Source organism: Zootoca vivipara, chromosome W (genome assembly GCF_963506605.1).
Source record: "Zootoca vivipara chromosome W, rZooViv1.1, whole genome shotgun sequence".
Lineage (NCBI taxonomy): Eukaryota > Metazoa > Chordata > Lepidosauria > Squamata > Lacertidae > Zootoca > Zootoca vivipara.
In genome coordinates, this window is record NC_083293.1 from 1300832 (window position 1) to 1372920 (window position 72089).

General features: G+C 45.9%; 1 protein-coding gene across 1 annotated transcript; it reads left to right on the forward strand.

Annotated features, from left to right (window-relative positions):
* Positions 1–18329: 18329 nt before the first annotated feature.
* LOC118084334 (NF-kappa-B-repressing factor-like) lies at positions 18330–52622 on the forward strand. Its single transcript, XM_035113757.2, has 3 exons — positions 18330–18895; positions 41674–41813; positions 47519–52622. Exons 1-3 carry the CDS (start codon positions 18606–18608, stop codon positions 49489–49491), a joined length of 2403 nt encoding a protein of 800 aa, XP_034969648.1. The 5' UTR covers positions 18330–18605; the 3' UTR covers positions 49492–52622.
* Positions 52623–72089: the final 19467 nt, after the last annotated feature.

The following is a 72089-nucleotide window of genomic DNA, read 5'->3' on the forward strand; positions in this document are numbered from 1 at the left end:
GGTTTAAAGTCCTAACAGTCCAGAGGCGAGCAAGTCCGTTTCGCCTTCCTCTTGATTATCAGCCAATATTTAGTGTATGAATACATAGTGTATGAATGCCCATTTGGTGATATCCATGTGTAGAGTCGTCTCTTGTGTTGTTGGAAGAGAGTGTTTGTGATGACCAGCTTGTTCTCTTGACAGAACTCTATTAGCCTTTGCCCTGCTTCATTTTGAACTCCAAGGCCAAACTTGCCAGTTGTTCCTTTTATCTCTTGATTCCCTACTTTAGCATTCCAATCCCCTGTAATGAGAAGAACATCCTTCTTTGGTGTCATTTCTAGAAGGTGTTGTAAGTCTTCATAGAATTGGTTGATTTCACTTTCTTCAGCACCGGTAGTTGGTGCATAAACTTGGATTACTGTGATATTAAAAGGTCTGCCTTGGATTCGTATCGAGATCATTCTGTCATTTTTGAGATTGCATCCCATTACAGCTTTTGCCACTCTTTTGTTGACTATGAGGGCCACTCCATTTCTTCTACGGGATTCTTGCCCACAGTAGTAGATATGATAGTCATCCGAACTGAATTCGCCCATTCCCTTCCATTTTAGTTCACTGATGCCCAGGATGTCGATATTTATTCTTGTCATCTCATTTTTGACCACATCCAGCTTACCATTATCCATGGTTCTTACATTCCAGGTTCCTATGCAATATTTTTATTTACAGCATCAGACTTTCCTTTCACTTCCAGGCATATCCGCAACTGAGCGACCTTTCGGCTTTGGCCCAGCCGCTTCATCAGCTCTGAATCTACTTGTACTTGTCCTCCGCTCTTCCTCAGTAGCATGTTGGACGCCTTCCGACCTGAGGGGCTCATCTTCCAGTGTCATAACTTTTATATGCCTGTTGTCTTTGTCCATGGAGTTTCCTTGGCAGGGATACTGGAGTGGCTTGCCAGTTCCTTCTCCAGGTGGATCATGTTTAGTCAAAACTCTCCACTATGACCTGTCCATCTTGGGTGGCCCTGCATGGCATAGCTCATAGCTTCTCTGAGTTATTCAAGCCCCTTCGCCACGACAAGGCATTGATCCATGAAGGGACGACTCTACACATGGATATCACCAAATGGGCAGCATCGAAATCAGATTGATTATATTCTCTGCAGCCAAAGATGGAGAAGCTCTATACAGTCAGTGAAAACAAGACCTGGAGCTGACTGTAACTCAGATCATCAGCTTCTTATAGCAAAATTATAGCTTAAACTGAAGAAAGTAGGAAAAACCACTGGGTCAGTAAGATACAATCTAAATCAAATCCCTTATGAATACACAGTGGAAGTGAGGAACAGGTTTAAGGATTTAGATATGGTGGACAGAGTGCCTGAAGAACTATGGATGGAGGCTCGTAACATTATACAGGAGGCAGCAACGAAAACCATCCCAAGGAAAAGGAAATGCAAGAAAGCAAAATGGCTGTCCAACGAGGCCTTACAAATAGTGGAGGAGAGGAGGCAAGCAAAATGCAAGGGAGATAGGGAAAGATACAGGAAACTGAATGCAGATTTCCAAAAAAATAGCAAGGAGAGACAAGAGGGTCTTCTTAAACGAGCAATGCAAATAAATAGAGGGAAACAATAGAATGGGGAAACCCAGAGATCTGTTCAAGAAAATTGGAGATATGAAAGGAACATTTCGTACAAAGATTAGCATAATAAAGGACAAAAGTGGTAAGGACCTAACAGAAGCAGAAGACATCAAGAAGAGGTGGCAGGAATACACAGAGGAATTATACCAGAAGGATATGGAGGTCTCGTACACCCCAGGTAGTGTGGTTGCTGATATTGAGCCAGACATCTTCAGGGCCGGTGCTAGGGTTTTTTTGCGCCCTAGGCAAGATCACCTTCTGGCGCCCCCCCCCCCCAATTATTAATAAAAAATAAAATAAATAAAAATAAAAATAAAAATGGGCTGGGTTTCTTTTCCCTTATCTATAATCTGAAATTTGTTTGGCTTTCTGCTTTATTTGGTAACTGGTTTTTAACACGCCCAGAAGCAGTGCACACTCTGCCCATGCCCCGGGGCATCCTGCCCTGGGCATTGTAGCGCCTAAGTGGCGCCCGGGGAGGGCAAAGGTGCCTGGTCCCCGTGGGGTGCGCCTCTTCCTGGGCGCGCTTTGCGGAAAGGGATTCTGCCGCGTGCGGTGTTCTGACATCAGGAATCACAAGCAGAGAAACCAGTAGGAGAACACTTCAATCTCCCAGGACATTGTATACAAGATGTCAAAGTAGCAGTCTTATTACAAAAGTTCCTCTCAGTGTACCTTACCTTTCCCCCTTCCTTCATGACTCTTAATCCGACGGGAGCAACTCCTCTGGGTGCTCCAAACTCCAGGCAGGCCGGCAGGCCAGGCCGGCCAGGCCCAGGCAGGCAGCAGGCAGGCCAGGCGCAAGCAGGCAGGCAGGCATGCAGGCCAGGCCAGGCCAATCCAGGCCAGGCCAGGCTCAGGCCAGGCCCAGGCAGGCGGGCAGCAGGCAGGCAGGCACACCCTTTTTTATTTTTTCTCCTCCCGACGTTGCCGGGCGAGGGGCGGGCCAGCGAGGAGGGGCGTCACGCCAGTCAGTCGCTAGCGTGGTGCCTCGCTATCCCGCCCCTCGCCCAGCAACACCGGGAGGAGAAAAAATAAAAGAGGAAGCTGCAGACTCGCTCGGCAGGCAGCTTTGCGGAAAGGGATTCTGCCGCGTGCGGTGTTCTGACATCAGGAATCACAAGCAGAGAAACCAGTAGGAGAACACTTCAATCTCCCAGGACATTGTATACAAGATGTCAAAGTAGCAGTCTTATTACAAAAGTTCCTCTCAGTGTACCTTACCTTTCCCCCTTCCTTCATGACTCTTAATCCGACGGGAGCAACTCCTCTGGGTGCTCCAAACTCCAGGCAGGCCGGCAGGCCAGGCCGGCCAGGCCCAGGCAGGCAGCAGGCAGGCCAGGCGCAAGCAGGCAGGCAGGCATGCAGGCCAGGCCAGGCCAATCCAGGCCAGGCCAGGCTCAGGCCAGGCCCAGGCAGGCGGGCAGCAGGCAGGCAGGCACACCCTTTTTTATTTTTTCTCCTCCCGACGTTGCCGGGCGAGGGGCGGGCCAGCGAGGAGGGGCGTCACGCCAGTCAGTCGCTAGCGTGGTGCCTCGCTATCCCGCCCCTCGCCCAGCAACACCGGGAGGAGAAAAAATAAAAGAGGAAGCTGCAGACTCGCTCGGCAGGCAGCTTCCTTTTTTATTTTTTCTCCTCCCGACATTGCCGGGCGAGGGGCGGGCTAGCAAAGAGGGGTGTCACGCCAGTCAGCCACTAGCGTGGCGCCTTGCTAGCCCGCCCCTCGCCCGGCAACGTCGGGAGGAGAAAAAAATCAAAAGGAAGCCACAGCACACAGGCGTGCCGTGGGAGGGCGGCGGGCGGCGGCACAGGGGTTTTGGGGGGCAGGCTGGCAGCGCCCCCTCCATTTTGGCACCCTAGGCAATGGCCTAGTTCACCTAAATGGACGCTCCGGCCCTGGACATCTTGGAGAGTGAAGTCAAATGGGCCTTAGAAAGCACTGCTAACAACAAGGCCAGTGGAAGTGATGATATTCCAGCTGAACTATTTAAAATTTTAAAAGATGATGCTGTTAAGGTGCTACACCCAATATGCCAGCAAGTTTGGAAAACTCAGCAATGGCCAGAGGATTGGAGAAGATCAGTCTACACCCCAATTCCAAAGAAGGGCAGTGCTAAAGAATGCTCCAACTACCGCACAATTGCGCTCATTTCACACGCTAGCAAGGTTATGCTTAAAATTCTACAAGGCAGGCTTAGGCAGTATGTGGACCGAGAACTCCCAGAAGTGCAAGCTGGATTTCGAAGGGGCAGAGGAACCAGAGACCAAATAGCAAACATGCGCTGGATTATGGAGAAAGCTAGAGAGTTCCAGAAAAACGTCTACTTCTGCTTTATTGACTATGCAAAAGCCTTTGACTGTGTCGACCACAGCAAACTATGGCAAGTTCTTAAAGAAATGGGAGTGCCTGATCACCTCATCTGTCTCCTGAGAAATCTCTATGTGGGACAAGAAGCTACAGTTAGAACTGGATATGGAACAACTGATTGGTTCAAAATTGGGAAAGGAGTACGACAAGGTTGTATATTGTCTCCCTGCTTATTTAACTTATATGCAGAATTCATCATGCGAAAGGCTGGACTAGATGAATCCCAAGCCGGAATTAAGATTGCCGGAAGAAATATCAACAACCTTAGATATGCAGATGACACAACCTTGATGGCAGAAAGTGAGGAAGAATTAAAGAACCTTTTAATGAGGGTGAAAGAAGAGAGCGCAAAATATGGTCTGAAGCTCAACATCAAAAAAACCAAGATCATGGCCACTGGTCCCATCACCTCCTGGCAAATAGAAGGGGAAGAAATGGAGGCAGTGAGATATTTTACTTTCTTGGGCTCCTTGATCACTGCAGATGGTGACAGCACTCACGATATTAAAAGACACCTGCTTCTTGGGAGAAAAGCAATGACAAACCTAGACAGCATCTTAAAAAGCAGAGACGTCACCTTGCCTACAAAGGTCCGTATAGTTAAAGCTATGGTTTTCCCAGTAGTGATGTATGGAAGTGAGAGCTGGACCATAAAGAAGGCTGATCGCCGAAGAATTGATGCTTTTGAATTTTGGTGCTGGAGGAGACTCTTGAGAGTCCCATGGACTGCAAGAAGATCAAACCTATCCATTCTTAAGGAAATCAGCCCTGAGTGCTCACTGGAAGGACAGATCCTGAAGCTGAGGCTCCAATACTTTGGCCACCTCATGAGAAGAGAAGAATCCTTGGAAATGACCCTGATGTTGGGAAAGATTGAGGGCACTAGGAGAAGGGGACGTCAGAGGACAAGATGGTTGGACAGTGTTCTCGAAGCTACGAACATGAGTTTGACCAAACTGCGGGAGGCAGTGCAAGACAGGAGTGCCTGGCGTGCTATGGTCCATGGGGTCACGAAGAGTCGGACACGACTAAACGACTAAACAACAACAAAGGTACCCCTGACAGTTAGGTCCAGTTGTGGACAACTCTGGGGTTGCACTCTCATCTCGCTCTATAGGCTGAGAGAGCCTGCGTTTGTCTGGACAGGTTCCTGGTCATGTGGCCAGCATGACTAAGCCGCTTCTGGCAAACCAGAGCAGCACACGAAAACACCGTTTACCTTCCCTGTCTCATAGTCAGTCGGTGATCTGTTTTTTTTAGGAGTCCAACTGAATCAGATGCTGGAGCTACTGTTATATTTTCCTTCAGTCTGAGGAACTTTCTTCCCGATATACTCTTCTGCCTTTTATTTCGCTTCAACTGTGTGAGCTGCAACCGGTGAGGCTTCCCTGGTTCTGGTGGCATGCCAATAGATTTTTTTGGCAGCTATAATACGGTAGCAAGTCCTGATGATGGGCAAGAGCAGTTCTCTTTGGGGAAAAGGCAGACAACAACATAATGCTTTTCTTTACTAACCCTTACCACAAATACACCAAGCTGTGGACAAACATCTATTAAATTGTTCATTACCATGAAGGATCATGGTACCATTTGACAAACTGATGGTGCCTTCTCATAGCTTTCATCTTTCTTAGGCCACAGAAGTTATCCATGATTTGTGATGGATCACAAGCTATATGAGGAAAGACTGTATCTTCTGGTTATCTCATGGCCGGCTCTAGGTAGACTCCCGGTGGCGCGGTGTCAGAGGCGGTGATGTGGCTACTCTAGAGTAACGACTCCTCGCAGCATAGTCTTTTTAGACTTTTATTAAGTGCTGATTATTTACAGTGGTCAGAACGATCTATATACATGCTTACGGTGAGGTGTCAGAACCTCCGAATGGAGATTGGCGCGTTTTCTTCCAGCAAAGAAGCTTTGGGAGACCCAGCCTCTTCCCCCTACGTTTGCGTCGCAATTCCGGAGTTGGGGGAATTGGCCTTCCCCCCGTGCTCACACCTTCCTGTCCCACCTGGGGCATGGGCTCCGCAACCTTGCCTGAGCCTTGGACACCACTTCCTGACTCTCCGCTGGAGGCAGAGCTCTCCCTGCTCTCCCCAGCGCTTGGGGGATGGGCTGGAACTTAAGATGGGAGGGACTTCCCTGTATCCCTTGTCCCTCACACGCGGTGTGCCAGGGCGCCGGGCTGGTAGGTGGGGCGCTGCGCGACGAAGCTGCGTGGAAACGATGCTGCGCCCTGCGAGGGCGGGAGCACCGGAGCGATCTCCGCTCCTCAGTGCCAGGGCGCCCGACCTGCTCGAGACTGCCCTGGGTGATCTTGAGTGTCTGACAAATGAGTGTCTGCCCTGGGTGATCTTGAGGCCGCAAATGAAAGTTTCCAGTGTTACACAGTCCATGCAAAGTTTCTCTCCAGTAAAATTTTTGCATTGCATGTAAGGATAACACCATTGCTTCCACCGTCAATTCTTTCCATTGTCAAAGTCTTTTTAGAGCTGCATGAAAACTATCAGAGACATTTGTGGTGATTCCACTTTTTTCATTATATATGTCCAGTCTCTTTAGAATCCAGGCCCCAGCATGCCTTATTATTGCTTGGTGCAGGTCTGCCTTAAAGTAGTCTAAGAACGCTTTGCTCCTATTTGTACTGAGTTTATCAAATTTGAATCTGTAGTCTTGCTCAGAATTTGACCTGAGAAGATCAAAAAAGTCAGCAAGGTATAGCTTGGTATCTTCTGAACTGGCCCCATGTTTTTTTCAACCAAAACATGATGTCTCTGCGGATGTGATTCCAGCATACCGCTCTGTGGCTCTTGAGCAAAAGATGCTCCAAAGCATTTTAAATTCCCTTTTCTCTGTCAGACACTATGACAACTTTATCTGAATTGAGCAATGGACACTGTTTTGAAAGGTTTCAAAAAATCTCCTGTGATTGTCCTCTCGCCTGCTGTCATGTATCATGAACATTACAGAAATCAGTGGTGGTTCAGCGAAAAGCCTCTCCCCCATGCTTTTCAACATCTACATGAAGCTGCTGGGAGAGATCATCAGGGGGTTTGGGCTGGGTGTTCATCATAGAATCATAGAGTTGGAAGAGAGCACAAGGTCCATCCAGTCCAACTTCCTGCCAAGCAGGAAACACCATCAAAGCATTCTTGACATATGCCTGTCAAGCCTCCGCTTAAAGACCTCCAAAGAAGGAGACTCCAACACACTCCTTGGCAGCAAATTCCACTGCCGAACAGCTCTTACTGTCAGGAAGTTCTTCCTAATGTTGAGGTGGAATCTTCTTTCTTGTAGTTTGAATCCATTGCTCCGTGTCCGCTTCTCTGGAGCAGCAGGAAACAACCTTTCTCCCTCCTCTATATGACATCCTTTTATAGATTTGAACATGGCTATCATATCAGCCCTTAACCTTCTCTTCTCCAGGCTAAACATGCCCAGCTCCCTAAGCCGTTCCTCATAAGGCATTGTTTCCAGGCCTTTGACCATTTTGGTTGCCCTCCTCTGGACACGTTCCAGCTTGTCAGTATCCTTCTTGAACTGTGGTGCCCAGAACTGGACACAGTACCCCAGGTGAGGTCTGACCAGAGCATGAGTATGCGGATGATACCCAGCTCTACCTTTCTTTCAAATCAGAACCAGTGAAGGCAGTGAAGGTCCTGTGTGAGTGCTTGGAGGCGGTTGGAGGATGGATGGTGGCTAACAGATTGAGGTTGAATCCTGACAAGACAGAAGTACTGTGTTGGGGGGACAGGAGGCGGGCAGGTGTGGAGGACTCCCTGGTCCTGAATGGGGCAACTGTGCCCCTGAATGACCAGGGGCGCAGTCTGGGAATCATTTTGGACCCACAACTGTCCATGGAGGCTCAGGTTAATTCTGTGTCCAGGGCAGCTGTCTACCAGCTCCATCTGGTACGCAGGCTGAGACCCTTCCTGCCTGCAGACTGCCTCACCAGAGTGGTGCATGCTCTAGTTATCTCCCGCTTGGACTACTGCAATGCGCTCTTCGTGGGGCTACCTTTGAAGGTGACCCGGAAACTACAACTAATCCAGAATGTGGCAGCTAGACTCAGGGGCATCTTTCCTCTTGGGCTGAGTGGAACCCTGGGCCATGTTGCCTGCCCAGCAGGGGCGCATTGAGGAGGCACACAGAACCACCCGCGTGTCCGCTTCCCCCGCTTCACTCCTTTCCCGGTGGCGGTGGTGGTGGCGGAGCTGCCTCCGTCAAGGGGCTGTGCCCCCACCTGCTCAGCCCAGCCCAGCCGCCCGACGCTGCTCGCTCCTTGGGGTGCAGATTGCCGTGCCTCCGACAAAGCCACCTCGAAGGCGGGGAGGGGCACCTGGAACCATAGTTTTTGGTCGGTTTTTTTTAAATCCTGGTACATCGCTCATGCAAAGAAAAGATCCTGCACTGCGTGTCTCAGGCCTGATCGATCAACTTTGGCAGACGCAGTAAGGCTGTTGTTTAAAGAGAAAGTACCATAAACAGAGAAGTAACTCTACACGAGGCAGGCTTTGGAAGGTGAAATAGCAAAAGGTTTATTTGGTAACGCTCTGTCGGAATGCCAATATGCTGATGACACCCAGATCTATCTGTTGATGGACGGCTGCCCTGCCTCGGCCCCGGACACACTCACCAGGTGCTTGGAAGCTGTGGCTGGATGGCTACGTGGGAGCCGACTGAAGTTAAATCCTTCGAAGACAGAGGTCCTCTGGCTAGGTCGGGGCGACATGGGGTTGGGGGGCCAACTCCCATCTTTTGCAGGGGCTCAATTGGTACCAGCGCCTTCTGTCAAGAGTTTGGGTGTAACCTTTGACGCCTCCCTTTCCATGGAGGTGCAGGTTGCATCCACAGCAAAGGTGGCATTTTTCCATCTCCGCCGCATCAAGCAGTTGGTCCCTTACCTCTCTCGCCCCGATCTGGCCACAGTGATCCATGCGACGATCACCTCCAGGCTTGACTATTGTAACTCGCTCTACGCAGGGTTGCCCTTAAAGCTGACCCAGAAACTCCAGCGGGTGCAGAATGCCGCGACGAGGCTCCTTACAGGGTCCCGGCCGCGGGATCACATTCATCCAGTGCTTTACCAGCTGCACTGGCTCCCGGTGGAGTACAGGATCAGGTTTAAGGTGCTGGTTTTGACCTTTAAAGCCCTATGCGACTTGGGACCCTCGTACCTACGGGACCGCCTCTCCTGGTATGCCCCGCGGAGGACCTTAAGGTCCACAAATAATAATATTCTGGAGATCCCGAGTCATAAGATGGCTAGATTGGCCTCTACTAGAGCCAGGGCCTTTTCAGTACTGGCCCCAACCTGGTGGAACGCTCTTTCCCAGGAGACCAGGGCCCTGCAGGATTTGTCATCTTTCCGCAGGGCCTGCAAGACAGAGCTGTTCCGCCTGGCCTTTGGGTTAGACTCAGCCTGACCCCTGTGTTTTTCTCCCTCGTGGCTTGGATTTATGGCCTACTTGAAATGAGGCTGCACTTTAAATTTTAATACTGTATTTTAATCTGTATTTTAATTAATTGTTTTTATGGTTTATTGTGGTTCTGTTGGTGTCAGCCACTTATGGCCTACTTGAAATGAGGCTGCACTTTAAATTTTAATACTGTATTTTAATCTGTATTTTAATTAATTGTTTTTATGTTTTATTGTGGTTCTGTTGGTGTCAGCCGCCCTGAGCCCGGTTTTTGACTGGGGAGGGCGGGGTATAAATAAAAATTTATTATTATTATTATTATTATTATTATTATTATTATTATTCGCAATGACACGTCAATTGCAGCATTTTCATTTTAAACCGTTCTCTCAAAGTGAAGCTCCACTTTTCCAAATGCCCCTGCGAGGCAGGGACAACCACCCACCCACCCACCCACCCGCCTGGCAAAACCAAGACTATGGACCACAGCATGTTCTGGTCAGGGCCCGCCTGTCAGAGCCAGTGTCATATGCCATTGGTTTGCCTGGGTGTCAAGGACATACCCATCCATCCGCAGCCCTTGTATGTAAGAAAATGAATCATGTGATATAGAAAAATATGGGGGAGAAATATCCACTGTGCAAAGCACAACCTGCCCGCATCCTTCACTTCCCTAACTTTGCCTATGGGGGCCGCTATTTTCAAGGGTTGCCCAACTGGGCCATTGAGTAGAGATGAGTCGGAAGGCACGTTGGTCTCTGTTTCGAAACATAGAATTGTAGAATTGGAGGGGACCATTAGAGTCATCTAATCCAACCCCCTGAAATTCAGGAATCTTGCCCAACATGAGGCTCGAACCCATGACCCTGAGATTAAGGGTCTCATGCTCTACCAACTGAGCTATCCAGCAACAGAGGCTGTAATTTTGGAGCTGGCAGTCCTTCAGTCTTGATTACCTATGTCAGTTTCCCCCAACTTGGTGCCCTCCAGACTCCAGCTCCCATCTTCTTCCCAAAGTTCAGGGATGGTGGGAGTTGCAATCCCAGACATCTGGAAGGCAACGAGGTTGAGGAAAGCTGTACTTGAAGGGAGGCCAGCACTGTTTGTGTGAATCTGGTCATTATAATGAAGACAACGCCCTCAGCAGCAAGGCACCCACCGAACCAAAATAACAACATTCATTTATTGTGACATTGATGCTTGGCTGTCAAGGAACCATTTTGTTAGCACCAATGTGGTGAACCTTTAGCCCGCCAGACATTGATGAACCACAACTACCATCAGCCCCAGCAAGCAGAGCCAGCGACCAGGGATGACGGGATGATGGGAGTTGTAGTGCAGTAACACGAGGAGGTTCCCCATACCTGAGTTCAGGGATGTTCTTCATGGATTTCATCATTTTATTAAGGGGTGTCCTTGTGGGGTTCTCTCTTGCTTGCTGTTCTTTGATCCCTTGACTACCTTGTCAGTCCTTGAGAGTGTTCTTGCCCTTTTAAGAGTTCTATGGAAGGAAGTTTTCTTTTTCTGGGATACGCGAGACTTTTCCCAGAAGAGTGCTATACTCATGGAAGAAGTTACAGTGGTACCTCAGTTTATGAACACAATTGGTTCCGGAAGTCTGTTCATAAACTGAAGCGTTCATAAACTGAAGCGAACTTTCCCATCAAAAGTAATGGAAAGTGAATTAATCCGTTCCAGATAGGTCTGCGGCATTCGTAAACTGAAAATTCGTAAACCGAGGTTCCACTGTACACCTAATGGCCTGGCTTCTTCCATGTCCATCGTCAAGGGACAGCAGCTCTCTCAAGTTCTGGCCCTATGGATGGGATTTATACCTACCCCTCCATCTCTGTTCAGCTTTCCTTCAACTGACACCAACTCCTGACAAATCATTGAAAATCCACATGCACGTTAGTCCTTTGGTAACTCGATTGATACACTAAATATTGGCTGATAATCAAGAGGAAGGCAAAACGGACTTGCTCGCCTATGGACAAATGGCATGGCTTTGAACTGGGATTTAATGTGACTTCAGGACTCAGCCAGAACCATTTTTTTCAGTGTCAGGGTTTGACCCTGGGACATGTGAAGGAATGAGGAATGAAAGTTTCTTTGTGCATGGGCAGAGTGCTGAACGGCTACAACCAGCCTCTGCACATCTGAGCTTAAAGGGAACGGCTTTTGGGAGAGGCATGTATAAGTGCGCTTAAACCGAAAGAGGTCGCTTTAGTAAATCATGCTGGAAGTGTAAAGAGAAAGATGGGGAATTTTATCATATGTGGTGGACATGCGATAAAGTTAAAAGATTTTGGGAGACGTTGTATAACGAATTGAAAAAGATTTTTAAATACACCTTTCCCAAAAAACCGGAGGCATTTTTGTTAGGGATTATGGGAGGAGAGATTATGAAAGAAGATTGAGTATTGTTTATGTACGCGACAACCGCGGCTAGGACACTGTTAGCCCAAAAATGGAAACTTCAGGAATTACCAACAATCGAAGAGTGGCAGACGAAAATGACAGACTATGCAGAATTAGCTAGACTGACTTGCAAAATCCGAGACCAAGGAGAGACAAGGTTCCAAAAAGACTGGAGTAAATATGTGGACTATATGGAGAAAAACTGTAGAAGTTTAAAAACACTTGCAGGATTGAAATAAATCCTACGAATTGACTGAAAAAAAGACAATAAGGAACTGCAAAAAAAAGTTAATAAGAAAACCGCATGAAGGGAGGGAGGGAAGTCACAGCTCGGCAGAGCAAGGTGAAAGAGGGGAATTTAAGATGTATCGTACAAAAGATTGATTTTTGTTTTGTTTTGTTGTTAATTGGAAAAATTGAATAAAATCATTTGATCATAAACCGAAAGAGGTCGCTTTAGAAATTCAGCACCATTTCTTACATGTTCATAATAAGTAGAACTTAAAAATATATGCATCTTGATTTTAGGAAAAGGGGGTTTTAAGTGCTTAGGCTCACAATGTAAAAAAGAAAGAAAAAGAAAATAACACTTGCAACTGTAAGTATCTTATTTTTCCTTATTTTAATAATTTCAAGGGGGGGGGGGTTGACATAAAAATTCCGCACCGGGTACCACATGACCTTGCTATGCCATTGGGTCGACAACTCTGGGAAATGGAGGGGGGTGGGGCGCTGGAGGGATATTTGCACTACGGTGCTGGATATGCTTAAGATGGCCCTGGCTAGACTGGTGACTGGGAGTGGCCACTGAGACCACGTACCACCGGTCTTGAAAGACCTACATTGGCTGTGCCCCTGGGCATTATAAGTGATTTGACAACTGTAGCGCGGCAAAAAGGCAAAGATCAGCTGTCAGCCTTCTTGCCGCACTACAGCTGGTTCCCCTTTGCGTTATGCTGGTCTCCGCCGGTTGCCGCTCACCGCTTGTGGTAACTGGCAGAGACCAGCGGAACACAAAGGAGAACCAGCTGTAGCGTGGTAAGAAGGCAAAGGAAGATCAGCTTCCCGCGCTGACAGCTGATCTTCCTTTGCCTTCTGCCCACGCTACAGCTGGTTCCCCTTTTTTTGCCACTCGCCGCCGCTTCCTCTTTCTATGGCTGCGCTTCGCAAGATGAAGCGGCGTTCATAGAAAACCTCATCGTCTTGCGAGTCCCTCGTGCAAAGCAAAAAGCTTTCGTCTTGCGAGTTTTTTGTTGCACGAGGCATTCGTCTTGTGAGGTACCACTGTACTTAAATTATTATTATTATTATTATTATTATTATTATTATTATTATTATTATTATTTATACCCCGCCTATCTGGCTGGGTTTCCCCAGCCACTCTGGGCGGCTTCCAACAGAAAAATGAAATAAAACAATCAATTAAACATTAAAAGCCTCCCTAAACAGGGCTGCCTTCAGATGTCTGTCTTCTGGTAGCTGTTTTTCTCTTTGACATCTGATGGGAGGGCGTTCCACAGGGTGGGCGCCACCACCGAGAAGGCCCTCTGCCTGGTTCCCTGCAACTTGGCTTCTCGCAACGAGGGAACCGCCAGAAGGCCCTCGGTACTGGACCTCAAAATCCGGGCAGAGACACTCCTTCAGGGTGGAGACACTCCTTCAGGTATACTGGACCGAGGCCATTTAGGGCTTTAAAGGTCAGCACCAACACTTTGAATTGTGCTTGGAAACGTACTGGGAGCCAATGTAGATCTTTCAAGACCGGTGTTATGTGGTCTCAGCGGCCGCTTCCACTCACCAGTCTAGCTGCCGCATTCTGGATTATTTGTAGTTTCCGGGTCACCTTCAAAGGTAGCCCCACGAAGAGCGCATTGCTGTAGTCCAAGCGAGAGATAACTAGAGCATGTACCACTCTGGCGAGACAGTCTGCAGGCAGGTAGGGTTTCAGCCAGGGTACCAGGTGGAGCTGATAGACAGCTGCCCTGGACACAAAATTGACCTGTGCCTCCATGGACAGCTGTGAGTCCAAAATGACTCCCAGGCTGCGCACCTGGTCCTTCAGGGGCACAGTTACCCCATTCAGAACCAGGTAATCCTCCACACCTGCCCGCCTCCTGTCCCCCACGAACAGTACTTCTGTCTTGTCAGGATTCAACCTCAATCTGTTAGCCGCCATCCATCCTCCAACCGCCTCCAGGCACTCACACAGGACCTTCACTGCCTTCACTGGTTCTGATTTGAAAGAGAGGTAGAGCTGGGTATCGTCCGCATACTGATGAACTCCCAGCCCAAACCCCCTGATGATCTCTCCCAGCGGCTGCATGTAGATGTTAAAAAGCATGGGGGAAGAGGACAGAGCCCCGAGGCACCCCACAAGTGAGAACCCAGGGGTCCGAGCACTCATCCCCCACCACCACTCTCTGAACACGGCCCAGGAGGAAGGAGCGGAACCACTGTATGACAGTGCCCCCAGCTCCCAACCCCTCTAGACAGTCCAGAAGGATGTTAGGGTTGATGGTGTCAAAAGCCGCCGAGAGATCCAGCAGAACTAGGAAACAGCTCTCACCTTTGTCCCTAGCCCGCTGGAGATCATCAACCAGTGCGACCAAGGCAGTTTCTGTTCGGGTTTTTGCTGAGTCAGTAGCATAAAACACCATCAGATTGCTTCTTCACACAATCGAATCTAGGTCAAACTAATAACATTTGGCAGAAAGTCAAGGTCTCCTTCCACCTTAGAAACAGCGTTTCTATTGGTTGAGGTTCAACACTGAGACTTGTTATCTGCGAAAGCCAGTTCAGTGTGGTGTGGTGAGTGTAGGAGAGAAAGTGCTGTATCGGTTGAGAGAGAGACAGAGAGGAGAGGATTTATTTTGCTTTGCTTTGTATATAGAAACTCTGTTTTTCTTTTATTTTAATAAATCCTGTAAATAGTTTATTCTGCGTCCAGACGTCTAGTCATTTCAGTTACCGCCAGAAGCTTCCGGAAAAACCTGCGCAAACTCTGCTGTGTTCAGGCTGCAGTCACACCTGACACTTAAAAACTCTAAGAGTTTCAGTCCCATGATGAGGCCTGAATCCCGACTGGAAGGGATCCAAATGGTCCGCTTCTTCCAGGTGTGCCTGGAATTGTTCAGCAACCACTCGCTCAATCACCTTGCCCAAGAATGGAAGATTTGAGACTGGGCAATAGTTGGCCATATTGGCCACATCTAAAGATGGTTTTTTAAGAAGCGGTTTAATAACCGCCTCTTTCAGCGGGTCTGGGAATACTCCCTCACAGAGAGAAGCATTCACCAACCCGCGAAGCCCATCGCCCAGCCCTTCCCAGCTAGCTTTTATAAGCCAGGATGGGCAAGGATCAAGGAGACAGGTGGCTGGTTTCACTCGTCCAAGCAGCCTGTCCACATCCTCGGAGGTAACAGAATGGAATTGATCCCACGCAACTGGACCAGACAGACCCCCAGCGCTCCCCCGCCCCGGCTGTCACGGTCCGGTCGGCGGGCGTCAGGACCAGAGGCAAGATGGTGGTGAAGAAGCAGGGTCGAAGGCAGAGGCGAAGGTCCACGGGGCACGAAGCAGGGCGAAGGCAAAGCGAGGGTCCAGGAACAAGAAGCAAGGCGAAGGTCCACGGGGCAAGAGCAAGGCGAAGGCGAAGCAAGGGTCCAAGGAGCAAGGAGCAAGGTGAAGGATCCAGGAACGAGAAGCAAGGCGAAGGTCCACGGGGCAGGAGCAAGGCGAAGGTGAAGCAATGGTCCAAGGAGCAAGGAGCAGAAGCTGCAGCACGCCCCGCGCCGAGCCCCGACCCAGCAGGACCCTGCGTGACCCGCAGCGTGCGCCGCGCCAAATCCCGACCCAGCGGGACCCGGCAAGAGCAGCAGCACGCGCTTTGCCGAGCCCTGACGTAGCGGGAGCCGGCAAAGCGCGTGCTGCTGCCTTTGCCGGCTCCTGCTGGGTCAGGGCACGGCGCTGCGCGCGCTGCTGCCCTTGCCGGGTCCCGCTGGGTCGGGAGCCAACGGAGCGGGAGCCAGCAAAGGCAGCAGTGCGCGCTTTGCCGAGCTCCAACCCGGCAGCGGGCTACGGCAAGAGCTGCAGCACGCGCCGCGCTGCGCCCCGACCCGGGGGCGGGACCTGGCAAGAGCCGCAGTGTGCACCGCTTGGAGCCCCGACCCAGCGGGACCCAGCAGCGTGCCTTGCTGAAGCGCCAACAAAGCGACCAGTAGTGCAGCTGCAGCAGCAGCCAGTTCCGGGCGCCAAGCTGCAGCAGGAAGAGGAGATAATTTTTTAAAAATAAGACATCCCCGAAATTAAGTAAAATGAATTTAAGACGGTGTCTTAAAATGTGAGAAAAACGGTACTTTATCTGTCAATATTTTCATCTTCTGCCGTTCACGTTTTTTAACCCTGGTGTCTCCAGAAAGCTGTGGATCCTTGATTTTTGTGGTGCAGGCTGTGCGCCTGGCTATGGTGTGTGATTTGAGTGGGAGTTCGGGGAGGCCCCATTCAAAAAGGTGAAGATCCGCGAGGATCCGTGCTTCAAAACCACGTTTTTGGGTCACGGTGTTGCCAGGAAGCTGTGGATCCTTGATTTTTGTGCTGCAGGCTGTACCCCTGGGCATGATATGTGATTTGAGGGTGCATTTGGGGGGGCCCATGCAAAAAGGTGAAGATCCATGAGGATCTGTGCTTCAAAACCACGTTTTTGGGCCACGGTGTCGCCAGGAAGCTGTGGAACCTTGATTTTTGTGGTGCAGGCTGTACCCCTGGCCATAATATGTGATTTGAGGGTGAATTTGGGGGGGCCATGCAAAAAGGTGAAGATTCGTGAGGATCCGTGCTTCAAAACCACGTTTTTGGGCCACGGTGTCGCCAGGAAGCTGTGGATCCTTGATTTTTGTGCTGCAGGCTGTACCCCTGGGCATGATATGTGATTTGAGGGTGCGTTTGGGGGGGGGCCATGCAAAAAGGTGAAGATTCTTGAGGATCCGTGCTTCAAAACCACGTTTTTGGGCCACGGTGTCATCAGGAAGCTGTGGATCCTTGATTTTTGTGGTGCAGGCCGTACCCCTGGGCATGATATGTGATTTGAGGGTGCATTTGGGGGGGCCCATGCAAAAAGGTGAAGATCCATGAGGACCTGTGCTTCAAAACCACGTTTTTGGGCCACGGTGTCGCCAGGAAGCTGTGGAACCTTGATTTTTGTGGTGCAGGCTGTACCCCTGGCCATAATATGTGATTTGAGGGTGAATTTGGGGGGGCCATGCAAAAAGGTGAAGATTCGTGAGGATCCGTGCTTCAAAACCACGTTTTTGGGCCACGGTGTCGCCAGGAAGCTGTGGATCCTTGATTTTTGTGCTGCAGGCTGTACCCCTGGGCATGATATGTGATTTGAGGGTGAATTTGGGGGGGCCCCATGCAAAAAGGTGAAGATTCGTGAGGATCCGTGCTTCAAAACCACGTTTTTGGGCCACAGTGTCGCCAGGAAGCTGTGGATCCTTGATTTTTGTGGTGCAGGCTGTACCCCTGGGCATGATATGTGATTTGAGGGTGAATTGGGGGGGGCCATGCAAACAGGTGAAGATTCGGGAGGATCCGTGAGGATCCGTGCTTCAAAACCACGTTTTTGGGCCACGGTGTCGCCAGGAAGCTGTGGATCCTTGATTTTTGTGGTGCAGGCTGTACCCCTGGGCATGATATGTGATTTGAGGGTGAATTTGGGGGGGGGCATGCAAAAAGGTGAAGATTCGTGAGGATCCGTGCTTCAAAACCACGTTTTTGGGCCACGGTGTGGCCAGGAAGCTGTGGATCCTTGATTTTTGTGCTGCAGGCTGTGCCCCTGGGCATGATATGTGATTAGACAGTGAGTTTGCGGTGGTCCAATGCAGAAATCATGAGGATCCATGAGGATCCGTGGTTTTTAACCACGTTTTTGTGTCATTGTGGCCGCACGAAACAGTGGATGCGTGATTATTTTGGTGCTGTCTACAGACTAAGACATACTCTACAGTATCATGGTGTTGTTTTTTTATTTGAATGAAAAAATCATATGAATTCATGAGGATCCGTTTAAAATCATCTGGATCCGCGTTTTACCCTGTCCCTCTTTCCTCCGACACTTTTAGGTGCCAACTTAACTTCAAAATGTGGTAAGCCAGCTGTGCTGGATTGGGGGGCCCGGGGGCTCATTCTGCTCAGTGGGTCTCTGGACCTGTGCCCTAGAGTCTTAACCCTTATGGCTGCCACTCACTATCTGCACTCTTCCCACCTTCACATAATCCGAGAGCTCCGCTCCTGTGGCCCTCCACGTCTCGAGGTGTCGCTGTGAGGAGCGAAGCATCCCTTTTAACCCGCTGAGCTGCCTTACTACTTATTAGGCCGCCCAGTTGACCCTCTCGCGCGTTTTCTTGTCTCTCCGGAGATCTCGCGGGCCTTGGACGTTCTATTCCACCCACGTGAGCCGAGTGTAACAAGGGGGGGGGGCGACGTGAGTTACATTGTAGCAATGAAAGAAGAGCAGTACGCACGCACGCGCATACGAGAAAGAAACGAGGGAGAGAGAGGGCTTGAGGGAGAAAAGGAAGCAGTCGCTTGCACGTGTGAACAGAGAAATTTGTGCCCTTGTGTAGCTGCCGCCGCTCTTCCTTTCTGGATCCGGATCTAGCTACCAGGCAGCCCCTTTCTGCCTCTACCTACCTACCACAGCCCTCCGCTAAGCCTCGGCACTCACACACGCCGGGTCCGGTTGGTATTACTCCCGACAAGGCCAGCCCATGGCCAGCGGAGGGTGGACGCTGCCCGGTGAGGATTCCCCATCCTCGCAGCCGCCTCCTCCTTCCCAACCGGAGCAGCCACCGCCGCCTCAGCCTACTGCCGATGCTGCAGCCGCCGCTGTGGAGCACGATCTAGAGCAGTGGCGCGAGAAGCAGGAGAACGACTGGTACTGGGTTCTGCGCAGGCAGTTCCTCCTCCGCAACCTGCCGGGCTACTCGGACGCTGCCGCCTTCCAGAAGCTTCTGGCACTGTCTCACGCTTGGACCAACCACGTCTTCATGGGATGCAGGTGAGATGAGGAACGTTTTTCGTTTATTATGCACTTCCCCATCCCATCTCTGCACACATGAAGTCCTCAGTCGCGCAAGTAATAACTGTGATACATAGCCAAAGAACCTTGTTAACAAAGAAGAGGCTCGGATTGTTAATACGGGGTGGGGTGGGGTGGGGTGGGGGTGGGGGAACCCACACACATACATATGCATATCTTTTATACATCCATTCAGTGCATTTCCTGTTTGTTTAGGAACAGAGGAAGCTGTCTTATATAGGTCAATGTGTAGCTCAATATTGTCTGTGCTGAGGGGTAGGGGCTCCCCAGGATTTTTAACAGGGTCTGTCAACCAAACCTTATGATGGATGGTTGAGGGAGCCTGGAGAAGAGAAGACTGAGAGGTGATGTGATAGCCATCTTCAAATATCTGAAGGGTTGCCACATGGAAAATGGAGTTACAAGAAAGAAGATTCCAACTGAACATTAAGAATAATTTTAGGATGGTAGGAGCTGTTTGACAGTGGAACAGACTACCACTAGAGGTGGTGGACTCTTCTGCACTGGAGGTTTTTGAACAGAGGTTGGCTGCCCTCTGTTAGTGATTCTTTAGATGTGTTTCTTGCATCCCACGGGGTTGGACTAGATGATGGGGTTGGACTAGATTTGTTCACAACTCATTTTCCTTTCCATTCAGTGATTTTTAGTGTTAGTATTTAATATTTATATCATGCTGTAGCAATAAATAGAAGAATAGCTTACAGACAGAAAACCAGTAACAATGCAATAAACAAGAGCACCCTGCGATAAAACCATCCACTTGAAGCAAGCAGTCATTTAAAAACATCAAGAGTGCATAGTAAAGAAAAACCTTTTGGAAAAACAGTAGCAGAAGTAACCATGAAAAGACTGCTTGAATAAAAACACTTTTGCTTTGGGTTCAAAAGGCAGCAAAGAGGAAGCTGGGCAAATCTCTGCAGGAAGAATATCCTACAGTTTCTATTCTTGTGAGCATCCCATTAGCACCTGTCTGATTGCCATTATAGAGCAGCAACAAAGCCTGATAGCAGTGCCAGTGAAAGGCAGAATATTAAATTTTCTGTTTACCTTCTTCATTGAACCACAAAGCGATTCCAAGTTCCCAACACCTTTGAGACCCTACAGGTCTTCTTCAGGGGAATATTTGCTTATTGGCTTGGTATCACTGTCATTGGTCAAAACCAATCCTTGGATCATCTTCTACTTCATAAGTAATATTTTCCCAACTATGTTAAGGTACGGAATATTTGTGTGGTTCAATAAATCTTGTGGATGTCTTTAACAGTCTGCCATGTCCACTGTTGTGGCATGGTTGGGCCTTTGGTTTGCACCTGCAGGCAGCCCACGTTTCCTTAACTTTGCATTATTTAGGGCCCAATTTCTTCTCTCCAGAATAATTCATCCTCCATTATTCACTCCCCGTCCCACAAACAAGGAAGCTAGAGGCTAGTGCTTCCAGGTCAGAGGGCAGGATGACCAGGTTGTCTTAGAATCATAGAATTGTAGGGTTAGAAGGGACCACAAGGGCCATCTGGTCCAACCCTCTGCAAATCAGGAATCTTTTTGTCCAAACGTGGGGCTCAAAGCCATGACCCTGAGGTTAAGAGTCTCATGCTCTACTGACTGAGCTATTTAGAATGGAGCCCCTGGTTCTTATCGGCTACTGGGGCCATATCTGCAGCAAACATTTAAATAATTGTTATGCCACTTTAAAAAGTCATGGCTTCAACCCTGTTTCCCTCACAGAGCTACAATTCCCAGAGTTCCCTGTGATTATTAAACCACCCTGATAATAGCAGCTCTGTGAGGCAAATAGGGGTATCATAGTGCTTTAAATGTATATTCTGGATTTGGACATAGTCAACATAACATACAGTTGTAATCAAAATTATTCAACCCGCATTGCGAATAGGTTTATTGTCAAAATTTACAGACTTTCAGCTGTTTGCAATGAGCAAATCAAACAAAAGCAATTGAAATAGCTCAACACAAAGGATGCTTCAAGTGGTTTCCCCAAATTCAGCTGAAATTGCAACTTATACGGGCTTCCCCAGTCTCACTATTATTCAGCCCCTTTATGACAAGCATCTTTAGTACTTAGTAGAGCAGCCTTTTGCTGCTATGATGTGCTGCAAATGAGATGCATAGCCAGACAGCAGCTTCCAGCAGCATTCCTGAGGAATCTTAGCCCATTCCTCATGGCCTCCAGTTCAGTAATATTCTTGGGTTTGTGTGCTGCAACCACCTTCTTCAGATCCCACTAGAGATTTTCTATGGGGTTCAAGTCAGGTGACTGTGATGGCCACTAAAGAACCTTCCAGGACTTCTTCTGCAACTAAGCCTTGGTGGAATTTGAGGTATGCTTGGGATCACTGTCTTGTTGGAAAATCCAAAGACAACCAAGCTTCAGCTTCCTTGCAGATGGCATGACGTTTCCTTCTAGGCTATCCTGATACTTCAGTGAATCCATCCTGTCTTCCACACGCTGCACGTTTCCAGTGCCAGAGGATGCAAAGCAGCCCCAGAGCATCACCGAGCCACCACCATGCTTCATTGTAGGCAGAGTGTTCTTTTCAGCGTATGCTTCATTCCTCTTCCTCCAGACATAGTGCTGATCTATGGGGCCAAAAAGTTCCAATTTTGTTTCATCGCTCCACAGAACAGAATCCCAAAACTTTTGTGGCTTATGTATATGATTTTGAGCATATCGGAGCCGACTTCATGTTGTGTACGGGGCTCCGGAACGGATCCCGTATGCAACATGAGGTACCACTGTAATTGCAAAAGAAGTTGGATGTTCCCGAAGTGCTATATCAAAGCACATTAATTGAAAGTTATGTGGAAGGGAAAATGCAGCCGTCTACCAGGAGATTTTGGAGCACTTCATGCTTCCTTCCGCAGACGAGCTTTATGGGGATGCTGACGTCATTTTCCAGCAGGACTTGGCACCTGCCCACACTGCCAAAAGTACCAAAACTTGGTTTAATGCCCATGGGATTACTGTGCTTGATTGGCCTGCGAATTCACCTGACCTGAACCCCATAGAGAATCTATGGGGCATTGCCAAGAGAAATAATAATAATAATAATAATAATTTATTATTTATACCCCGCCCATCTGGCTGGGCTTCCCCAGCCACTCTGGGTGGCTTCCAACAAAAAAATAAGATAATCTATTAAACATTAAAAGCCTCCCTAAACAGGGCTGCCTTCAGATGTCCTCTAAAAATCTGGTAGTTGTTTTTCTCTTTGACACCTGATGGGAGGGCGTTCCACAGGGTGGGCGCCGCTACTGAGAAGGCCCTCTGCCTGGTTCCCTGTAACTTGGCTTCTCAATGAGGGAACCGCCAGAAGGCCCTCGGCGCTGGACCTCAGTGTCCGGGCAGAATGATGGGGGTGGAGACGCTGCTTCAGGTATACTGGACTGAGGTCATTTAGGGCTTTAAAGGTCAGCACCAACACTTTGAATTGTGCTCGGAAACGTACTGGGAGCCAATGTAGGTCTTTCAAGACCGGTGTTATGTGGTCTCGGCGGCCGCTGCCAGTCACCAGTCTAGCTGCCGCATTCTGGATTAGTTGTAGTTTCCGGGTCACCTTCAAAGGTAGCCCCACGAAGAGTGCATTGCAGTAGTCCAAGCAGGAGATAACTAGAGCATGCACCACTCTGGTGAGACAGTCCGTGGGCAGGTAGGGTCTCAGCCTACGTACCAGATGGAGCTGGTAGACAGCTGCCCTGGACACAGAATTGACCTGCGCCTCCATGGACAGCTGTGAGTCCAAAATGACTCCAGGCTGCACACCTGGTCCTTCAGGGGCACAGTTACCCCATTCAGGACCAGGGAGTCCTCCACACCTGCTCGCCTCCTGTCCCCCACAAACAGTACTTCTGTCTTGTCAGGATTCAACCTCAATCTGTTAGCCGCCATCCACCCTCCAACCACCTCCAGGCACTCACACAGGACCTTCACCATCTTCACTGGTTCTGATTTGAAAGAGAGGTAGAGCTGGGTATCATCCGCATACTGATGAACACCCAGCCCAAACCCCCTGATGATCTCTCCCAGCGGCTGCATGTAGATGTTAAAAAGCATGGGGAAGAGGACAGAAACATGAGGCACCCCACAAGTGAGAGCCCAGGGGTCTGAGCACTCATCCCCCACCACCACTTTCTGAACACGGCCCAGGAGGAAGGAGCGGAACCACTGTATGACAGTGCCCCCAGCTCCCAACCCCTCTAGACGGTCCAGAAGGATGTTATGGTCGATGGTGTCAAAAGCCACTGAGAGATCTAGCAGAACTAGGAAACAGCTCTCACCTTTTTCCCTAGCCCGCCGGAGATCATCGACCAGTGCAACCAAGGCAGTTTCAGTCCCATGATGAGGCCTGAATCCCGACTGGAAATGATCCAAATGGTCCGCTTCTTCCAGGCGTGTCTGTAGTTGTTCAGCAACCACTCGCTCAATCACCTTGCCCAAGAATGGAAGATTTGAGACTGGGTGATAGTTGGCCATATTGGCCGCATCTAAATATGGTTTTTTAAGAAGTGGTTCAATAACTGCCTCTTTCAGCGGGTCTGGGAAGGCTCCCTCACAGAGAGAAGCATTCACCAACCCGCGAAGCCCATCGCCCAGCCCTTCCCGGCTAGCTTTTATAAGCCAGGATGGGCAAGGATCAAGGAGACAGGTGGTTAGTTTCACTTGTCCAAGCAGCCTGTCCACATCCCCGAAGGTAACAGATTTGAATTGATCGCACGCAACTTGACTAGACAGAACTCTAGCACTCCCCCGCCCCGGCCCTGCTCCCACGGTGGAGTCTACCTCTTCCCGAATCTGAGCGACTTTATCTGCCAAAAACTTTGCAAAATCATTGCAGGAGATTGTGTGGCCCGTAGTGGGCCCCGATGGAGCAGGTGGTTCCACTAAAATGCGAACCACCCGAAAATGTCTCCTGCTGCTGTTTTCTGCAGATGCAATAGAGGCGGTGAAGAAAGTCTTCTTCGCCGTCGCCATCGCCACTTGGTAGGCTTGACATTGAGCTCTAACCCATGTCCGGTCAGCTTCAGAATTAGTTATCCACCATCGGCGCTCTAGCCGTCTCAGCGATTGTTTCATTGCCCTCAGATCCGTGGAAAACCACGGGGCTGTCCGGGCTCCATGCAATCGGAGAGGGCGCTTCGGAGCCAAACAGTCAATAGCCTTGGTTAACTCCACATTCCAGCGGGCCACCAGGGAATCTGCTGAAAGGCCATCAACATGGGATAAAGCATCCCCTACCACTCTATGGAAACCATTTGGCTCCATTAAGTGGCAGGGGCAGACCATCCGAATCGGTCCCACCTCCCTGCAGAGGGAAAGGGTCGCGGAGAAGTCCAGTTGCACCAGGAAGTGATCTGACCATGGCACTTCTTTAGTTTTGCTTTTACTTAGTGTCAGATCACCAACATCCATAGAGGTCCAAGGCATGTCCGTGGCTATGAGTTGGGCCAGACTTATTCAAGGGGGCCATGCTTTCCACAAAGTCCCAAGTGGCCCCTTGTAAGGTCGTGTCGGCATGGATATTAAAATCCCCTAGGACAACCAAACTAGGTGTCTCCAGGAGAACATCCACCACGACCTGAAGCAGCTCGGGCAAGGAATCCTTGGTGCAGCGAGGAGGTCGGTACACCAAAAGGAATCCTGTACTGCCCCTGTACTGGGTCTTTCCAGTAGGACGCCTGGTGCAAACTAATGACTTCCTAAAAATCACTGCAACCCCCCCTCCCTGCCCACAAGGCCTGGGTTGCTGTGTGTAAGAGAAACCTGGTGGACAAGCAGCAGCTAAAACAGGCCTGTCTGCTTCATCCAACCAAGTCTCTGTTACACATGCCAGGTCAAGTCCTCCATCCACGATCAAGTCATGGATGGCAGTGGTCTTATGAATCATTGACCTAGCATTGCACAGCAGCACATTCAGGTCCTGTAGGTATCCCTTGCTGATTCCAGTATCCATCCGGTCAAGAACAGACTTGGAGGCAGGGATAGTCCTCAAACAACAACTAAGCCTGCCTCCTCGGTAATGACATGGTCTGGTCTTAGAGTAACTCCTCCTCCTACCTGTGATCACTGAGATCGGTGAGAAAGATGAGAGACATGAGACTGAGCAATGCAGAAGAGGTGAAGGCCGCTATTGAAGCATCCTGGTCTTCCATTAACACCTCAGCAGTGCCACAGGCTGATAGCATCCATGCCACGCCGCATTTAGGCAGTAATTGCTGCAAAAGGGGCCCAAACCAAGTATTGAGTACATATGCATGCTTCTACTTTTCAGAGGTCCAATATCGCTCTATTTGCAATCCTTATTTTATTGATTTCATTTAATATTCTAATTTTCTGAGATTGTAAATTTGGGGTTTTCTTCAGCTGTACGCCATAATCATCACAATTACAACAAATAAAGGCTTGACATATCTCGCTTTGCATGTCATGAGTCTATCTCCTATATTGGTTTCACCTTTTAAGTTGAATTACTGAAATAAATGAACTTTTCGACGATATTCTAATTTTTCGAGTTTCACCTGGTGGGTTCCCTCCCTGAGAGGTCCAGTAAGTCTGTATAGGTCATCCGCTATCTGTCCATGTTGATTCTCTTACTTCTAATAGCTTCTGTTGGCGATAACCATAGGGGTGTTTTCCTTTCCAGCAGGTTCTTATATTTATTCCAGACTCTCTACAAATTCTTCCTGATAACATGATTCAAAAAACTCTTATGTATTTTAGCTTTCCCATACCAAAGACATGCATGCCAGCCAAATTTAAAATCATGGCCTTCCAGATCTAAGATGTAAGCGTTTTACAATAAAATGTGTTGAGCTATTTCAATTGCTTCCCCCCTAAGTTTTGCAGAAATTCTTTTTCTTTTGTTTTTTAATATGTATATTTTATTGATTTTCCATTTTTAACATTCACATAACTTCTTATTCCCTTTTACATAACTTTTGGTTCTGCAGAGCCACTCGACTTCCCTCCGTCTCGTCATCTGGTTTTCACATGCTTACATCGTATTTCTGCACATTTATATCGTCACAATTCTACATTTATTCCAATATATTTTTAAACTTTAATCAAATGTAAAAAAATTCTTCTAATAAACATTGCAAGATTTATTGCAGTCCTGCTAGTGTTTTTATAGGTTTACAATAATTGGCCATCCAGTCCAACCCCCTGCCAAGCAGGAAACACCATCAAAGCATTCCTGACAGATGGCTGTCAAGCCTCCGCTTAAAGACCTCCAAAGAAGGAGACTCCACCACACTCCTTGGCAGCAAGTTCCACTGTCGAACAGCGCTTACTGTCAGGAAGTTCTTCCTAATGTTTAGGTGGAATCTTCTTTCTTATAGCTTGAATCCATTGCTCCGTGTCCGCTTCTCTGGAGCAGCAGAAAACAACCTTTCACCCTCTTCCATATGACATCCTTTGATATATTTGAACATAGCTATCATATCACCCCTTAATCTTCTCTTCTCCAGGCTAAACATACCCAGCTCCCTAAGCCGTTCCTCATAAGGCATTGTTTCCAGGCCTTTGACCGTTTTGGTTGCCCTCTTCTGGACACGTTCAAGCTTGTCAGTATCCTTCTTGAACTGTGGTGCCCAGAACTGGACACAGTTCTCCAGGTGAGGTCTGACAAGAGCGGAATACAGTGGTACTATTACTTCCCTTGATCTAGATGCTATACTCCTCTTGATGCAGCCCAGAATTGCATTGGATTTTTAAGCTGCTGCATCACACTGTTGACTCATGTCAAGTTTGTGATCTACCAAGACTCCTAGATCCTTTTCACATGTACTGCTCTTAAGCCAGGTGTCACCCATCCTGTATTTGTTCCTTTCATTTTTTTTTTGCCCAAGTGTAGTACTTCACATTTCTCCCTGTTAAAATTCATCTTGTTTGCTTTGGCCCAGTTGTCTAATCTGTTAAGGTCATTTTGAAGTGTGATCCTGTCCTCTGGGGTATTAGCCACCCCTCCCAATTTGGTGTTGTCACGCTGCTTGTTTGGCTACTTCTGAGAAACTAGTACCACAGCCATTCTGTTTTTAAGACTTTTATTTTGCCTGATATTTACAATGTGGTTCAGTATCGAGAATACATGTCCAATCAGTCTGACGAAGATTCTCCCAATGCCTGTTGTCTGCTCCTCCCCCAGCATAATAAGCGTGGGATTCCTGCCCCCCTCCCTTTGTGCCTGTGCGCTTTGGAATGTCTCAAGTCAGGCATGAACTTAAAAGGGCGAGGCATCTCCCCGCTGGACACTTCCCCTGATCCCTCCCCCTGATATCCTGTCTCAGGTTGCAGTAAGGGCTCTAGGATGCTGCCTGAGCCATGGTGCCTCTCTTCTGCGATTGTCAGGGAATGTTCACTGCTACAACAATCCCTGACAGGTGTCACCTGCAAACTTGATCAGGATGCCCTGAAGTCCATCATCCAAGTCATTGATAAAGATGTTGAAGAAGACTGGGCCCAAGACAGAACCCTGTGGCACCGCACTAGTCACTTCTTTCCAGGATGAAGAGGAGCCATTGGTGAGCACCCTTTGGGTTTGGTCAGTCAGCCAGTTACAAATCCACTGAATGGTAGCATTGTCTAGCCCACATTTTACCAGCTTCTTTACAGGAATATCATGGGGCACCTTGTCGGCGCCTTTTTTTTGCGCTCCCCCCCCATAGGAACACATGAATTAAATTTCAATGCATTCCTATGGGAAACCACGCTTCGCAAGACGAAATTATCGCAACACAAAACGACTCATGGAACGAATTAATTTCGTCTTGCGACGTACCACTGTAGTTTGAATCCACTGAACGGTAGCATTGTCTAGCCCGCATTTTACCAGCTTCTTTACAATAATATCATGGGGCACCTTGTCAAAGGCCTTGCTGAAATCAAGATAGGCTATATCCACAGCATTCCCTTCATCTACCAGGCCTGTAATTCTGTCAAAAAATGAGATCAGATTAGTCTGACGACCTATTTTTCAGAAACCCATGCTGACTTTTAGTGATCACAGTGTTCCTTTCTAGGTGCTCACAGACCGTTTGCTTAATGATCTGCTCTAGAATCTTTCCTGGTATTGATGTCAGGCTGACTGGGCCGTAATTGTTTGGGTCCTCTCTTTCCCCCTTTTTTTAAAATAGGGACAACATTTGCCCTCCTCCAGTCTGCTGGGACTTTGCCTGTTCTCCAGGAATTTTCAAAGATTACTGCCAGTGGTTTTGAAATCACCTCTGTCAGTTCTTTTAATACTCTTGGATGTAGTTCATCTGGCCCTGGAGACTTGAATACATCTAAACTAGCCATGTATTCTTGTACTACCTCCTTACTTATTCTTGGCTGTGTTTCCCCTGCTGAATCATCTGCTCCATATTATTCCTTTTAAATCTTAACTCAGTTAAAAGTTCTTTAGATAGCCACCCTGGCTTCTTTAGGCACCTTCCATGTTTCCGTCTCATTGGTATTGCCTGAAGTTGTGCTTTTAATATCTCCCTTTTAACAAACTCCCAACCATCATGAACTCCCTTCCCTTTTAGTATTTCTGTCCATGGGATTTCACCCAGCGTTTCCCTACGTTTTCTGAAGTCGGCTTTCTTAAACTCCATCCTATTCGTCTGCTATTCCTCTACCGTTGGTAGTTTTTGCTGTTTCCACTTTTGGGCTAATAAAATTCTGGCTGCCGTAGTGGCGTACACAAATAGACTCTGGTCTATTTTTGGTATTTCCCCTCCTATTATACCCAAGGAGAACGCTTCTGGTTTTTTTGGGAAAGTATACTTAAACATTTTTTAACTCATTATAGATGTTTTCCCAAAATAATTTAACTTTATCACATGTCCACCACATATGATAAAAATCTCCGTCTTTAACATTACATTCCCAGCAATTATTATTTCTCATTCTATACATTTTAGCTAATTTAGTCGGGGTTAGATACCATCTATACATCATTTGCATTATATTTTCTTTCAATGCCATACATGCAGTAAAGTTATTACCTTCATTCCATAACTTTGACCAGGATTCAAATTATACCCAAAATCTTTCGCCCATTTTATCATTACCTCATTTACCTCTTTGTCTTTTGTGTGCCATTCTAGTAATAAATTGTACATTTTTGATAATATTTTACTTTTACCTCCCAACAATTCGGCTTCCAGCTTTGATCTTGTAGTATCAAAGCCATATTTTTTTTATCTTTGTTGAATATGTCATGATATTGCAACCAACCTGTTAAGACATCACATACTTAATCAAATGGTTTCATTTTAAACTCTTTATCGCTTTCCATCAAAATCTCCCTATAGGTGGCCCATTTTCCTTTCATATTTAATCTTTTAACTGAAATTGCTTCCACTGGAGATAGCCACCAAGGTGTTTTTCGTTCTAATAAATCTTTATATCTTACCCAAACTTCATATATGGTTTCCTTATCGTGTGGTTCAAAAATCCTCTGTGTACTTTGACTTTATCATACCATAAATATGCATGCACCCTAAATCTATTGCCATTATTCTCCAACATCATCCACTCTCTCAACCAGCAGAGGCAGGACGCTTCATAGTATAATTTCAAATATAGCAGGGAAACCCCCCCTCTTTTTTATCAGAAGTTTATACTTTATCCTAGGTTTCTTCCCTTGCCAGATAAATCTTGATAAAACTTTATGCCACTCTTTGATTTGTCCCGCCCTTCTGATCACAGGGAACGTCTGAAATAAAAACAACATTTTACCGGTAGGTAGCACATTCATCTGCACAGCTGAAATTCTTCCCCAAAAAGACAGTTTCAATCTTCCCCACATTTTTAAATCTTTTTAAATATCTTTCCATACAGGAAAAAATTGTCTTTAAATAAATTCATATTTTTTTGATGTTAACCATATTCCTAAATATTTAACTTTTTTACCACCATAATTCCTGTTTTAAATTGCATTTCCTCAATTTCTTTCTCAGTCATATTTTTAACCATCATTTTTGTATAGGCCTTATTAAGCTTAAATCCTGCTAGTTTCCCAAATTCTTCAATTTTTCCCAGTGCTTCACTTACACTGGACTGTGGTTCTTCTAAAGTTAAAACCAAGTCACCAGCAAAGGCTTTTAATTTATATTCTAGTTTACACCAACATTTATACCTTTCACAGTTTGAGTTTCTCTTAGCAATCTTGTCAGGACCTCTAGGACCATTATAAACAATAACAGTGATAATGGACATCCCTGTCTCGTCCCTTTTGAAATTTCAAAATTTTCAGTCAACATATTATTAACTATCAATCTTGCCTTTTGTTCTGAATATATAGCTTCTATACCTTTAAGGAATAGATCCCCTACAGCCATCAGTTCCAAATTTTTCCTCATAAAATACCAAGATATGATCAAAAGCTTTTTTCAGCATCAATAAACATCAAAGCTGCTTGCTTATCATGCCTAGTGTCCAAATATTCTATTATGTCAATTATATTTCTCACATTGTCTTTCAATTGTCGACCAGGAAGAAAGCCAGCTTGGTCTTGATGGATTTGTTCCTTCAAGATTTCCTTCAATCTGTTTGCTAATATATTAGTGACAGGGGATTGTTGCGGCTACTATCGAGTAAAGACGCTCCATTCCGCTCTGTCTTTAAGAGCTTTATTGTGCATATTATTTACAGTACAGAGATATCAGAAAACATGACTGCCTAGTCCGATTCAGAACCTGGCAATGGCTTATGTCACGTCTTTGAACAGCATAAAAGCCTGGGCGCCCCAAAGCGCCTCCCCCTAGCCCTGCGTGTGGGCACCTCGCTGCGCCTCAATTCGGGCGCCGGAAGGGGCTGCGTTCCTTCTCCCGTCCTTTGGCTGGAGCGTTGCAGAGGCTCCGGCACCTCGCTGCGCTGTCCTTCCTCCTCTGGCCAGCTGGGTCGGTGTCTTGGCTCTGACGCGTCTGAGAGCCCTCGCTCCATTCCTCATTCCCTCCTCCTGACCCGCTGCTAGTGCTGTCACTGGGCGAAGTGCTGGTCAGGATGACTGGGGGAGGGTCCCTGTAAGGAGTCCCCCTGACAATTAGCAAAAAGCTTATAGTAATTATTTAATAAAGAGGTAGGTCTGTAATTCTTTACGTTCAATAAATCCGTATCTTGTTTAGGAATCAAAGTGATATAGGCCTCTCTCCATGTCTTTGGGATTAAAAAAAATTCCTTCCAGTAGCACCTTAGAGACCAAGTAAGTTTGTCATAGGTATGAGCTTTCATGTGCATGCATACTTCTTCAGCGAACACTTTTAACTGGTATGTCAGTTGCTCACTCAGTATCTTATAGTATTTAGCTGTAAATCCATCAGGTCCTGGTGCCTTCCCTAACTTCAACTGTTTTATTGCAGTTTGTAGTTCAGTTATCGTTATTAATGAGCTCAGTTAATTTTGTTTTTCCATTGGAATCTTCTGTAATTTGTGATTCTCCAATTACCTCTCTATTCTTCCTATGTTCTCCTTCTCCACTTTATATAATTCTGTATAAAATTTCTGAAAGCTTTTTATATTTCCATTGGGTTCTCTATCATCTTGTCCTCCACTCTTATTTTATTTATGGTATTTTGACCCTGTTTCTTTTTCAATTGCCGGACTAGAAGTTTCCCAGATTTATTAGCAAATTCAAAATTTCTTTTTTTATATAAATATTTTTATTGATTTTATATTAACAAAAATAAAACAAAAAAACAAAAAAGAAAAAGAAAAATACAACATTGATAAAAAAAGAAATATACAAAATCATAAACACATTTGAACATTAATAACATCAAGATTTGACTTTACGTAATACCATATTGCTCAAATATAATTATTTATTTCTATGAACTTCCTCCTGTCCTCCCTTCTGCGTTTCTATTTGTAACTAATTTAGCACTTCTCATTCTTGCCAACATTCTTTTTCCACTTACTCATTATAGATATTATTCTTGGTCCATTATCCCAACCAATTACCAATGATTCAAAATATAAATTGGATCTTGAAAGCACATTAGCTATTTTTCCTTTATCTTAAATCATCCTACATAAATCATATTTGCTTCTACAACCTCCTTGTACTTCCACTTCCTTTGTTAAATATTTTTAATCTTGTAATTATTTTCTAAATAAATTTTAAATTTCTTCCAATCTTCTTCCACTGCTTCTTCTCCCTGGTCCCGGATTCTCCCAGTCAATTCAGACAGTTCCATAAATTCTATCAGCTTCATCTGCCAGTCGTCCACAGTAGGCATATCTTCAGATTTCCAATTCCTTACTAATACAATTCTAGCTGCTGTTGTGGCATACAGAAAGAAAGTGATATTTTTCCTCGGCAATTCTTTTCTTGTAATCCCAAGTAAAAAGGCCTCTGGGTTCTTAACAAACGTGTTTTTGAACACTTTCTTCAACTCATTATAAATCTTATCCCAGAAGCTCTTTACTTGGGGGCAAGTCCACCACATGTGATAAAAGGTTCCTTCCGCTTCTTTACACTTCCAACATTTGTTATCTTTTTTATGATAAATCTTTGACAATTTCACTGGTGTAAGATACCATCTATACATCATCTTTAACATATTCTCTTTTAACATGTTACATGCAGTGAATTTCATATTACTTTTCCATAACCTTTCCCAATCTTCCATCATAATATTGAGTAAAAATTTAACAATAGAAGACATTGATAGATTACAAGAGACCACTGGCCTCTCCTTTGTCAAAAAGGTGAAATACCTGGGAGGAAATATGACTGGTAAAAATATAGATCTGTTTAAAAACAATTATGAAAAGTTATGGAAAGAAATTAAAAGAGATTTAGATATATGGTCAAATTTGAAATGATCATTGTTAGGCCGTATTTCAGTGATAAAAATGAATGTATTGCCAAAAATGTTGTTTTTGTTTCAAGCGTTACCTATTGTGGAAAAGCAAGGATGTTTTAAAGAATAGCAAAAAGCATTATCAAGGTTTATCTGGCAGGGAAAGAAGCCTAGAATTAGATATAAACTATTAACGGATGCTAAAGAAAGAGGAGGCTTCTCCCTGCCAGACTTAGTTATATTTTGAAGCTGCAGCATTTTGCTGGATGAAAGAATGGTTTATGCTTGATAACACAGATGTTTTGGACTTAGAAGGTTTTGACAATGCATTTGGTTGGCATGCCTATTTATGGTATGATAAGGTCAAAGTTCATAGAGGTTTTAAATGCCATATTATAAGGAAATCATTGTTTAATGTATGGGTTAGATATAAGGACCTTTTAGAAAGGAAAATACCCAGGTGGATATCACCTCTAGAGGCTAAAGTAAACAAAAAGTTGAACATGGAGGCTAAGTGGTTGACATATAAGGATATATTGGTGATGGAGGATGAACAGGCTAAATTAAAAACATATGATCAATTGAAAAGCCAATTGAGCGATTGGTTACAATATCATCAAATAAATGAAATATATAAATTGGATAAGAAAATTGGTTTCCAAAGTGAAAAATCTAAATTGGAAACAGAATTGCTAGAGCCAAAAATTAAAAATCTTTCTAGGATGTACAATCTATTGTTGGAATGGCATACTAAAGATGAACAAACAAAATCGGTGATGATTGAATGGGCAAATTCAAAATTCCTTTGCCTTAACATTTTTATTTTTAATTCCACTTCCTGATTTATAATCATTTAAAATTGTGTTTGCAGCATCTTATTATTTTGTTTTATTTGAATATTTCCTGGTGAGCTATTTCAATTGCTTTTGTTTGATTTGCTAATTGCAAACACCTTTGAGGGAGAGACTCTGTGTGTGTGCACGTCTCTCTTTCTCTCTCTCTCTCTCTCTCACACACACACACACACACACACATACACATACACACACAGAGCGCCCACCTCTCGCTTCTCCCCCTTCCATTCTATGTGCCCAGCCATGAGTTGCCTGTTGATTTCCTCTTGACGGCCAAGTCAGAGAGCAAGGCAGGCAAACTGACATTAAACTGCAATGAGGAAAGTGCAGAGCTCTCGCAGACACGCACAGAGGCAGCAGTGAGAGGCGGGCGGGCGGTTTTTTTAAAAACTGACATCCCCTCCCTGTCTTGTTTTGCTGAGAGACCCACTGCAAATCCGGAGGAGGAGCGGCACTGGTGGGCTCTGAATTATCTTTCTCTCTCCCCCTTCCTCCTGGAGGAGGATCTGGTGTGTAGGACTTACAAACCTACAGAGATCCAGCTCTATCGGGGGGGGGGGCTTTTGGACACCGCGCTTTGCCTCCCCTCCGATTGAGAACATTATTTCTGCCGCCGCAAGAGGCGGCCAAGCAGGCGGCGGGTCGAGGTTGAGAGATACGGTGCTCGGCAGCAGCGCAGCCGGCGAGATTGCATCGCCAACTGCAGCAAGAGGCTCGCTGAGGAAACCCAGCAGCCAGAGCAGTCAGGCATTGCTTCCCTGCCCCCCTGCAAGACTTGGCAATAAGACATAGTGATAGGCACAGTTCTAGAGGGCGCCAAGGAAGAGGCGAGGCTGGACGCGGCGCCTCCTGGCAACAGCTCCAGCCCCGCCGGCAGCCCTGGATAAATGTAGATTGCTGTACCATACTTACATGGTAATAAAAAAAAATAAGACATCCCCCGAAAATAAGCCATAGGCTTATTTTCTTGAGTAAAATAAATATAAGACGGTGTCTTAAAATAGGGGAAACACGGTAGCTCAAGGTAGTCATCTGAACTAAGAATCAATCACAGTCAATCCATCATTTGAAAAATAAGACTTTAGAGCTGTCTTACAAAAAAATGGCAACTAGGTATTCCGCTTTGGCAACTATAACCTTGATTCAAGGGGCAATTTGGCACCTACGGTAGCTTATATATTTGAGTTTCTAACACTGATTTTAGACATTTTGAGCTGGCAATACATTGTGATGGCTGGGGAACTTCAATGTATTCCCAGCTCAAATTGCCTGCAGATGGCAGAGGCACAGGCAGGCAGACGGAGCCTGAGAAGCTTCCATCTGCCTGCTTGCTTGCGCCTTTGAGGAAGACCCTGTCTCTGCCCCTCCAGCTCACACCAGCTGCTGCAGTATGAGGGCTGGCTCAGCTAAGGGGGGGTGGGAGGCTTCCCTCCCCCCAACTAAGCAGTTTAAGGAAACCCCCATGCCCCTCCAGCTTTCATTTGCCAGAGTGGTATGGGGGCTTGCTCATTAGGGCTTGGGTAATGGTGTTCGGTATTCAGTGTTTGCCTGAGCTTGAGTCTGGACTAAGGATTCTGAGCTCCTGTGTTCTGATTCAATACACGATATCCAATCACAGAACATTTCAGGATTTGGGCCTCTTTCATTGGCCCTTAAACTCTGAGTTATGATTTGCATATTGGAAGTTTAGTCAACCAATCACGGTGGGAGTGGCCCAGGCCTTCAGAAATGTATATAAGTAGTTGCTTTGCTTCTGTTAGTTCATTGAAGGTTCTTGCTGTTATCATGGTGTCTTGCCTCGTGGGAACCCACCTACACTTCAGATGTATGTCAGCTGCTTCTTCCTCCCCTAAGGTGGGGAGGAAGAAGCAGCAGCCGAGATACACCCCAGACATCATGATATATCAGCATATTGCGGTATTTAGCTGTTGATACATCATGATGTTGAAAACCAGATAGTACCCAGCCCTAGTGTGGGGAGCCTTTGGCCTTCCAGATGTCACTGAACTACAGCTTCTGTCAGCCCATTGGCCATGCTTCCTGGGGCTGATGGGAGTTGTAGTTCAGTAACATCCATACCTGCCAAGTCCGGGATCGGCAGCCCGCGACACCGGAAGTTGCGTAGACGCAACTTCCGGTGGCGCTTTGCCCTTCTATGGGCACCAGAAAATGGCAGCGCCAGCACCAGAGTCGCTTCTACGCATGACCGGAAACGCGTAAAAGCGACTTCTGGCACCGGCGCCGCCATTTTCTGATGCCCATAGAAGGGCAAAGCGGCACCAGAAAAATGGCCGCCGGCAGAAGTGGATTTAAGGGAGAATAACGGGATAATAACCTATACGGGAGACCGCCGGGAAACGGTAGGAAAAAATGGGGTTTCCCGGCGAAAATGGGATACTTGGCAGCTGTCAGCATAGTGTCAACAAGTGAACACGCCCAGCTGACTGATTTGGGACGGTGGCCCAGAATTGGGGAATGCATAGGAGGAGCAGAGTGCCCAGTTTAGAGAGATAGCAGGAAACCAAGGGCGTACCCAGCGCGGGGCAGGGGGGGCCGCTGCCCCCTCTAGAAGCAAAAAATAAGCGTGGCAAAAGCGGCTCCCCGTCCTCCTCCCCGCTCCCTCCCTGGCTGTCTCTCCGGCAAAGCCTCTCAAAGGGGAGGAGTTGTGAGCGGGAGCCGGTTCCCTGCGTCGGCAAGGGGGCTATCGGCTCCTTGCCTTAGCCGTCCCAGCTGCCACGCCCTGCCTACTGCACCCAGCCAATAGGGCTGGCTCGGGGGCGGGGCCTAGTTGCATTCAAACAGCCGCGGCAGCCCTGAGCCATCCTTCCTTATTGCCTCCAGTCCTCCTTCGCTCAGCTGACTACCTTGGGCTTTGAGCCGGCAGCACCTCGCCGCTCGCCCCTTTCGGCTTTTCCTGGCTTGTCCACAGAAGCGGAATAGGTTCCTTCTCCCTGGGAGTGGTAACGTTCGGGGATCAGGGCTTGTACCTGCGGGGGTGTGTGTGTCTTGTTTCGGAGGCTTTTTTCTTTGCTGATTACTTCCTAATTGGGCATATTTCTGCCTTTTAACTGCTTTACAGTTTAGCAAAGGCTTTTGGTGGGGAGGGGTGCATCTGGGAGCGTGGCTGAGCGTTTTTCCCTTCCTGCATCTGGGAGCGTTTTCCCCCTTCCTGCTGCTGCTTGGCTCCTCCCCCCTTACTCCTCACTCCCCGTCTTTGCCTCTGTTGGGATTAATAGGGGTGTCCTTGTGATCAAGAGCTATGCTGAAGCTTACATAGGAAGCCTATGGAGATCAGATTGGGGTCTCAGTTACCTATTCCTAGCCCAAGAATTCCATTTGTCTTAAACATCAGCAATAGTCTCTGGCCTGTTTCTATGACTGTGAAATAGGGATGTGGTTAACTTCTTCATTTTAAAAACAAACACCTTTGAGAGAAAACTACTCCCCTTCTGTTGTGCTGTAAGTGCTGAATAAAATTCAGTCATTGGGCAATGTTGCTGGTACACAGTGGATATTAACCACTATGAAATCACTTTTTTCCAATCAGACTGCAAACTTTAAATTGTAGAATCATAGAATTGTAGAGTTGGAAGGGACCCTGAATATCATCTAGTCCAACCCCTTGCAATGCAGGAATCTCAACATGTGGTTGCCCACCCGATTTGAAACCTTAATGGGCCCTGCTTAGCTCTGCAAATGTGCTAGCAGTTTTATTGCTGCACCGCTAGGTAGATGACTCAGCTAGAGTTTTAGTTGATTCATTAGCAAAGGCCAATTTTTAATCGTTAATGCTGCAACTTTGGGGCAGGGTTGGTCTTTTCAGGTGTGTTGGAAGGGGGGTTAAAAACAGAATTATTATTATTATTATTATTATTATTATTATTAGCTCAATCGGTAGAGCATGAGACTCTTAATCTCAGGGTTGTGGGTTCTGTTGGAGATTCATTCCCCGTGTCTACAGTCATGGGATTGTTGTCTGTCACATGGCGGTGTATGGTTTATTCCAGGGGTCCCCAGACTTACCGGCGTTTGGGCAGGTTCCCACCGCGCCGATCGCGCGGCGGGCCGGAGGGCGGGGGAGCGCGCGCCTGTGCGGGCCGGCGGGCGGGGGAGTGCATGCGCACGGGCACTTACTGGCGCGGCGGCGCGCTTCCCGGGTGGAAAAAGCGCCGAAAATCCGTTGTGCGCATGCGTATGGGCCTCCCCCGACCCGGAAGTGCACCAGAAATGACCTCTTCCAGGTCGGGAGAGGCCCATACGCATGCACACAAAAGATTTTCGGCGCTTTTTTCCCGACCCGGAAGAGCGCTGCCGTGCTGCGCGCCGTAAGAGCGGGCGGCGGCGGCGGGCGGCGGGGGTCGCCGCGGGCCGGATTGGCAGGCCAATTGGGCCGCATCCGGCCCCCGGGCCGTAGTCTGGGGACCCCTGGTTTATTCCATAGAGTGGGAAGTGACGGAGACAGGATGTTTGTGTTACTGTGTTCCGTAGCTTGTCCTTTGTTCTTTCTCTTTGCTGTCTGATGCTAGAGAGAGAGGGAGCCATGTTGCAGTGCTCCGTGTGTGTGCTTATATGCAAATAAAGTAGATTAGCCAAATGCTGAGCTGCTGAGGTCTGTTATGCAAAGTGCGAACACTCTGCAGATCCCTAAGTGTGCTGATGTCTGTTGGCATCAGTCGCTGTGATGTTCGGGCAGAAGAAAGCTTTTGAAGCTCCCGAACGATCGACCAGGAGGGAGAGATCATGCCAGTCGGGCATGTGTCTCTGCCAGGGTCCTACAAGAGAGTAGGACGATCCTAGAAGGTTCAAGCCCTATGTTGGGCAAAGGATTCCTGCATTGCAGGGAGATGGACTAGATGACCCTTGTGGTACCGTCCAACTCTATGATTCTATGAATAATCCTTCATCCAAGGATCATATTGTGGTTTACAATATTGAAACACAAAAAAGCACAACATAGTAACAAACAAAAACAATACTCCTCACACAGTTTAAATTCAGTTAATTAGCCAAAGGCCTGGGAGAAGAGGATGTATTTGCCTTTTGCCTAAAGATAAAGATGGTTTTGTTTCGACTACGCCACACCAACACGGCTACCTACCTGTAACTAGCAGCCATAAGGTTACAGTCAAACCAACAGTTAAGATCAGAATGGAAATGCTTCAAATAATATATGGATAAACACTTTTCACAAAAGAATGTGTTGATATGCATAGATTAAGATTGTAGAGACTATAATAAAAAGGATGTTAGGAAGGGGACATAAAAGATAACCAATATAAGAAATGCAATGTTAATGTCTAATTTAATTTATAATAGAAATTGGGATGGGGTGGAGGGGAGTCATGGGTGGGTGAAGGGTGTTATGTATGTAATGTTAAGTTCTGGTTTATATATGTTTCTATTTTGTTGTATTTTCTTTATTTGTACTCTTCTGTATTTTTGTTAAATAAAAATATAATAATAATAATAATAATAATAATAATAATAATAATAATAAAGCATATATGAGCTCGTTGCTTCAACAACTACCAATTAATTGTGGGGTTATCTTGACCAGTGTTCAAAACTCCCATTGTTCTAGGCGCATTTTGTGACAGGGAATTTCATTAGGGCGAGCAGTTTCTTAGCTCTGGGCGCAGTACTGTGCCTAAAATTTCAGATTAAAGCTGCAGAAGTTAAAAACTTGCAGCTTCTGGGAAACCCAGCCAGATGGGCGAGGTATAAATAATAATTTGTTGTTGTTGTTGCTGCTGTTGTTATTCTGTAACATAGATGAAAACAGATGAATAAATGAATAAGTAGAGATAAATGGGATATGCAGGGAAATATGTAAATAAATTTAAGGAACCACATAAAGAGAGGGAGGGAAGTCGAGGTTTGAAATGTGAGAATTATAGTAGAAATGTTTATTTGTTATAAATGAAAATTATAAATATTTCTTTTTTAAAAAAACAAAAAACCCTGCAGTCAAAGGAAAAGAGGACCTTTTCCTGCCTCCCCACTTCCAGCTACTCTGAAGACTGGAGAAGAGACTCTCAAGAATATTAGGGCAGTGGGCAGGGGAAGGACTAGACCATGTGAAAAATGAGCATGATATTTTAGCTGCAGTTCATTCATTTTCAGCTTTGTATTCTTGTTATAAAAAAACGTGCCTAGACATTCCGTTGTGCCCATAACCTAGGTTTAAGGTGCCATTTAGCTCCTAGCTTTCATAACTCAGTTTCTAACACTGATCTTGACTACCAAGATGGCGTTTGCAAAGCTTCTGAAACAGTTCAACTTTGGTTCAACACACTCTACCACCAACACAGCTTAGGACCAGGACACCTGAAAGTTTGTCTCACCCCCATCAATTACGGTGGTTTGAAGGTGAGGGCCTCCTGCAGATACCATCTTAAAGAGTTGGTCTGTTTCACACAATACAAGAATTGGGACTTTGGAACTTTCATTTGAAATTTTAGACAGATGCTCTCTCTGTTGTCTTTTTGGTACCTATGGAAGACCTATCATTTCCAGCAAGCCTTTTAAATTGAGATCTTTCACAGCTTGCATCTGTATTGGGATTGTTTTTAAGATTTTTGTTTTTTATTGTTTTATTGCTTGTTTGCCATCCTGAGCTCTTTTGGGAGGAAGGGTGGGATATAAATTCAAAAAAAACAAACAAACAAATGCTGCCACATCTCCACCTGCTGTCCAGGTGTTAATCTAGCATATGAACGATATTAAGAAAATTGGATGACATGAGGTAAAAAAGTTTAATCACTTGATATGGAATGACCCAGGTAAATCCCCCAAAAGAGGCATTCTGGGGGTGTGGTGGGGGCAGGATGGTTCAGGAGACTTACCCCTATTCCAAATCCCATTCAGCTCAGTCATGTGACCTCTCAACCCAGTGGTACTTACACTAGCAAAAAGGGTAGTGTTGAATCAAACTTCCCTGGGGATCCTGGAGGGCAGTCACTTAGACTTGGATTGTCCGTCCCACTGCCAGGTCAAGGAAGGTCCAAATCACAGGTCCTCTCTAGGAAAGGGGCCACCCTACTCTCTCCAGACTGGCCTTGCCTCGTGACAGGGAGATTTGTGTCCTAGGGGACTCTGAGCAAGTTTTCCCCATAAATCAAATTATTTTAAAGGGTCATTTGCCCACTACCAGACTTGAGTGAGCTCAGCTGGCAATAGCCCTGCTTCTGTATGGAGTTTGGATTTACACCAAAATTTGCACCAAAGGCAGGACCGATGCCAACATATCTGGATATTTTGGATGTTGTTTGCATTTGAACTGGAAGCAGGTGCCAGTTTTATATCATAGTGTAAGGTTTGAACCCACAGGCTTCTGCAGTATAGGTAAAGGTAAAGGGACCCCTGACCGTTAGGTCCAGTCGCGGAAGACTCTGGGGTTGCGGCGCTCATCTCGCTTTACTGGCTGAGGGAGCCGGCGTACAGCTTCCAGGTCATGTGGCCAGCGTGACTAAGCCGCAGCGCACGGAAATGCCATTTACCTTCCCGTCGGAGCGGTACCTATTTCTCTACTGGCACTTTGACGTGCTTTCGAACTGCTAGGTGGGCAGGAACTGGGACCAAACAACGGGAGCTCACCCCGTCGCGGGGATTCGAACCACCAACCTTCTGATCGGCAAGCCCTAGGCTCTGTGGTTTAGACCACAGCGCCACCCGCATCCCAGTATAGTTGGGAGCTTCCAAATGGCTCCCCTTCTTTTGCCAAGGGCAGACTTTCCCAGCCGGTCAACCTTCAGATGTTGCTGGACTACAATTCCCAGGAGTCCCAGCCAGCTGGAGTCCAACAGCATCTGGAGGGCACCACATTTACTATCCTAAGTGTGGACAGTACTGAGCTAGGTGGACCTGTGGGCTGACAATGAATAAGGCAGTTTCCTGTGTTTTTGTATTTCACATTATATTTCATTCCAGCTGGGAAAAGGTGTGGGAAGGTGTTGTACCCACACATCTCTTGGTATGATAGGGCACCCACTTAAGTAGCCAGCGGTCGGAGTAGAGCAGTAAGGAGAGTTTTGTAATGATGATTTATTACTTGAACCTTCCTTCACTTAAATGCAGATATGGCGCCAAAGTTATGGAGAAAATCCTCCATATGGCCGAAGGGATTGACATTGGCAAGATGCCATCATTTGAATTAGTGCCTGATCCCAAGGCTACCAAAAGGCCATATTCCCTGCTGGACAACTCTCCATCTCGCAGTGAGTACTTCCATTTCCCTCCATTTGCAGCAGAGTTGGTTCTTTAGTGATGATTATTGTATGTCACAGTAATAGGCAATGTCATGCATGAAAATATAAAGGGTTGTATCTAATGTTCTGTATCCTCTTCTGCTAGTAGACAGGTGAGTTTTAATGCTATGCAACGTAGGAATCCAATGCAACAGTTGCACTAGCACGGTGGTCTTCAACCAGTCCAGACCCAAGACCAGGGCCGTCTTAAGCATGTCGGGTGCCGTGTTGCGGAGATCGCTCCGGCGCCCCCGCCCCGTTACTTGCCGCGGCTGGTGGGCGGGCGCAGCACGCAGCGCCCCGCACCACCCAGCCTACCCCTAGAGCCGGCCCTGCCCAAGACCCACCTCTGACTCCCAACCAGAAACCTGGGACCCACTCTCAGATTTTCACTTTGATTTATACTTAATCATGCTAGCATCTCACCACGCACCGCACACTGAGGTGTAGGCATACGATTCTTTTTACACATTGATCAAACTTTTGAACCTTATATCCTCTGTCTGATTTCTGGCTTTTTTCTCTTCAGTGAAGCCTGTGGTTGATGCTGAGCAAGACAGCAAGTCTTCACCACCAATTATGTTTGTGCTTTGTTGCCAAAAAAGCCTTTGCCACTTTCTTTTTTTGCATAACTTTCACCACATCCTTCCTCTCTCTGTCACCTGCTGGTGCCCTTTTCTCTGTCTACCTTCTTACACTTTTTGTCCTCCATCACCTGTCTTGTTGTTGTTGTTGTTGCTGTTGTTAATTAAATTTCTATACCATCTGTGAGGGACAGAAGCTACAGGCAGGTCCCTCCCATCTTAAGTACCAGCTCATCGCCCAGCCCTCTCCCGCAAGCCAGAGTACATGGAGGAGTTGCCACCAGCACCCCGGCACGTTTTTCCCCCATCGGCATGGACATGTGGGGCAGCAGTAGTGAGTGAGGCAGAACTCACCGCCCTGACGGCAGGGGATGAGTTCGCCACACGCATCTTCCGAGACCTGCAAGGGGGGAGGGGGCAAGCGAAGGACTTTGAGGAACGAAGGGGGTTACTCTTTTACAAGGGAGCCCTGTACCTGCCCACCACCCAGCTCAGAGGTAAGGTCCTCAAGCAGATGCATGACAACCCGACAGCCGGCCACTTTGGTAGGGACAAAACCGCGCACTTAGTCATGAGACACTTTTGGTGGCCAGGGGTAAGGGAGGACATTCAGGACTATGTGAGAGGCTGTGATACCTGCCAGAGGGCCAAGGTGGTTAGAGCAGCGCCGGCAGGGTTGCTGGAACCCCTGCCCACCCCCCACAAGCCGTGGGAGGTCCTCTCCATGGACTTCATCACCGACCTGCCTTCCTCCAGGGGCAAGACGGCAGTGTTGGTGGTGGTGGACCTCTTTACCAAGATGTGCCACTTCATACCCTGTGCGAGGGCTGTCTCAGCGGAAGAGACGGCCAAACTATTCGTAGACCACGTTTTTCGGTTGCACGGATTGCCCTTGAGGGTTATATCAAATAGGGGGCGCCAATTTGTTTCCAGGTTCTGGCGCAGACTCATGAACCTCCTACAGGTGGAGGTCAGCCTTTCCACGGCAAGACACCCGCAGACCAACGGACAGGCGGAGCCGGCCAACGCTATTCTTCAGCAGTACCTGAGGTGTTATGTCAGCCAGCGACAAACAGACTGGGTAGATCGCCTGCCACTGGCGGAGTTCGCCTACAACAATGCAGTGCACGTCTCCACAGGGGTGTCGCCCTTCAAGGCCAACTACGGGCGGGACCTCAGATCGTTCCCGGGGAGGGAATGGGAGGAGGAGGAGGAGGAGGGTCCCGCAGCAGAGGATTGGGCGGAGGAACTGGAGACGGTGCATCAGCAACTCAGAGAACACTTGGAAAGGGCCATGGCGGCGTACAAGGAGGGGGCGGATCGCCATCGGAGACCCGGGGAGGTCATCAGGGTGGGCGACAGGGTGTGGCTGTCCTCAGAGGGGCTTCCAACCAGGGGGAGGTGCAAGAAGTTAGCGCCCAGACGTCTGGGACCCTTTAAGGTCACGCAGCAGGTCAATCGGTAGCTTTCAGGCTGGAGTTACCGGAATCCATGAGGGTACACCCAGTATTCCATAGGTCGTTGCTGTCGCCCTATAAGGAAAGCACCAGGTTCACCGACAGCAACCAGCCCACAGAGGGTGGGGAGGAACGGGGAGGCACGCAGCAACTCAATGTGGCCACGGAAATTCTGGATTCCAGGTGGGGGGAGAGAGGGCTGGAGTATCTCCTGGCGTGGGAAGACACAATGCCGTCCCAAAATGAGTGGGTGCCGGCTACGGAGATACAGGAGGAATTCTTAGTGGAAGAGTTCCATGCTCTCTTCCCTAACAAGCCCAAGCCCTGGCACAGGGACAGGGAAGGGGAGGGGGAGGGACCCTCAGGAGGGGAATCCGAGAGCAGCTCCCCATGGAGATGGGAAGCGGGTTTTGAGGAACCAGAAGAGGAGGTATGGTTTTACCAGGAGGCTGGAGCGTCAGAGTCAGTAGAGGACTGGGGACAGATTTTCACCCCCACCAGCTCTGACGCCACGGACTTTTGGGGCTTTCCGTCCTCCCAGGGAGAAGGGGGGCATTCCCCGGATTGGGGGGAAATTTTCACCCCCACCAGCTCCGATGCCACGGACTTTATTGGTTTCCAGTCGTCCCCGGCACTCTCTGAGCCCTCAGGAAGGGGGGGAGGGGAGCCTGGAGGGGGGTGGATGTGAGGGACAGAAGCTACAGGCAGGTCCCTCCCATCTTAAGTACCAGCTCGTCTCCCAGCGCTAGTGCTAGTGGGGAGGGAGATATCTCCAGCGGCGACTCAGGAAGTGGTGACCGAGGCTCAGGCAAGGTAGCGGAGCCCATGCCTAGTGTGGGAAGGGAAGTGGGAGGCAAGGGAAGAAGGCCGATTCCCGCCGACCCCGGAATTGCGCAGGAAACGACGGGGGCGGAGATTCAGTATCCCTAGATTACTTTGCTGGAAGAAAGCGCGCGAACCTCCATTCGGAGGTTCTGACCCCTAACTGACAACATGTACATAGCACTGTTCTGCACTGTAAATAATCAGCACTAAATAAAAGCATGAAAAGACAACGCTCTGAGGAGTCGTTACTCTAGAGTAGCCGCTACCGCGCCTGTGACACCACCCTTCATCAGAAGATCACAGGGTGGTTTACAATATGCAGTAGTTTTAGTTCCAAAACAAAATGTGCTCTCTTTTTCTTTTAGTTTACAAAGTCTTGCCACGTTACAAATCTTTTAAAAAAGAAACTAAATAAAACTGATTTTCATTCCAAATCAACACAGAAATGTTAAAGTTGCAGTCCTGTGTGTGCTTACGTGAGAGTAAGTCCCATTAAAATAAATGGACCTTCCTCCATAGGATTTGAGTATTCATTTAATTTAGATTAACTAAGGGTCTCCGCCGCTGGGAAGCTAAGTCTACTCTCCATTTCCTAGTTGTTTTCCTTTTTCTGCCCTCTCATTGTGTTAACTTACTTGAAATCAAATGTACAGAAAATAAAGCTGAAAAAGTTTTACAACCTTCAGAACCCAATATAGGGAGCAATTGTTTGCTGCTGTCCTAAGCCCACTTAATTTGGAGTAAGTCCTATTCACATTAATGGATCTTACTTCTGAGTAAGTGTTATGGGCAGGCAGCAAGCAGCCCTGAGCAACAGACTGGAGTGAACAAAATGGCTGCCTGGCTTGCCTAGTCAGTGTGTAACCAAGCATTAAACTGCAGTCAAACCCATTTAAAGGGCTGGTTTTGACTTATAAAGTCTTAAAAGACTCAGGACTTCCGATAGCTCAAGAACTGCCTCTCCCCATATGAACCTACCCAGACCCTGCAATCTTAGGCCTTTCTTCGTGTGCCTTATCCACAAGGGGTCCAGAGGGTGGGAACATACATATACATTGCAGCATATATAAAAACATACTAAAACATCAAACATTAAAAACTTCCCAATACAGGGCTGCCTTCAGATGTCTTCTAAAAGTTAATGTAGTTCTTTATTTCGTTGACATCTAAAGAGAGGGTGTTCCACAGGGAGGGTGCCACTATCGAGAAGGCCCTCTGCCTGGTTCCCTGTAACTTCGCTTCTTGCAATGAGGGAACCAGCAGAAGACCCTTGGAGGAGGACCTCAGTGTCCAGGTTGAACAATGGGGGTGGAGGCACTCCTTCAGGTATACTGGGCCAAGGTTGTTTACTGTAAATGAGTTTAGGATCTCATTTACAGGTGAATCTCGGAAAATTAGAATATCGTCGAAAAGTGCATTTATTTCAGTAATGCAACTTATTATTTTTTCTTTTTCTTTTAATTTTGACAAATGCTTTCTTTTGGAAATTCCACAGTAATCAAACAAATAGTTACAGTAATCTGAAGAAGTGTGCATGCACACGAAAGCTCATACCAAAATATAAACTTAGTTGGTCTTTAAGGTGCTACTGAAGGAATTTTTTTATTTTTATTTTTTTATTTTGCTTCGACACAGACCAACACGGCTACCTACCTGTAACTATCACTATGACATTTCATTAATTACATTCCCTTTATAATTGACCCGCCTAACGACAAATAATGACAATGACAACAAATCAAGGCTTGACATATCTTGCTTTGCATGTCATGCATCTATCTCATAGATTGGTTTCACCTTTTAAGTGGCATTACTGAAATAAATGCACTTTTTGACGATATTCTAATTTTCCGAGTTTCACTTGTACACTTCTGCAAATTTTTGTTCAATTTTGTGAACAAGTTTTCTATCTGCAGTCATGCTTGTAATGGATGTGACATGATTTGCACTTAGGTGTTTTGTTGATGCTTTATTAAAAATATCAATTAAGTAAGTGTAATTTTTTTCATACAGCAGGATTGATAAAATTTTCAATGTGAACTGTTTGCAAAGGAAATGATTTCTAATAGTTTAAAAAATGCTTGTGTTTCCTATAACGGATGTGACACTGTTATGTACCGGATATGACAAGCAATATACCAGTTTTCACCTATTATTTATTACTCAAGCCATCAATATTAATTGTAATACAAGAGATAAGTTAACATTAAACAAAAACTGAGTAAAAGTTGCATTAAACACTAACAAAAATATGAACCATAAAATATTGTCTCATGTAAGCTAACGAGTGAGGAAATTTTGTATTATTTCAAAATCATTTATCTTAAACTTATAACTACATTTATTTTAAACTTAGTGTGAATGGAAGCAGTTCTTCTGATGGCCTTGGATCATCATTTGATGAACTACCATCTTCAGAAGGGTCACTGTACATATGTTCATTAGTCCTAGATGTCTCATAAAGTGTGATGCTAACTTGTAGCACCTCAGCATTTGCTGTTTTGATAACCAGTATATGATTTTCATCGTAAGGTTGAAAGTGGTGGGATGTTTGGATGCCAGTCACATTGGTGACATTATTCCACCTCTCATCAATAAATTGTGTGTCTGACTTCACTTTCTTTTGAGTAACGAACAAGATGTGCTTCTGTCAACTTTAACTTTTAGAAATACTGTAAAGGGGAAAATGAACATTGGGGTAAAAAAACAATGTTACAAGTCCTCATGCCTGCAGAGAAAAGCTATATTTCACCCATGTTTTTAATTTTTTTCTATTAATAATTATCTTTTAACTTCTTGCATTGCATAGGTGCTGAACCTCTGAGGAAGCAGCCTCCGAAATTCTGGGTCAGGCCTCGTTTTGAACCCATACACTTTGTAGCTAGCAACACTCAAGATGGAGGAATGGAGCCACCTTCAGAGAACCAAGTGCAGGTGGCCAGTGAGAACATCACAACCCAGCAAATGCAAAACTATGCCGATCGGGTTTTCAGCAGCTTCAACATGCAGGATGGGGACACTCATTGTTCCAGTTCAGTGAGTTTAGGTTATGGAAGTAGCCAGGCTGGCCAGACACAAGCCAAAGTGGTTTCCAAAAACAAAGACTCTTCTGGTAGTGGTGTTGCAGCGGTTTCGGTGGGGGCTTCTCTTCTCCAGGCCACCTCTGAAATGTTTCCCAAGTCAGTTCTAACAGCCAAGCAGTGTTTCATTAACAAACTTGTAATGGCAGTCCACAAGAGTCTTGCTAGCTTTGATGCTAGCAGTGGGACAGACAAAATTAACTACACTTACCTCTTGACACGGTCCATACAGGCTTGCAAGACAAACCCTGAGTATACTTATTCTCCCTTGAAAGATCTTTCCCCTGGGGATCTTCCCAAAAACAAGAAGCTCCTAAAAGATGGCTTTGCTTGTGAGGTGAGGTGCCAGAATGTGTATCTGACCACAGGGTATGCTGGCAGCAAAAACGGATCCAGGGACCGAGCAACGGAACTAGCAGTGATGCTGCTGCAAAAGCCCGTGGAGGTTAAAGTTGCCCAGCGGAAGTTCAAGAACACCACCCAGAATGATTTAGTGCTGTGCGAGAGTGGCACATCTCCCCTTGAATTTCCGCCAGCCCTCAAGCAGCTAGATGACTTTATTGCTGCAATGAAAGAATGCACACCTGGACAGCCAACCACCAACGCACAGCAGGGTCCCAGTTTGGCCAAACATTGGACTAACTTTGTTCTCACAGAAAATGCCAGTGATGCCATTGGGATTCTGAACAATTCAGCTTCCTTTAACAAAATGACCATTGAATACAAATATGTCCTGATGCCAAACCGCTTGTGGCACTGCAGTGTCTATCTGCAGGACCACTTTTTAGCTGAAGGGTATGGCACAAAGAAAACCAGCAAGCATGCTGCGGCAGACGAGGCACTGAAAATTCTCCAGAAGACCCAGTCCAATGCTGGGGTCACCAAAGCAGTCCATGTTCAGAAAGTTGGTGATGCTGCCCGAGATTCTGCCAAGAAGAAGGATCTGAAGGACCTTGTCGTGTATGAGAACTCCATGAACCCTGTATGCACCCTGAACGACACAGCTCAATTCAACAAGATGACTGTGGAGTACGTCTTTGAAAGGATGACAGGGATGCGGTGGAAGTGCAAGGTAATGCTGGAAAATGAATTAATAGCTGAATCGATTGGAGTAAAGAAGACTGTCAAGCATGTTGCAGCCGAAGAGGCTGTCAAAATCCTGAAGAAAACCCAGCCAACAGTTGTCAACAACCTGAAAAAAGGCACTATTGAAGATGTAATCTCAAGGAATGAGATCTGTGGGCGATCAGCAGAAGAAGCGTTGAAGCAGCAGATCAAGGAAGATAACATTGGGAATCAGATTTTAAGGAAAATGGGCTGGACGGGTGGCGGCTTGGGCAAAAGTGGAGAAGGGATCCGGGAGCCGATCGCTGTGAAGGAACAGTTCAAAAGAGAAGGGCTTGGTCTGGACATTGAAAGGGAGTTGAAAATCACGAAGAAAGATATTGAACAGATCATCCAGAATTATGCCTTCTCAGACAGTAAAATTGATCTGACTTTCTCGACAGAATTGACCAATGATGAACGCAAACAGATACATCAGATAGCCCAAAAATATGGTCTTAAGAGCAAATCCCATGGCCAGGGTCGTGATAGATACCTGGTGGTTAGCCGAAAGAGGCGCAAAGAAGAATTGCTAGACCAGCTAAAGCAAGATGGCCAAGTCGGACATTATGAACTCATTATGCCACAGGAGAAATAAGGTCTGAGGGTCATCCATTTCTTCTGAGGATGTCCAAACTGAGGCTGAATTCTCCATTAAACACAGCGAAGGCTGCATATTATGTGAAACATGATTAAAAACTATTTTACTTGCTTATTTAGTTTTTAAACTTTATTTTAAAAAATTGAACTTTTAATATCATAGTCCTTTCCAAATATATGTAGTGCAATCTGGATAACTTTAGTACAGTTTACCTGCTTTATGAAATTTCTTGGAAATGGCTTGTGGTAATGGCAGAAAATCAAGTCAGAAGGAAAGTTCACACACCATTTAAAAACAAAACCATGAGTACTTCCGGTTGATCGCTACTCACAAACAGATGTGTCTCCTCCGCTCTCCCGCACTGGGGGAGAACGCGTCCGATAGCGGAGCTAGGAAGGGGGAGACCAAAGCTACGGGAACCCCGAAGTCTTGGGAGGGGACCCCGAGACAAAATGGAATTGCTGTGGTGCAGAGAATAGGACCCTTGAATGGCAGGGAGAGGGATAACTTCTCGGCTGCTAGATCCAGTGATCCTCCGTTGCTGAGAAGCCCAAGTCCGTGGGTATGTAAGCGGCTTTACTTCTGACAGACTTAAGCATACCTAACTGATTAGCCTACACAATCAATGAATTTGCTACCTAGTGATTAATAAATGAATTTATGCAGTACAATGTGCTTAGAAAAAATGAAGGCTTTTCAGAATTTTTTTAAATTTGACAATGAGCTACAGTGGAACGATTTGAGATGAAGGACGTCTACTCCATTAAAAAACCCAAATTATTTGTGCCTTATTATACTGATGCTATGAACACTTTATGAATTTATATAAATATTAGTGGTGTGAGACGCAGAGAGGAACAAACTGAGACAAAAAGAGATAAAGAAAGAGACGTTCCCAACGGGGGGGAAAAGAGACCAGCAAGAAGCAGAGCGACTCCGCGGAACATACTGTATATAATTTCGTTTCATTTGTATTTATCCTCGGTGGCTGACTAGGAAAAAAGGGGACAAAGCAACTAAGAAGAGGGGGTAAAGTCAGGATTCCACCCACCAGGCAACAAAAAATAAGAAGCTGTTTGCAGCCTGTGGTGGTTGCACAAAGACACACTGAGGGCTGAGTGGTGGAGCGGCTTACAAAGCCGGAATTTGCCAAACATCTACCCACCCCCTTGAGGGTTACTGTGCAAGGCAGTCCCTATTCCCAGTTTCCTCTTGTTGTTGGTTGCTGTGAAGTTTAGGTTGGATTGATTGTGTTTTTGCTGACTCATGCAGTCCGACATCTTTTTTGCATCACGAAAAGGAAATGAACTGGATCAAGAGACACTGAAAGCTTAAATTGAAAATGTAGACAAGTGAGTGATTTCCCAAGGGCGACATCTATCAACGAACAAAAATCTGCACCTCACCGACAAGACATCTAAGACTGAGCTTATTTGAAGAGTGACATCCAGTGGCTGCTCAAGAGTACTACACTGTGCTTTTTCAAATTGAACATGCTCCTCTGCTGTCTCTCTATTACGCTTACATACTCCTCACTCTCAACCACATTCCCCATTTGCCCCCATTACCTCTTTCTCAGCTTATTCTATTTATTAGAATTCCCCTTTTCCTTTCCCCCTCCATCTTCTCTTTCTCTCTTTTTCTTTCTTTCCTCCTCCTCCTCCTCCTCCTGCTTCTCCTTCTTCCTATTCCTTTTGTGTGTGTGTGTGTGTGTGTGTGTGTGTGAGAGAGAGAGAGAGAGAGAGAGTGGGTGTTCCCTACTGAGTGTGTGTTATTCTATATATTTGAATGAAGTCATCTTATGGAGTTATTAAAATGTATTTAATCGAAGCCTAGAATTGATACTAATGTTTAGGTTAAGAGAGAATCAGTGATTGTAAGATTGAAATTAATTTGAATCAATTATTAGAGAGGGTTGATGGTGTGCTTTTTATTGAAAAATGGTGGAAATCAATTGAAACCCAGGGTGTAATCAATTTTAAGATTAATTAGTGAATCAATAATTAAGAATAGGGGCAATCTATTTTGAATCATTAGGGAAAATGAATAGTAGTGAATAATAAAAAGCCCTCACATCCTGGCCTTTCAGCAGTTTCAGCATCTCAAATTAGGAGAAGTTCTGCCAATGATCTGGACTCGACACTAGATATTAGAGAATTAATTTTAGGCTTAAGATATTCAAGATTTTAAAAACAATGTAAATGAGAATGCAAAAATGACAGAAGAAAAACTTGTCTCGATGGGGGTCAACAATTTGATTTAAAAAAACCCTCTGAATTAACCAAAACAGTGCAGGACCTTAAGGGAAAAACACAAAATTTAGATGAAGCTCACACACACACAAAAAAAACCAGAATGAAAACAGGGAGGTAAAAAGGGAATGTGATAAAAGAAAGAAAGAACCAGCGGACTTGAGGGCAATCCAGGAAGCAACTTTGGATTCCATAGCAATGCTGCAGATGCAGAGGAGATTTAGAGACTTACCGGAGAATGCAGAGGAAATAATTGAACAAAAAATTCCTAAAGAACTAGCAGCATAATTAGAACTGGAGGAATCAGAAGTAATACCAGAAATAGAAAAAGCCTTTAGAGTCAAGTCAAGTGTAGCCAAAGTGAACAACTGGCTGGCAGATTATTTAGTTTCCTTTAATTCTATGGACTTTAGAAATAAAGTTATTCAAACTAGTAACAAGAAGAAACTAAATATTGAAGGAAACGACATTATCATTCACAAAATTATCACAAATTGATTGATAAAAAAGAGACAATTATAAACCTCTAGCTGAGGCCTTGAAAGCAAAGGCAGTGGACTATAGATGGGAGTACCCCGAAGGCATCTTCTTTTTCTTCAAAGGTAAATGAAGAAAGTGCCTGTCTGCACTAGAAGCAGACAAGTTATGGAGGAAGTATTGGAGAGAGCTTGGAGGAAAGAGACAACTCGGGGTGGGGTGGGGGAGCCAGAGGAATCGGAGTCAACGGCCACAGCAAATGGAAGCTAATCTGGGAATCCAACTCAGAAATTAAGTAAAAGTGTTTCTGCTGTATATTGAGAAATTTTGGTCGTGTTGACATTTTCTTTTTAAATTGCTGTATTATTGTTTGGAAATAAAGTATGGATCTTAACATTATTACTTAGAACGTGAATGTCCTAAATGAAAAATCAAAGAGGAGTAAGGTAGAACATATTTTGGTAAAGCAAACATATGATTTAATTTGCCTCCAAGAGACTCATGTTGTGAAAAAACATAAAAGAGTATCAATAAAAGATTAGGACTAGATTTTATTTCATGAGATAAGGAAAAGAAGAGAGGGGTGGTGATCTATGTAAGACCGCAGTTTGAACCTAAACTGCTTTATAATGATGAAGAAGGTAGAATAGTGATTGTTGAGGTAAAGATCAAAACTGAAAAATAATTGGAATATATGCACCAAACGAAAGGAAAGTGGAATTTTATCAATCTCTGGAAGAAAAGCACTAGAATACCTTGGGGACAAAATCATTTTACTAGGTGACTTCAATGGAGTAATCAATCTGGCCATGGACAGAACAGCAAAGAAAAAAACATCGAGACAATATAAACTCCCAACCGCCTTCTTTCATTTAATAGACCTCCTGAATTTGAATGATACCTGGAGGTTTAAACATCCAATAGAGAAAGAGTTTACGCATTACTCGGATTCCCAGAAATCAGCCAAAAGAATAAACGCGGTCTGGGCTTCTAAAGAATTATTGTGTAATATTATAAAAGTTGAAATCCACCCAAGAACAATCTCAGATCACAACCCAGTATGGGTTAAGTTTAAAGAAGGGGAGGAAAGAACTAAAACATGGTGACTTAATGAGAGCATGTTGAACGATGAAAAGATAGTATAGAAGGCCAAGCAAATGTTAGAATAATATTTTAAATTAAATTTAAATCAATGAACGGATATAAAAACAGAGATGTGAATAAAGCGGTCTTAAGAGGTTTCTTTAGCCAACAAAGTGCTAAACAAAGTGCAACAAAGAGAGGAAGAAAATGGAGATATGGGAGGAAATTGGAAAGAATGAAAAGAAATTATTTCAAAAACCAGATGATGAACTAATCAAGCAAAATATAAAAATATTACAGACTCACTTCTCTATTATAAATGAAGAAATAGAATGGAAGATCAAATGGCTAAAACATAGAAATTTTGAATTTGCGAGACTTCTGGTCTGATCGCGAAGCCATTAGCAGCGGGATTTAGCCCTTCAGGGAAAATCCAAGCTCACAGAGGGAATAGAGACCACACAAAGGTGCTGTGGGTCTTGGAAAACCCCAAAAGGATTGTTTTGGGTGCATGGGGTGCGACAGTGCCCTTTGCGACTCTCTCGACCCAGCGGTCGCCTTGTAAAAGGCTGAGGAGAGGGGAGAGATTGAGGCGCGGGCACTAGGATCCAGCTCTACCGCCTTGTTGCAAAGCCTCTGGCTGCAGTGGGTTAAAGCAACAGGCGCTCTCAATTAAATTTTCGAATTTTAAAAGAATATTGGAAATTTGGATTATCTGCAGTGAAAGATTCATCTTACAACAGGATGAAAATAGGAGGTCCGTCCCGGTTGTTGTGAAAAAGATGGCTCAGGAAAGTTTCCTACAAGTGTAACAATTTTGAATTTTATATTTCCCTGTTAAGTGGAACTTTACAGCCCCTAGCCTGAGGTTTAAAAACCCAGGAAAGGGTTAATCTTCTCACGGGAGCCTTATTCCAGACTGTTTGTGTTGCAAATTACTTAAGGATGTTACGAACCCGCTGGAGAGGGGAATCCCCAGCTAAGCGGGAATAAACTTTGTTGTGACAGGACAGGAAGCTACCTATTTGTTTCAGGCAGCCTCCGTATTTAAAGTCGTGGATTGAGGCTGATTTGAATGTTATAAATACAATATCTGCTTCTGGCTTTGCAGGGATTGAGCCCTTAAATCTGCCCTTTTTAAGCTATAGGGGGAACATTCAGAAGTGGTGGTTCCACAGGTTAAGCTATAATAGATCCAACCTGCCCAAAACTTTGGAGAGATGGCTGCAGAACGCGTCTGGTGTGTCACAGAAGGGACCTTCCTGGCGTGAGTGTTCCCCCCCCATACCCTTGACAGTTAAAACTGTCCCTGTGGATTAGGCTAATCTAGTAGCTGAAGAGAGAGATTGGTTCTTCATTTGTTTACTGTGTCCTGGATTTATATTTAAAGATTTGGGTTCCTGACGTAGTGGATTAGGCCATACAAGTGGCTGAAGAGGATATTAAATCCTTCAGATTAACTGGTTTTGCATATATTGGAGCTATAGTAGATTGTGAATTTGACTGTTGACTGTGTATTATAACTTCAGTTTTGCTCCCTTCCTTCCTAAAGTTGTGTAACATTGGATTAGTTCCCCCCCACTCTTTTCAGCCCATAAGTAAAATTAGAAACTGAAAGTAGGTCTGGAATTGTATGCGATGGGAACGGAACTAGCAGGGGGAAAGTAAGACATATCATAAGAGGAAGGAGAGATAAGTGAAAGAGGTGTCTGGATTAAACATAGTCTTCAAGTGCCATCTATTGGTTTAGAAGGAAATTACAGTATTTAAATTTGAAGGTTGGTTAGAAAAAGAAATTGCAGGTAAAATATTAAATTAAAAATAGAGTGACATCTGGTGGCGGTAATTAAGAATTGCACCTGATAAATTGAAAAATGACAACAAAAAAGTGCAGCGAGCACACCAGAGAAAGAAGGAATTATAGACAATAACATGAACCCAAGCTTGATACTGCAGGACAGGATACTAAAGATATTTTAAAAAGTGAGAAGAATTTAGAATGTACGTTAACAGGGATAGAGAAGAAATTTGACCAATCTATTGCAGTATTAAAAGGACAAGTAAATGAACTGAGGACCAAGACACAATCTTTGGATGACTCAGTTTAAAAAGTTCAGAAAGAAATCAAGGAGACAAGGAGAGATGGGGACAAAACCAAACGAGAAGTAGCAGAGTTGACAAAACTGCATGAAGAGACCTTGGACACTCTTGCTATGATTGAAATGAAGCAAAAGGAATTAAATTTGAGATTCAGAGGCGTGCCAGAACAGGAGAGGAAAGATATTAAAAGCAGATTAATACTTGAAATTGCAAAATGGTTAAAAATGAAAGATGAAGATGTGGCATTTACAATTGATAAAATATTTAGAATTAAAATAAAATCGACTAAAGGGGGAAAATCCCAGGAGATTGTAATTTTTTTTCAATTATAGAGAAATGAAGGATTTAATTCTAAGGACAAATCAAGAGAAAAAAATTCTGCATAGATGAAAAGTTGATCATAATTTATAAAGATGTCCCCCAAAGAGTTAGGAAGAAATGCCAAGCTTACAAGGACTTGGTTGATTTTATAAGGAAGAACAAAATTATGTATACGTGGGAGTTCCCGGAGGGGATCTCCTTGTTTTATAAAGATAAGAAATTCAAAATGAAAAACCCGCAGGACATTGCAAAATTTTGGAGGAAGTATGCAAAGGAGCTTGGGAAAAAGGAGGATGAAACACTAGCACTGGGAGAGGAAGAAGAAAAAGATTTGGATGAAGAAAAAGAAGAATCATAAAAAAATAAAAATTATTATTTTAAATTTAAGCAACATCACAATGGGGCTGGAAATTTTAACATGGAATGTGAATGGACTAAATAATAAAGTGAAAAGAAATAAAATTGAACATGTATTTAACAAGTATTAAAAAAGCAAAATTTATATATAATTTGTTTACAGAATACTCATGTTGCAAGGAAACATAGAAGAATTCTGACAAATAAGAGATTGGGTAAAGAATTTATTTCATCGAGAAAATAATAGAAAATCTGAGAGAGATCAGGAACAATTTCCAAAAAAATGTATATAAAGCAGAAAAATTTATTAAAGAGAAAATAAGAGGAGTACCTTGGGAGGAATGGACTGCAGAAGATTCCAAAAGAAAAGAAAAAACAGTTGAATTCCTTGGTTACCAATGCAGAAGTACAGATGGCTATAAAGCAACTGAAAATTGGAAAAGCTCTGGGACCCGACAGATTTACAGGAAAATATTTTCTCCGAAAATAAGGCAGCGTCTTATATTTATTTATATATAATGGTAAGCAATCTGGAGCCTTTGCTCCAGAAGCAGTGACTCCTGCTCCTCCCCTGCCTCCGCCCCGCCAGGCCTGACCCTGAGCCCGGATTCAGAGGATGCCTGCCCGGCCAGGCGGAGGAAAGGCTGCTGGCTCAGGGCGCTCCACGCAGCGCTGGCACTGGCACTGCTGGGCACTCTGCTCGGCGCTGCTGCAGTAGCAGCAGCTGGTTCCAGGTGCCGAGCCAGCAGGCCTCCTCAGCCAGGCCAGGCGGAGGCGAGGCCGCTGGCTTGGGGTGCTCCGTGCGGTGCTGCAGCAGCTTGTTCCAGGCGCTGAGTCGGCAGGTCTCCTCGCCCAGGCCAGGCAGAGGCGAGGCCGCTGGCTCTGGGCGCTCCGCTCAACGCTGCAGCAGCCAGTTGGGCCAGGCCTCAGCTGGGCTAGGCAGGGACTGTTGACATTTGTTGCCCGGGGCCACTTGTGAGACAAGCCCCAGGGCTAGGACAAAGCCTGTGTGCTCATTCCCGGCTACAATATGAGTCCAGTGGCACGGGAAATATGTGAATGTTCCCAGCTTGAAAGAACAACACACACAAGACCATAAAGTAGAGCTAAACTACTTTATTGTGGCAAAATGCAGAGTGTGTCTCTGCTTGCACAGCTCAGACAGTCAGAGCTGCATGTAAAATGTGTCCGGCATTGCTGAAGCCAGAACAGAAAGTAAAGTACAGTGAAAAACATCACATGGGGAGAAAGGCTGATAAGATACATTCCTTTCTCCTGGGAACATAGACACACATCACACCAGCTTCACTGCTTGATCGCTGCTTGAGTAGCTCGGCGTGTACAAAAATCCCAACAGATGAGGCCGCTGGCTTAGGGCGCTCTGCTCCGCGCTGCAGCAGCAGCAGCCAGTTCCAGGCGCCAACCCGGCAGGCCTCCTCCTCCTGTTGCAGCTCGGCACTCTCGCTCCGCATGGCACTGCTGGGCACTTCCTCCTACCGTACTCACGGGCTCGCGTGCTCTTCTTGGCGCCACGGTAAAGAAGATGGGCAGCAGCTAGAGGGTGGCTCCTCCAGCGGGAAGGAGGCTCGGAGGTGCGGGCAGCCTTGCCTCTTCCTTGGCGCCCTACAGAACTGCGCCTATCACTATGGCTTTTTTTTTTTGGTGTATGGCTTATATTCCGCTAATGCTTAAAAATCCTGCTACGGCTTATTTTATGGCCATAGCTTATTTTCAGAGAAACGCGGTATAAAGCTTTAACAGAACAACTGAGAACCCCTTTGAAGGAAGTAATGAATAATATATTGATAAATGGTAAAGTTCCTGAATCATGGAAGGAGGCATATATCACACTGATTCCAAAACAAGATACAGATCATTGACAAGTCAAAAATTACAGACCTATATCATTATTAAACAATGATTACAAACTTTTTACTAGTATCCTTGCAAATAGATTAAAAGATATTTTGATGGATGTGATTCATGAAGACCAGGCTGGTTTTCTTCCTGGCCAGCAGATGAAGGACAATGTAAGAAATAGATATTATGGAAAATCTTGAGGCCAGGAATGATAAACAAGCCGGGTTAGTATTTATTGATGCAGAAAAAGCATTTGATAATATTTCTTGGATATTTATGATAAAAAATTTGGACTTGATGGATATGGGCGACTCCTTCCTTAAAGGCATACAAGCTATTTACACTGAGCAAAGAGCAAGACTAGTAGTAAATAATGTCTTGACAGATAATATGTACATAACCAAAGGAACTAGGCAAGGGTGTCCGTTGTCACCTTTATTGTTTACTACAGTCCTAGAGATCCTAACGAAGAAGATGAAAATGTGTGAAAAAATTACATGTATAAGAGTTGGAACTAAGGAATACAAACTTAAAGCCTTTGCAGATGACTTGGTACTGACAGTAGACGAACCACTAGAGAGTGTCCCAGAAGTTTTAGAAATGATTGATGAATTTGGACAGTTAGCAGGCTTCACATTGAATAAAGCCAAAACGAAAAAGATAGTTAAGAATTTGGATAAAGTAATGAGTGTAGAACTGCAAAGTAAGACAGGAATAACAATTGCAAAGAAGGTGTGTTTCTCCAAAAATAAGACACCGTCTTACATTTATTTTTCCTATTAAAAAACAACAACAACACTATGGCTTATTTTCGGGGTATGGCTTATATTCCTTGACTGCTTAAAAATCCTGCTATGGCTTATTTTATGGCTACATCTTATTTTAGGAGAAACAGGATATTTAGGAATTTGGATGTCAGCAAAAACTATTAATTACATACTGACATGGAATGAGATTTTAAAAAGACTTAGAGGTCTGGGCAAGGATGAAACTATCCCTTTGGGGCAGAATATCTGCGATCAAGATGAATGTGCTACCCAAGATGCTATTTTTGTTTCAAACAATCCCAGTGATCAGCGGATTGAGACAATTTAAAGATTGGCAGAACGTGCTTTCAAAGTTTATCTGGCAAGGGAAAAAGTCAAGAATTAAATATAAATTACTTACAGATCTTAAGGAGAGAGGTGGATTTTCACTGCCAGATTTAAAAAATATATTATGAAGCAGCATGCCTTTGCCGGTTACGGGATTGGATTTTGTTAAAAAATACAGATCTACTAGATCTAGAAGGTCACGACAATAGATTTGGTTGGCACGCATATTTGTGGTATGATAAAGTCAAAATTCATAGAGGTTTTTTAAACCACTCAATAAGAAAGTCTATGAGGTATGGAACAGATATAAGAGTTTGCTGAAAAGAAAAACACCATGGTGGCTTTCACCATTAGAAGCAATAGCAGATAAGAAAATAAATATGAAAGGAGACTGGGCAACATACAGAGATCTATTGATGGAAGTAGATAATAAATTAAGGCTTAAACCTTATGAGGAGGTTAAAGATATGGTGATGGACTGGTTGCAACACCACCAGGTAAATAAAGTATTCAGTGAGGACAAGATAGGTAATGGCTTTGAAAAGATGAGATCAAAGCTAGAGACAGAATTGTTGGATAAGAAGAAAATATTATCAAAAATGTATAAATTACTATTAGAATGGCATACCAAAGATGAGGAAGTTAAAGTGGTTATGATTAAATGGGGAAAAGATTTTGGTTATAATATTCAGTTATTAGACTGGGAAAAATTATGGAAAGAGGGACTTAGCTGTACAGCATGTACTGCATTGAAAGAAAATGTGATGAAAATGATGTAGAGATGGTACATAACACCATCTAAAATGTATAAATGTAAAAATAAGGAATGCTAGAAATGCAAAGTCAAGGAAGGCAACTTTCCCCATATGTGGTGGACTTGTAATAAAGTCAAAATCTTTTGGGATATGATATATAATGAATTGAAGAAAATGTTAAAGGTTGCATTTGTAAGGAAACCAGAACCATTTTTATTAGGAATAATAGGCGAGGAAATACCCAAGAAAGACCAAAAACTGTTTAGGTATGCAACTGTTGCAGCAAGAGGTTTAATAGCACAGAGATGAAAACAACAGGACTTGCCAACGATCCAGGACTGGCAGACAAAGATGGTGGAATATGCTGACTTGGCGAAATTGACTGGGAAAATCCTAAACCAGCAGGACCAAACGTTTCACAAAGACTGGAATAAGTTCATAGAGTATTTGAAAGATAATTGTGAACATTTAACAACACTGACAGGCCTATAGTTTATAGAAATCACCGATTTACAATCAACATTTTGTGATTATCAGAATTGAATATAGAGTAAAGAGGGGAAATATGAAATGCAATTAAAAAAGATATAATTTAAGGTAATCATGGACTGGGAGGGAGGTGAGTCGTGTGCTCACGAGAGCAGAATATAATGTGAAAAATTTAAGTATGTTATATTTATATAAAATGGAAACTTAATAAAAATGATTAAAAACAAAAAAGAAATTTTGAATTTGTGAATAATCCAGGCAGACTTCTGGCCTGGCAATTTAAAAAGAAACAGGACGAAAGAATTATTAATAAAATTAAAATTGTTGAGATGTGGGTCCAAGACCTGAAGGAAATTAGTAGGAATTTTGCCAATTTTTATAGAAAGTTATATAAAGAAGGACCGGATAAAATTGAAAAAATAACCTATTATTTGAATAAAAACAAATTACCCATAATCCCTAAGGAGAAAATATCTACATTGAATTCCCCAATAACTGATCTGGAGGTGCAGCAAGCAATCCAAAGATCAACTATATATTGTAAAAAAATTAGAGGAATCACTACTCTGAAAGAAATAATCCACAAAGATCAAACTGGGTTCCTCCCAGGACATTATATGCAAACCAATCTCAGATGTGTGATCAATGCTTTAGAACAGTGGTCCTCAACCTTGGGCCTCCAGATGTTTTGAGACTACAATTCCCATCATCCCTGGCCACTGGTCCTGCTAGCTAGGGATCATGGGAGTTGTAGGCCAAAAACATCTGGAGGCCCAAAGTTGAGGACCACTGCTTTAGAATACAGTACCTTGATTATAAAATTGATAAACCTGCTGCTATTATGCTGGTCGATGCTGAAAAGGCATTTGACCATGTTTCTTGGAAGTTTATGAAAAATTTAATACAAGAAATTGAACTTGGTGAAAATCTTTGCAAAGGAATAAATGTCATTTATTCGGAACCATTGGCTAAAATAATCATCAATGGTAAAATCACGGAGTGTAAAATAAGAAAGGGAATTCGGCAAGGATGTCCACTGTCACCACTGATATTTATCCTAGTGATGGAGGTCCTGAATATTCAGATACGAGAAGACCAGCTTGTTAAAGGTACAGTGGTGCCTCGCTAGACGAATGCCCTATAAGACGTATTTTTCGCTTAACGAAGAGATTTTTTGAGCAGAGGTTGCCTCACAAGATGAATTCGTTTTGTGAAAAATTCGTTTAGCGAATCGCGGTTTCCCATAGGAATGCATTGAAATTCAATTAATGCGTTCCTATGGGCAAAAAATATTTAAAAATTCAATGCATTCCTATGGGATTCGCTTGACGATTTTTTCACAAAGCGAATTGACTCACAGAACGGATTAAATTCGTCTAGCGAGGCACCACTGTATTACACTGGGGAATAAAGCATACAAACTCAAGGCTTTTGCCGACGACTTACTTATTATGACTGAAAATCCTAAAGAAAGCTTGACAAGAATGTTAGAACTGATTAAGAATTTCGGACAAGGGGCAGGATTTAAACTGAATACCATTAAAACAAAACTGTTGGTTAAAAATGTACAAACACAGGAAAAGGAAGACTTAGAAAAAACATTGGGCCTGAAGATATGCAATAAAAAAGTATTTAGGTATTTGTATTAACCCCCCCCCCCCATATAAATTTATTCCAGGACAATTATATGAAAACTTGGTCAGAGATCAAAAGGAATCTGGAGATTTGGAGCAGGTTGAAACTTTCGTTTCTGGGTAGGATTTCCGTTACAGTAATACCTCGGGTTACGAACGCGATCCGTTCCGGATCGCAGTTCGTAACCCGAATAGTTCGTGTGAGGGACAAGGGATACAGGGAAGTCCCTCCCATCTTAAGTTCCAGCCCATCCCCAAGCGCTGGAGAGAGCAGGGAGAGCTCTGCCTCCAGCGGAGAATCAGGAAGTGGTGTCCGAGGCTCAGGCAAGGTTGCGGAGCCCATGACTCAGGTGGGACAGGAAGGGGGGAGCCCGGGGGGAAGGCCAATTCCCCCAACTCCGGAATTGCGCCAAAAACGTAGGGGGAAGAGGCTGGGTCTCCCAAAGCTTCTTTGCTGGAAGAAAACGCGCCAATCTCCATTCGGAGGTACTGACACCTCATCGTAAGCATGTATATAGATCGCTTTGAGCACTGTAAATAATCAGCACTTAATAAAAGTCTAAAAGGACTATGCTGCGAGGAGTCGTTACTCTAGAGTAGCCACATCAGCACCTCTGACAGCTACCTCCGAATCTTTTTTGGCTACTTTGGAGTGCCGCGATGAGCGCGCAAGAGGCTGAGCATTGGAGGCTGGAGGCCGAAGCAGCGAAGCTGGAGATACGGAACCTGACAGCGCAGGCCCAGCAGCAATTACATGCCGCTCAGGAGGAAGCACGCGGGACGCGGGAGGAGCTGAACAAGCTGGTGGAGCAGGTGAGGACGAAAGAGGAGACCGAGAAGCAGCTAAGGGTGATGGTGTTGGACCTACAGAAAAAGTTGGATGAGGAAAGAGCCGCGAGAGGTGGGGGGGGCGCCCCAGCCACAGCTAGTCCAAATGAGAAGGGGACAGACCCTAGTCACCAAGTTTAGCGGCGACCCTAGGGAGTACCTAGGATTTGAGACGGAAATAAACTATGCGCTGGAACTGCATGCAGCGGAATTCCCAGATGACGCGCACAGAGTCTCCTTTATTATAGAGCATTTGACTGGGGCCGCCCGCGAATGGGTCAGACCGCTCATCGCGCAAAAAAATGATTGCATGAAGAACGTAAAACTATTTTTAGAAGCTTTAAAAATAATGTACGCTAGTGACAGTGAAATGGAAGCCACAAAAGAAGAGCTTCATAACTTAACACAAGGAAAATTAACAGTTAGAGAGTACTGGGCAAGATTCACCATGCTGGTGCACAAACTGGGGTGGGACCTGCACAGTGATCCAGTGAAATCAGCTTTCTATCTGGGCTTGCACCCAGACGTTAAGGATGAGCTGGCGAGAGGTCCAAAACCGCGGACTATGGATGAGTTGAGTAAAGCAGCGCTAGCGGTGGGGGTGAGACAGGAATCCAGATGGAATGATAAACAAACGACGCGCGCAGCAAAACCTTGGTTCCCACGCTCCCAGGACAGACCTCATCACCAAACCCCACCCCAGGGCCCACCCCAAGCCCCGCCCAGACCTGGCCCAGAGCCGGAACCGATGGAGATCGGAGGAGCGCGCGCGCGGGCTTTTCAAACCCCGGCACCACAGAAACGCAAGGAGGGGAGGGGAGGAAACTGCTTTTTGTGCCACTCCCCCAGTCACCTCGTCAGGAATTGTCCGCATCGCAGGGAATGGCAGGGAAGGGCGGGAACTGTTATGCCCGCCCCCACAGACTCAACGCAACAGCAGGGAAACGAGACAGCCTGGCTGCAGGAGACAAGGGGCAGCAGCCAGGCGCAAGCGACGGAAACCAGCCCCCTCCCACCCTCCCTTCCACAGAGGGGCAGGGCCAGCCCACACCCCCCAGAGCAGGGGTGGTTCTAGAAGTGACTCTGACACTCCCTAATGGGTACCCACTGACGGTTTTAGCGTTAATCGACTCGGGGGCGTCTGCCAATTTTTTTTCAAGAAATTTTGCAGAAGCACACCAGATCCAACTGCTGCAGCTGGACTTTCCCCTGCACGTCTCCACCATTGACGGCAGGGAGTTACTGGGAGGGGCCATCACCCACCAGACCCCCCCCCATGAGAATGACAGTAGGAAGGCACTCAGAGACACTGGCTTTCAACGTCACCACCATCTCAGACCCCCCCCATAGTGCTAGGAATGAGCTGGCTAGCACGCCACGACCCGTCCATAAGCTGGCACCAGAGATGCATTACATTTGGGTCTGACTTTTGTCTGGAACATTGCATGCAGCGCCAACCAGGGGAGGGGCCACCGATAGCCACGGTGGCCACCATGCACGTTAAGGGGGGGAGAGGCGATTCCCAAGCAGTATTGGGACCTACAGGAGGTCTTCAGCGAAGCAGAATCCGACCACCTGCCACCGCACAGGTCCTTTGATTGTCAGATAAACCTGATACCGGGGGCAACGCTACCCCCAGCCAAGCTGTACTCCATGTCAGATCAGGAACTGGAGGATCTGAGGGAGTTCATCGACAAGAACCTCAAGCGGGGGTTCATCAGAGAAAGCAAGGCAGCAGGGGGCAGCCCGGTCTTCTGGGTGGACAAGAAGGACACGCAACAGCGCCGTCTGGTGGTGGATTTTAGGCGCCTGAACAGCATGACGGAACCAGTGGCGTTTCTAATGCCCAGAGTGGACGATCTGTTGACAGCAGCGCGCAGGGGCAAGATCTTCACCAAGCTCGATCTAAGGGGAGCGTACAACTTAATCAGGATCAGGGAAGGCAATGAGTGGAAGACCACGATGTTCACGCCTCTGGGCTCTTTTGAATACCTGGTGATGCCCTTTGGTCTGCAAGGGGGCTCAGCATGCTTCCAGGCCTTCATGCACCACGTCCTAGGCTCACTCCTCTTCAAGAACTGCTTGGTCTTCCTAGATGACATCCTTATATACTCCCAGGACCCAGTGCAGCATGTGAAGGACGTCAGGGAAGTGTTGCAGCGCCTGAAGGAGCACCACCTGTATGTGAAGCTGGAGAAGTGCAAGTTTCACACCAAGGAGGTGGACTTCCTGGGCTACAAGCTGTCAGACAAGGGGCTAGCGATGGACAAGGACAAGGTGCAGGCCATCCTGGACTGGCACAGCCCCAGGACGCGCAAAGACGCCCAACGCCTACTAGGCTTCGCCAACTTCTACAGGAAATTCATCAAGAACTTCTCTTGCGTTACAGCTCCCATCACTGACTGCCTGAGAGGCAAGCAGAAGTTCCGGTGGACACAGGAGGCGCAAGCAGCGTTCGAAAGCCTCAAGAGGGTGTTCGCCTCAGACCAGAACCTGTTCCATGTGGTACAGCACGCGCCCCTACGCATCGAAACTGACGCTTCAGACCGCGCGGTGGGCGCCATTTTACTGCAACTGGATGCCAACAGAGAGTGGAGACCCTGTGCCTTTTTCTCCAGAAAGCTGACCCAGCCAGAGCGCAACTACACGGTGTTTGATAAGGAACTTATAGCGATCCATTCTGCGTTTAAACACTGGAGACACTTCCTGGTGGGCGCCAAGCACCCCATTCAGGTGTGCACGGACCACAAGAACCTGGAGTTCTGGAGAACAGCCAGGGTGCTCAACCAGCGGCAGATACGGTGGGCAGAGTTCTTCTCGCACTTCAACTTCTCCATCCACTACATACCGGGAGAGCAGAATGTCAGGGCGGATGCCCTCTCCCGCAAGCCGGAGTACATGGAGGAGGAAGTGCCACCAGCACCCCGACACGTGTTTCCCCCGTCGGCATGGTCCTGCGGAGCAGCAGTGGTGAGCGAGGCAGAACTCACAGCACTGACGGCAGCAGATGAGTTCGCCACACGCATCTTCAGAGATCTGCAAGGGGGGAGGGAGCACGCAAAAGACTTTGAAGAAAGAAGGGGGCTGCTTTTTTACAGGGGAGCCCTGTACCTGCCCACCACACAACTCAGAGGTAAGGTCCTCAAACAGATGCACGACAACCCAACGGCGGGCCATTTTGGAAGGGACAAAACCACTCACTTAGTCATGAGACACTTCTGGTGGCCAGGGGTGCGGGAGGATGTCCGAGACTATGTAAGGGGCTGTAACACCTGCCAGCGAGCAAAGGTAGTCAGAGCAGCACCAGCAGGGTTGCTGGAGCCATTAGCCACACCACACAGGCCGTGGGAAGTAGTGTCCATGGACTTCATCACAGACCCGCCTTCTTCCAGGGGCAAAACAGCAGTGTTGGTGGTGGTGGACCTCATGTCCAAAATGTGCCATTTTATACCATGTGCCAGGGCGGTCTCTGCAGAAGAGACAGCCAAACTGTTCGTGGACCACATATTCAGACTGCATGGGTTACCCTTGAGGGTTATTTCGGACCGAGGCCGCCAATTTGTTTCCAGGTTCTGGAGGCGGCTCATGAACCTCCTGCAGGTGGAGGTCAGCTTGTCGACGGCTCGGCACCCGCAGACCAATGGACAGGCGGAGAGGGTCAACGCCATTTTGCAGCAGTACCTGAGATGCTACGTCAGCCAGAGGCAAACGGACTGGGTGGATCGCCTGCCACTGGCAGAATTTGCCTACAACAATGCAGTGCACGTCTCCACAGGGGTGTCGCCCTTTAAAGCCAATTACGGGCGAGACCTCAGATCTTTCCCAGAGAGGGAGGGGGAGGAGCAGGGCCCGCAGGCAGAAGATTGGGCGGAGGAACTGGAGACGGTGCACCAACAACTCCAGGAGCACTTGGAGAGGGCCAAGGAAGCGTACAAGAAGGGGGCAGATCGCCACAGACGACCGGGGGAGGTCATCAGGGTGGGGGACAGGGTTTGGTTGTCCTCTGAAGGCCTTCCCACCAGAGGGCGATGCAAGAAGTTGGCGCCCAGGAGGCTGGGCCCCTTCACGGTCACGCAACAGGTCAATCCGGTAGCCTTCAGGCTGGCACTGCCAGAGGACATGAGGGTGCACCCAGTGTTTCATAGATCGCTGCTGTCGCCGTACAGAGAAAGCACCAGGTTCAGAGACAGCGATCAGCCCCCCGAGGGAGGGGGGGGAGAGGGGAGACACCCAGCAACTCAATGTGGCCACTGAGATTTTGGATTCAAGGAGAGGTGTGAGAGGGCTGGAGTATCTCATGGCATGGGAAGACACTCCGCCGTCCCACAATGAGTGGATACCCGCCACGGAAGTACAAGAGGAATTCTTAGTGGAAGAATTCCACGCCCTTTTCCCCCACAGGCCCAAGCCCTGGCACATGGAAAGGGAGGGAGAGGGGGAGGGGCGGGAGGAAGGGATCGCAGGAAGCAGCTCTCCATGGAGATGGGAAGCGGAATTTGAGGATACGGAAGAAGAGGTGTGGGTTTCACCGAGGTCGACTACGTCAGAGGCAGGAGAGGACTGGCAGCACATTTTTACTCCCACCAGCTCTGACGCCGTCGCCACAGACTTTTTGGGATTCCCGTCTTCTCAGGGGGAGGGGGAAAGATCGCCGGATTGGGGGGAAATTTTTACACCCACGGACTCTGACAACACGGACTTTTTGGGTTTTCAGTCATCCCCAGCAACCGGGGAGCCCCTAGGGAGGGGGGAAGGGGAGCCTGGGAGGGGGGTGGATGTGAGGGACAAGGGATACAGGGAAGTCCCTCCCATCTTAAGTTCCAGCCCATCCCCAAGCGCTGGGGAGAGCAGGGAGAGCTCTGCCTCCAGCGGAGAATCAGGAAGTGGTGTCCGAGGCTCAGGCAAGGTTGCAGAGCCCATGACCCAGGTGGGACAGGAAGGGGGGGGCCCGGGGGGAAGGCCAATTCCCCCAACTCCGGAATTGCGCCGAAAACGTAGGGGGAAGAGGCTGGGTCTCCCAAAGCTTCTTTGCTGGAAGAAAACGCGCCAATCTCCATTCGGAGGTACTGACACCTCACCGTAAGCATGTATATAGATCGCTCTGAGCACTGTAAATAATCAGCACTTAATAAAAGTCTAAAAGGACTATGCTGCGAGGAGTCGTTACTCTAGAGTAGCCACATCAGCACCCCTGACAGTTCGTAACCCGAACGGGACGCGCCGCGCCATTTTGTGCATGCGCAAAGACTGTGCGCTCGCGTGCGGCGCAAACACTTCCGGGTTTGCGCAGTTCGTAACCCGAACTGTTCGCAAACCGAGGTGTTCGTAACCCAAGGTATGACTGTATAAAGATGAACGTGCTCTCCAAACTAATATTTTTATTCCAAATGATTCCGATAATGGGTGGAGCGGACTGTCTCAAGAACTGGCAAAAAGATATTTCCAAATTTTTATGGCAAGGGAAAAGACCCAGAATTAAACATTTAATTCTAATTGATATAAAAGACAGAGGCGGCTTCTCCCTGCCCGACCTGAAATTATATTATGTGGCAGTCTGCTTTACCTGGTTAAAGGAGTGGTGTACGTTGCAAGACCTGGACCTCTTAGACCTGGAGGGTTTTGATAATCGATGGGGATGGCATGCGTACTTGGAGTATGGGAAAGCTAATGTTCATTTTAAACAATCAAATCATATTGACAGGAAATCGTTATTTGCTGTCTGGGAGAAATATAAGAACTTGTTAGAGCCCAAAGTCCCCTGGTGGATCTCACCAATAGAGGCCTGTGCGGTGAAGAAGAAAAATACCCAGGGAGCTTGGCCAACGTATAAAGGAAGAAGTATTTGAGACATTTAAAACCGATAAACTGAAGGGTTTTGCCACAGAGATTTCCAGATTTGAATCTGATTTGGTGAATTCCAAAATTAAAACACTTTTGAAAGTATACCAACTCGTCGAGGAGGAGGTCACAGCGGCTATGGTTAAGTGGTCGCAAGACTTTGGGTACACAATAACCATGACCCAATGGGAAAATTTGTGGAAAACTAATTGGAAATTCACACCTTGATACTCTGAGAGAGAATTTCCTAAAAATGCAACATCAGTGGTATTTAACCCCTTGGAAATGTTCCAAGATGTATAAAAGTGTCCCAGGCAACTGCTGGAGGTGTAAAGAAAAGCCAGGTACTCTATTTCATATGTGGTGGCAGTGCAAGGAAATTAAGGTGTTTTGGGAGGATATCCATTTAGAATTGGAAAAAATATTAAAAATATCCTTTAATAAAAAAAAAACAGAAGCCTTCCTTTTGGGAATTATAGATTTGGACATTCCCAAAAAGGTAAGAGGGGTCTTTCTATACGGCACGGTCGCAGCAATAGTTCTTATTGCGGCAAACTGGAAGAGTGATAAATTTTCTTCAAGGTTTGAATCGATTCAAAAACTGGCTGAATTTGCGGAATTAGATAGCTTGTTTGAAAAAAAAAAAACCAAACAAGGTATTTCAAAATGGGAAGACTTTAAAATCTATTTAAAAAATAATTATTGTATTTTAAACTCTCTCACAGCATTTGAATAATATCAGTAGCACTTTCAAGTATGATCTATGACCTAAGATAGATTAAAATTTAATAAATTTTAATAATATCTTGTTACGTTTCGGCAGCGAGCCAATGATGAGTAGTTGAAGTAAGGAGTGGACGGGAAGCCAGGTCTGTTGAAAAAGACAATTTTTATTCTACTGTTTTGAGACATATATATATATACTTTTTGCTTTGTTTTGATGTATATGGATATTTGTCTTTTTGTTGGTGTGTTAAAGTGAATAAAAAAACCAAAAACAAAAACAAAAGCATGATTCCCCTATTTATTTTGCCTTAAAAAAATAAAGTTTAAAAACTGAAAGGTTTTTTCATAGGTATGAAAAAACCTATACGTAAAGTTGCTATTAATAATAAATCAATTTATTTGTGGACATGTACAGAATGGCATGTTTTGTATTTAAAATGTTGGGTTATATTGTGGAAAAAACAGGGTGGGGGACCATTTCAGATCATTGTCAAAGTAACTAGTGTTTGGTGATTGGTTTACCCAAGGTTGTGTGTTCTGCATTTGTGCCCTAAAAGCCAGAGATGAGGAAGCTGTGGTCCTCCAGATGTAGTCCCCTGGCCATTGGTCATGTTGGGCTGATGGGAATTGGGAGTCCATCATCATTTGGAGGTTCACAGGTTCTCCATCCCTGATACAAGCCCTGAAGAAGCTGGAATGGGAGGTGAAATCAGCAAAGCCAGTGTCAGATTTTTCTTTTACAAAAAAATATATTCAAAGACATAACCCAAAGTTCTCCACTTGGGCAGGGGTAGGGAAGTGTGCCAGAGTCCTATTAATTTTAGGAGAGCTATAGCACTGACATAATGCTCCCACTGAAATCAGTGGGCCTTAAATAAACTGTGCCATGACAGCTGTGATTTCTAACCTACAAGTCTATAAAGATAGCTCTGATGCCACATTTTTTGTGGGAGTGTGTTGAGGGAGTATGTCACACCTCTGTATTATCAGGATTATGCAAAGATAGACAAGCTTCTTTTAATTTTTGTATTTCATATTATAGAGGACGGGAACCCATGTGTCCTCCAGATGTTGTTGAACTTCAGTTCCCATGAGTTCTAGCCAGCATGTTCAACAGGTGATGAGAGTTGTAGACCTGCAACATCTGGTGCAAAGCCACAGGTTCTCTACCCTGTCATAAGAAGATCTAGGATCTGTAATTAGGGTTGCCAGACTCAATAGAGGACAGGACTTCTGTGCCTTTAATTGCCCTGCTCTCTTTTGAGTCTGGAAACCTTAAAGAGAAACCAGCAGACCCTTTGTTTAATTTCCAAGAAGTCCTGTCCTCTATTGAGTCTGGCAACCCTAGACAGACACAGAATTACCAGTCTCTATTTAAAGGTGTTTATTCCTTTGCACCAAGCTCTTCCCCCTGCACACATGCACACACAGTTTTGCTTGTCAGTTAGTTGCCAGTGTAAAAAGTAACTGCAGCATTTACAGAGGAAGCTGGGAAATGTACAGCCCTAAGGAACTGCTGAAGGTGGCATAGAATGCTTTCAGCAATTTAGAACCTGATGTATGGGAGGAGCACTCCAGTGACCATTAATGAACTGCAACAGGGGACAACCACCCTACTTAACCTTGTATCTGGTTAAGAAGCAAGAGACACTAAAGCCTTATAGAGCTCATTGGATTTTTCACTTTTATTTGCTCAGTAGTGTGCAGGGCACCACTTGTGAGAGGAGTGTCATGAATTTTGCTCGTAAGATACCATGTAAGGCAGAGATCTTGTTGGATTCCAGTTCAGTAATATTCTTGGGTTTGTGTGTTGCAACCGCCTTCTTCAGATCCCACCAGAGATTTTCTATGGGGTTCAAGTCAGGTGACTGTGATGGCCACTATAGAACCTTCCAGGACTTCTTCTGCAACCAAGCCTTGGTGGAATTTGAGGTATGCTTGGGATCACTGTCCTGTTGGAAAGTCCAAAGACGCCCAAGCTGCAGCTTACTCAAAGATGGCATGATGTTTCTGTGGGAATGTGGACAGTAGGAGAGGATATATTGATTAAATAATATCCTTCCTCACTCACGCTAGTGAGTGATCTATATATCTATATATCAGAGCTCATCCCCCTTCAAACAGCAGCAAGCTAGTTTCCATATTCATTTGAATCTATTTAGTTAAGCAATCCAATCTGACATGCCCAGATTGGAGTATATTCCTGGTAAGACCCCTTTGTTTCCTCTTAAAAAGAATTAAAGACACAAGTCTTTTCCTTATAAGTAATGAAGTTTACTCACATTTAATTCACAGTAGGATGCCTGAAGGCAGCCTTTAGCTTGTAGTTACAGATACAGTGTGGCTTACATCCTTGTAAGGATGGGCCCATGTGCTGCTGGCAGAGAGCCAGCAGACAGCATCAAGAGCAGTGGCCAAAATGGAAGAGAGTGGCAAAAGAGAGGAGAGATGGCTGCATGACTGGCCCCTTTGTAGAGTCTGCAAGGATCATGCCCACCTACCTGGTCACATGCAGGGGGAGGATGTTGCAGACCAGGTGTAACAAGAAATTCTCTATTGGCTGGAATAACACCCCCCTGTGTCCACTCTAGGGAAACAAGGAATGTTGTATTTGACTGCTCCAATGGATTACACACACACGTTTCCTCCTAGGCTATTCCGATACTTCAGTGAATCCATCCTGTCTTCCACAAGCTGCAAGTTTCCAGTGCCAGAGGATGCAAAGCAGCCCCAGAGCATAATCGAGCCACCACCATGCTTCACTGTAGGCAGAGTGTTCTT

Coding starts and splice junctions, on each gene's coding strand:
- LOC118084334 (XM_035113757.2), top strand. CDS start 18,606: ATGGCCAGCGGAGGGTGGACGCTGCCCGGTGAGGATTCCCCATCCTCG. Junction 18,896..41,673: donor CACGTCTTCATGGGATGCAG/GTGAGATGAGGA, acceptor ACTTAAATGCAG/ATATGGCGCCAAAGTTATGG. Junction 41,814..47,518: donor GGACAACTCTCCATCTCGCA/GTGAGTACTTCC, acceptor TGCATTGCATAG/GTGCTGAACCTCTGAGGAAG.